Source organism: Bos grunniens, chromosome 29, assembly GCF_055505025.1.
Source record: "Bos grunniens cultivar Pamir isolate PY7600 chromosome 29, Bosgru_T2T1.0, whole genome shotgun sequence".
Classification (NCBI taxonomy): Eukaryota; Metazoa; Chordata; class Mammalia; order Artiodactyla; family Bovidae; genus Bos; species Bos grunniens.
Window position 1 is genome coordinate 7,796,620 of NC_141193.1, and position 64,698 is coordinate 7,861,317.

General features: G+C 51.5%; 9 protein-coding genes and 2 long non-coding RNA genes across 20 annotated transcripts; 7 read left to right on the plus strand and 4 right to left on the minus strand.

Moving 5' to 3' along the window:
- The first annotated feature begins 10,256 nt into the window (after positions 1 to 10,256).
- On the plus strand, positions 10,257 to 11,087 carry LOC147341903 (uncharacterized). The gene is made up of 2 exons (XR_015157961.1): positions 10,257 to 10,453; positions 10,877 to 11,087. It is a non-coding gene; the product is annotated as an uncharacterized LOC147341903 (long non-coding RNA).
- A 158-nt stretch (positions 11,088 to 11,245) lies between these two features.
- Positions 11,246 to 18,306, plus strand: SYVN1 (synoviolin 1). 3 transcript variants are annotated; one of them, XM_086384926.1, is made up of 16 exons: positions 11,246 to 11,510; positions 12,145 to 12,293; positions 12,519 to 12,611; positions 12,701 to 12,853; positions 12,981 to 13,029; positions 13,452 to 13,555; positions 14,194 to 14,320; positions 14,415 to 14,514; positions 14,587 to 14,652; positions 14,748 to 14,864; positions 14,959 to 15,122; positions 15,397 to 15,525; positions 15,618 to 15,773; positions 15,855 to 16,041; positions 16,859 to 17,010; positions 17,086 to 18,306. In XM_086384926.1, the coding sequence occupies exons 2-16, from the start codon at positions 12,162 to 12,164 to the stop codon at positions 17,190 to 17,192; spliced, it is 1,836 nt and encodes a 611-aa protein (XP_086241052.1). In that variant the 5' UTR covers positions 11,246 to 11,510; positions 12,145 to 12,161; the 3' UTR covers positions 17,193 to 18,306. The 3 variants fall into 3 exon arrangements, with proteins under 3 accessions (XP_086241052.1, XP_086241051.1, XP_086241053.1); XM_086384925.1 differs by having other exon boundaries at positions 11,246 to 11,309; XM_086384927.1 differs by lacking the exons at positions 16,859 to 17,010; positions 17,086 to 18,306 and adding an exon at positions 16,352 to 16,521 and having other exon boundaries at positions 11,246 to 11,309.
- On the minus strand, positions 18,210 to 22,187 carry MRPL49 (mitochondrial ribosomal protein L49). The gene is made up of 4 exons (XM_086384941.1): positions 22,102 to 22,187; positions 20,606 to 20,756; positions 19,698 to 19,822; positions 18,210 to 19,586 (listed from the first exon to the last, which is right to left on the minus strand). Exons 1-4 carry the CDS (start codon positions 22,177 to 22,179, stop codon positions 19,440 to 19,442), a joined length of 501 nt encoding a protein of 166 aa, XP_086241067.1. The 5' UTR covers positions 22,180 to 22,187; the 3' UTR covers positions 18,210 to 19,439.
- Positions 22,188 to 22,344: 157 nt separating this feature from the next.
- FAU (FAU ubiquitin like and ribosomal protein S30 fusion) lies at positions 22,345 to 23,980 on the plus strand. The gene is made up of 5 exons (XM_086384942.1): positions 22,345 to 22,446; positions 22,714 to 22,796; positions 22,889 to 23,033; positions 23,584 to 23,639; positions 23,805 to 23,980. The coding sequence occupies exons 2-5, from the start codon at positions 22,722 to 22,724 to the stop codon at positions 23,928 to 23,930; spliced, it is 402 nt and encodes a 133-aa protein (XP_086241068.1). The 5' UTR covers positions 22,345 to 22,446; positions 22,714 to 22,721; the 3' UTR covers positions 23,931 to 23,980.
- A 2,652-nt stretch (positions 23,981 to 26,632) lies between these two features.
- ZNHIT2 (zinc finger HIT-type containing 2) lies at positions 26,633 to 27,873 on the plus strand. Its single transcript, XM_086384932.1, has one exon. It carries the CDS (start codon positions 26,640 to 26,642, stop codon positions 27,837 to 27,839), a length of 1,200 nt encoding a protein of 399 aa, XP_086241058.1. The 5' UTR covers positions 26,633 to 26,639; the 3' UTR covers positions 27,840 to 27,873.
- Positions 27,874 to 28,029: 156 nt separating this feature from the next.
- Positions 28,030 to 32,700, minus strand: TM7SF2 (transmembrane 7 superfamily member 2). 3 transcript variants are annotated; one of them, XM_086384930.1, is made up of 11 exons: positions 32,510 to 32,700; positions 31,931 to 32,127; positions 31,771 to 31,825; positions 31,528 to 31,643; positions 31,225 to 31,419; positions 31,042 to 31,145; positions 29,478 to 29,597; positions 29,220 to 29,388; positions 28,945 to 29,025; positions 28,735 to 28,857; positions 28,030 to 28,440 (listed from the first exon to the last, which is right to left on the minus strand). In XM_086384930.1, exons 5-11 carry the CDS (start codon positions 31,337 to 31,339, stop codon positions 28,280 to 28,282), a joined length of 873 nt encoding a protein of 290 aa, XP_086241056.1. In that variant the 5' UTR covers positions 31,340 to 31,419; positions 31,528 to 31,643; positions 31,771 to 31,825; positions 31,931 to 32,127; positions 32,510 to 32,700; the 3' UTR covers positions 28,030 to 28,279. The 3 variants fall into 3 exon arrangements, with proteins under 3 accessions (XP_086241056.1, XP_086241055.1, XP_086241057.1); XM_086384929.1 differs by lacking the exon at positions 31,528 to 31,643; XM_086384931.1 differs by lacking the exons at positions 31,528 to 31,643; positions 31,771 to 31,825.
- A 192-nt stretch (positions 32,701 to 32,892) lies between these two features.
- On the minus strand, positions 32,893 to 44,929 carry VPS51 (VPS51 subunit of GARP complex). Its single transcript, XM_086384924.1, has 10 exons — positions 44,620 to 44,929; positions 44,025 to 44,154; positions 36,742 to 36,888; positions 36,449 to 36,668; positions 35,622 to 36,339; positions 35,040 to 35,255; positions 34,623 to 34,841; positions 34,075 to 34,196; positions 33,890 to 33,977; positions 32,893 to 33,277 (listed from the first exon to the last, which is right to left on the minus strand). The coding sequence occupies exons 1-10, from the start codon at positions 44,842 to 44,844 to the stop codon at positions 33,017 to 33,019; spliced, it is 2,346 nt and encodes a 781-aa protein (XP_086241050.1). The 5' UTR covers positions 44,845 to 44,929; the 3' UTR covers positions 32,893 to 33,016.
- LOC147341910 (uncharacterized) lies at positions 33,274 to 34,660 on the plus strand. Its single transcript, XR_015157960.1, has 2 exons — positions 33,274 to 33,426; positions 34,581 to 34,660. It is a non-coding gene; the product is annotated as an uncharacterized LOC147341910 (long non-coding RNA).
- Positions 44,930 to 48,355: 3,426 nt separating the features above from the next.
- On the plus strand, positions 48,356 to 49,095 carry CATSPERH (catsper channel auxiliary subunit eta). Its single transcript, XM_086384943.1, has 3 exons — positions 48,356 to 48,628; positions 48,734 to 48,833; positions 48,942 to 49,095. The coding sequence occupies exons 1-3, from the start codon at positions 48,452 to 48,454 to the stop codon at positions 49,016 to 49,018; spliced, it is 354 nt and encodes a 117-aa protein (XP_086241069.1). The 5' UTR covers positions 48,356 to 48,451; the 3' UTR covers positions 49,019 to 49,095.
- Positions 49,068 to 53,114, minus strand: ZFPL1 (zinc finger protein like 1). Of its 5 annotated transcripts, none has more exons than XM_086384936.1 (8): positions 53,010 to 53,114; positions 52,539 to 52,648; positions 52,117 to 52,228; positions 50,800 to 50,993; positions 50,635 to 50,707; positions 50,415 to 50,561; positions 50,050 to 50,173; positions 49,068 to 49,539 (listed from the first exon to the last, which is right to left on the minus strand). In XM_086384936.1, the coding sequence occupies exons 2-8, from the start codon at positions 52,638 to 52,640 to the stop codon at positions 49,353 to 49,355; spliced, it is 939 nt and encodes a 312-aa protein (XP_086241062.1). In that variant the 5' UTR covers positions 52,641 to 52,648; positions 53,010 to 53,114; the 3' UTR covers positions 49,068 to 49,352. The 5 variants fall into 5 exon arrangements, with proteins under 5 accessions (XP_086241062.1, XP_086241059.1, XP_086241060.1 ...); XM_086384933.1 differs by having other exon boundaries at positions 52,967 to 53,114; XM_086384934.1 differs by having other exon boundaries at positions 52,954 to 53,114.
- On the plus strand, positions 53,072 to 59,332 carry CDCA5 (cell division cycle associated 5). 2 transcript variants are annotated; one of them, XM_086384939.1, is made up of 5 exons: positions 53,072 to 53,266; positions 53,619 to 53,713; positions 53,787 to 53,963; positions 56,391 to 56,828; positions 57,020 to 59,332. In XM_086384939.1, the coding sequence occupies exons 1-5, from the start codon at positions 53,185 to 53,187 to the stop codon at positions 57,098 to 57,100; spliced, it is 873 nt and encodes a 290-aa protein (XP_086241065.1). In that variant the 5' UTR covers positions 53,072 to 53,184; the 3' UTR covers positions 57,101 to 59,332. The 2 variants fall into 2 exon arrangements, with proteins under 2 accessions (XP_086241065.1, XP_086241066.1); XM_086384940.1 differs by lacking the exon at positions 53,072 to 53,266 and adding an exon at positions 53,289 to 53,395.
- Positions 59,333 to 64,698: the final 5,366 nt, after the last annotated feature.

Below are 64,698 nucleotides of genomic sequence, written 5' to 3' on the forward strand. Positions count from 1 at the left end.
AAGTGTTTCTGGGTATGTGAGAAGGGTTTTCTGAGCAAATAGGAGACAGAGAGCATCTTACAGAAAGAGGAGCCAAAGAGGAGACAGCTAGTCTGAGGAACAAGCATATTTCAGGGAATGGGACAAGTTAGTCGGCCATAATACAAAGTGGATCATGTGGAAAGGGGGAGGCAGGCTGGATATAGATTGTGCAGGAATCCAAATGCCCAATTGGGAAGGTCTTCAGCAGAGCAGCCAGTAGAAGCGGAAGTGGGTGGAGCCGACTGGCTCACTCGGCATCTATTGCCACCTCCTCCCAGCTGCCTTCCTGGACTGCAGAGGCTGGAACAGTAAAAACCACGTGTTCCAGGCACTCCTCGCACAGTTGCAATCATGCGAGACTTACATTTGGAGCTGAGTGAAAAGGTGGCTTTCAGGCATCACTTCGGCCGCTGTGGTTCTGGCAGGTACGGTGTGGCTCTGGAACCCCTGCACCGCAGAGGCTTCCACATCTCCAGTGCAGTTATCATCTCACTCGAACAGCTGTGAGCGCACTGCCTGTAATACACTGCCCCAATTAGACCTAGCAGGCATCCTGCGTTTATAAAAATCCCAACAAAGACTGTTGCCTCATCCTCCACAAAGCTGTTACTCTTGGGATCCCTGATTCTGCCACAACCTACCACCCCCAGGTTACCGGGCCCAAGACAGTTCACTTATCCCTCCATCACCCATTCTTCTATCCATCTATCCAACCATCCATTTGTGCATTCACTCCTTCAATACTCACTGAGCTCTTATTTTTGTACTGGGCCCTGGAGCTGGGTCTGGGAACAGGGAGACAAACCAGACATGCTGCCGACTACCTGGGTTGTCAATGACTGTGGAAACAAAACAAAACGAAACACCTGAAACTTACAGGTTTGCAACAAGAACAATCGTTTATTTCCTTACCATTTTGCAATTTGGTCAAGGCCTTGCATGAGCCTCACACGTGGTGCAGTTCTGAGGGGTCATTCTAGGAAATCGGGAGAGGCTGGGAGTACCTGGGAGTGTTCCATCAAGAAAGTGGACAGGACAGGACTTCCCTGATGGTGCAGTGGCACGATTCCAGGCTTCCAGTGCATTCTATCATGGCTGTGTGCTGAGTCACTTCAGTCGAGTCCAGTTCTTTGCGACTCTATGGACCATAGCCCGCCAGACTCCTCTGTCCGTGGGCTTCTCCAGGCAAGTATACTGGAGTGGGTTGCCACACCCTCCTCCAAGGGATCTTCCTGGCCCTGGGACAGAACCTGTGCTTCTTACATCTCCTGCATTGACAGGTGGGTTCTTTACCAGTAGTGTTGCCTGGGGAGCCCAGCATCCCCTGCATGGATATATAATGTAACGGCTTCCTGTTGACGGATGTGTGGGTTGTTTCTCAATTTTCTCTATTACAAACCCTACTTTAATGATGTCTGTGTGAGGCTAGGTTCCTAGAACTGGAATTCCTGGGTCATTGGCATCTGACTTTTCTGATTCATTGAAATGTTCAAAATCATTTTATAAATTATTATACAAGTACTAATAAACAGGGTAAAACACAGTAATCTCCCCTCACAACACCCCACCCCCATTCTCTTTTCTCTAGAGATGTCCATTGTTTAACATGTACCCTTCTTTAATAGATGCATATAATACATATGTATATAAATATATATACATAGCTTATTTGTGTTTACGTAAATGAGATCATGTTTATGTTTTTCTAAAAGTTACTGTTTTAAAACAATCATTTCTTAATTTATTTTGGGCTGTGCTGGGTCTTCATTGCTACACATGGTTTTCTCTAGCTGTGGCGAACGGGGGTTACTCTCCGGCTGAGGTGTGCCAGCTTCTCACTGAGCTGGCCTCTCTTATTGCAGAGCATGGGCTCTAAGGCTCAAGGGCTCCCACAGGTGTGGCCCCTGGACTCAGGAGTTGTGGCTCCCAGGCTCTATCTAGTGCCCAGGCTCAGTAGTTGTGGCATAGGGTCGTAGTTCCTGCATTGGCAGGCAGATCCTTTACCACTGAGCCACCAGAGAAGCCCTAAAGGTTACTTTTTTAACTTCATAGAATGTCTTAGAAATTTTTCTGTACCAGGATACACAGATTTGCCTCATTCTTGTTACTTAAATATTTCAGGTTACAAAAAGAGAGAAATGTAGGCACACACACATACCCCCCGACCCAGCGCAGGAAAAGAAACACCATAAACACAGCTGAGTATCTCTGTAGGACCATGTTGTTCTTATGTTGCCCCACTTCCGTCCTAAATTTGGTGCAGTTCTTTATACTTTCACTAGTAAGTAAATCTCTATCCATAAACAAAATGTAAGAAAGGGTGTCATATTCTGTGTGTTCTTCTGTAACTCGTTATTTTGATCAACACTTTTTAGAGATTTCTCCATGTTGAATTTGTTGTTCTGCTGCTAAGTCATGTCCAGCTCTTTGTGACCCCATGGACTGCAGCACACCAGGCTCCTCTGTCCTCCACTGTCTCCCAGAGTTGCTCAGATTCGTGCCCATTGAGTTGGTGATGGTATCTAACCATCTCATCCTCTGCCAACCCCTTCTCCTTTTGCCTTCAATCTTTCCCAGCATCAGGGTCTTTTCCAATGAGTCAGCTCTTCCCATTAGGTGGCCAAAGATTTGGAGCTTCAGCTTCAGCATCAGTACTTCCAATAGACATCCAGGATTGATCTCCTTTAGAATTGACTGGTTTGATCTTTTTGCAGTCCAAGGGACTCTCAAAAGTCTTCTCCAGCACCACAATTCAAAAGAATCAATTCTTCAGTGCTCAGCCTTCTGTACAGACCAGCTCTCAGATCCAGACATGACTACTGGAAAAACTATAGCTTTGACTGTACAGACCTTTGTCTGCAAAGTGATGTCTCTGTTTTTCAAAATGCTGTCTAGGTTTGTCTTAGCTTTCCTTCCAAGGAGCAAGCATCTTTTCATTTCATGGCTGCGGTCACCATCTGCAGTGATTTTGGAGCAGAGTCCAAGAAGATAAAATCTTTCACTGCTTCCACTTTTTCCCCTTCTATTTGCCATGAAGTGGTGGGACTGAATGCCATGATCTTAATTTTCTGATCGTTGAGTTTTAAGCCAGCTTTTTTCACTCTCCTCTTTAACCCTCATCAAGAGGCTCTTTAGTTCCTCTTCGCTTTCTGCCATTAGAGTGGTATCTTCTGCATATCTGAAGTTGTTGACATTGCTCCTAGCAATCTTGATTCCAGCTTGTGATTCATCCAGCCCAGCATTTCAAATGTTGTACTCTGCACAGAAGTTAAATAAGCAGGATGACAATATACAGCCTTGTCATATTCCTTTCCCAATTTTAAACAGTTGTTCCACGTAAGGTTCTAACTGTTGATTCCTAACCCACATACAGGTTTCTCAGGAGACAGGTAAGGAGGTCTGGGACTTCCATCTCTTTAAAATTTTTCCACAGTTTGTTGTGAACACAGTCAAAGGCTTTAGTCAATGAAGCAGAAATAGACGTTTCTCTGGAACTCCCTTGCTTTCTCCATGATCCAATGAATGTTGGCAACTTGATGTCTGTTTCCTCTGCCTCTTTGAAACCCAGCTTGTACATCTGGAAGTTCTCAGTTCGTGTACTTCCGAAGCCTAGCTTGAGGATTTTGAGCCCCTCGCTAGCATGTGAAGTGAGAACAGTTGTAAGGGAGTGTTCTTTGGCACCGCTCTTCTTTGGGATTGGAATGAAAATTGACCTTTTCCAGTCCTGTGGTCACTGCTGAGTTTTTCTTCTGTTCATTTTCAGTATACAAAATTCCATCACATGATTAAATTACAACTCACTTATGCATTCTCTTCTAAGAATGCCTACTTGGATGTCTCCTCTACTTATGAAGAGCCACAGTGAATGTTCTCTGTATGTGTCCTTTCTGTACACATGGGAGACTTTCTCCCATGTGAGTGAAATTGCTATGTTGAAGGGCAGATGTGTGTTTAAATCTACCAGATATTGCCAAACCACTCTGCTTTACCTTCTTCCACCAGAGTTACTTTGCTTTACGTTCTTTTTGGCCATGCGTCTCGGCATGTGGGATTTTGGTTCCCACCAGGATGGAACTTGTGCCCCCAGTGGTGGAAATGTGGAGGCTTAAACACTGGATCTCTAGGGACAGGGATGTTAAGACTTTTACTTTTTGTCAACACTCTGAATAAAAAACTATATCTCATTTTTATTTGTACATTCATTTCCCTAATGATTGGTGAGGTTGAGTACCTTTTCAAGTTTTGTGGATTAACTGGTTTTATTACACAGTCCAGGAATCAATACAGCATTTCATCTAACAATTAGAAAAGCACTCCAACCATTTTTCTTTCGGGTTTTCTTGTTGATTTGGAAGAGTGCTCTTCATATTCTGGACACGGATCCTTAGTCTTCTCCCAATCTGTCATGTATTGTTCCCTGTACTTATGGAATCTTTTAATTTTTTTAAATGGCATAACTTTATTGAGGCTTATCTGACATATGTCATTTGCCCACTTCAAGTGCACAATTCAACAGATTTTTAGTAAATTTATCAAGTTGTACAACCATCATCATAAATCAGTTTTAGGACATTTCCATCACCTCAGTATGATTCTTCACGTCAACTGTTAACCCTATTTATGGAATCTTTAGTGCATAGAAATTTTATGTTTGAATGAAGTCAAATTTATCCATATTAGTTTTCCTTTATAGTTTGTGCTTTTTGGCTCTTTTTGAAGAAATCCTTGACTACCTCATATTTCCCCATATTTTCTTCTGAAAGTTTAAAATTTTTGCTTTTTAACGTTTAAGTGAATCAATTTTCCTAGAACTGATTTTTGTATACAGTGTGAAATAGAAATCCAGTTATTTCCCACATGGATTAATCAGTTGTGTCTGGAGGAGAAATGGAGACAGTTAATACTGAGTCATCTTAGAAATATTTATTGGTCTATTCATGTTCTGTATTCTGTGTTGGGTCAATTTTACACACCTTTTCTTTTCTAGGAAATTATTCCTTTCACCTGAGTTTTCAAATGTATTGCCATAAAATTACACCTACTATATTCTTATTATTTTTAAATCTTTGCTGTGTTTATTCATCATGTTGTTTATTTTTACCTTCATTTTATGTTCTTAATCAGCCTTGCCAGAGTTTTGCCTATTAGCTTATTCAAAGAGCCAGCTTTGTACTTTATTAATCTTCTCCCTTTTATTGACATCATAGAAGTATTGAGTGTTCTGCTTCACAGATATGGTATATCTCTCCATTTATTTAGATATTTAATTTCTCTTGGCAATATTTTGCACTTTTCAGTGTACAAGTCTTGCATATTTTTACACTCCTGATCTGGGAAGTTCATCTTTCAGTGTCATATCTTTTTGCCTTTTCACACTGTTCATGGGGTTCTCAAGGCAAGAATACTGAAGTGGTTTGCCATTCCCTTCTCCAGTGGACCACATTTTTGTCAGAACTCTCCACCATGACCCATCCATCTTGAGTGGCCCTACACGGCATGGCTCATAGTTTCACTGAGTTAGACAAGGCTGTGGTCCATGTGATCGGTTTGATTAGTTTTCTGTGATTGTGGTTTTCTGTCTGTCCTCTGATGGATAAGGATAAGAGGCTTATGGAAGTTCCTGATGGGAGAGACTGACTGTGGGGGAACTGGGTCTTGTTCTGATCGGGGGGATCATGCTCAGTAAATCTTTAATCCAATTTTCTGTTGATGGGTGGGGCTGTGCTCCCTCCCTATCATTTGATGTCACCACCCTAATGGCAGAAAGTGAAGAGGAACTAAAGAGCCTCTTGATGAAGGTGAAAGAGGACAGTGGAAAAGCTGGCTTAAAACTCAACATTCAGAAAACTAAGATCATGGCATCTGGTCCCATTACTTCATGGCAAATCAATGGGGAAACAATGGAAACAGTGACAGACTTTATTTTCTTGGGCTCCAAAATCACTGCAGATGGAGACTGCAGCCATGGAATTAAAAGACGCTTGCTCCTTGGAAGAAAAGCTATGACCAACCAAGACAGTGTATTAAAAAGCAGAGACATTACTTTGCTGACAAAGGTCCGTCTAGTCAGAGCTATGGTTTTTCCAGTAGTCATGTATGGATGTGAGAGTTGGACCATAAAGAAAGCTGAGTGCCGAAGAATTCATGCTTTTGAACTGTGGTGTTGGAGAGTCCCTTGGACTGCAAGGAGATCCAACCAGTCCATCCTAAAGGAAATCAGTCCTGAACATTCATTAGAAGGACTGATGCTGAAGCTGAAACTCCAATATTTTGGCCACCTGATGCAAAGAACTGACTCATTGGAAAAGATCCTGATGCTGGGAAAGATTAAAGGCAGGAGGAGAAAGGGACGATAGAGGATGAGATATTTGGATGGCATCACTGATTCGATAGACATGAGTTTGAGCAGGCTCCAGGAGTTGGTGATGGACAGGGATGGTGATGAGCTGCAGCCTGGCATGCTGCAGTCCATGGGGTTGCAAAGAATCAGACACAACTGAGACTGAACTGAGCTGAAGTAGTATTTTTAAGTTTTTAATTTTCAATTGTTTACTACTAATATTTAGAAATGTAGTTTCTCTTGGATCCTGACCTTCCATCCTACACCTGCTGAACTCACTTAGTTCTAGTGGCTTTCCTGCGGATTCCTTGGTAATGATTTAGTCACTCAGTCATATCCAACTCTGTGCCTTCATGGACTATATAGCGCACCAGGTTCCTCTGAGATTTCCCAAGCAAAATTAGTGGGGTGGATTGCCATTTCCTTCTCCAGGGGATCTTCCTGATCCAGGGACTGAACCTGGGTCTCCTGCATTGCAGGTGGATTCTTTACCAACTGAGCCACCAGGGAAGCACTTAGTAGTACTATTTAGACAATAAAAACAGTTTTATTTCTTCTTTTACAATCTGTAATTTTTCCCCTTTCCTTAGTCTCCTGGCCAGGACCTCCAGCACAATGTTGAGTAGAAGTGGGAAAAACAGACATCCTTGCCTTGCTCATCTTCAGTTCAGTTCAGTTCAGTTGCTCAGTCGTGTCCGACTCTTTGAGACCCCATGAATCACAGGACTCCAGGCCTCCCTGTCCATCACCAACTCCCAGAGTTCACTCAAACTCATGTCCATTGAGTCAGTGATGCCATCCAGCCATTTCATCCTCTGTCGTCCCCTTCTCCTCCTGCCCCTAATCCCTCCCAGCATCAGGGTCTTTTCCAATGAGTCAACTCTTTGCATCAGGTGGCCAAAATATTGGAGTTTCAGCTTCAGCATCAGTCCTTCCAATGAACACCGAGGACTGATCTCCTTTAGGATGGACTGGTTGGATCTCTTTGCAGTCCAAGGGACTCTCAAGAGTCTTCTCCAACACCACAGTTCAAAAGCATCAATTCTTCAGCGCTCAGCTTTCTTCACAGTCCAACTCTCACATCCATACATGACCACTGGAAAAACCATGGCCTTGACTAGATGGACCTTTGTTGGCAAAATAATATCTCTGCTTTTCAATATGTTATCTAGGGTGGTCATAACTTTTCTTCCAAGGAGTAAACATCTTTTAATTTCATGGCTGTAATCACCATCTGCAGTGATTTTGGAGCCCAAAAATATAAAGTCTGACACTGTTTCCACTGTTTCCCCATCTATTTCCCATGAAGTGATGGGACCAGATGCCATGATCTTCGTTTTCTGAATGTTGAGCTTTAAACCAACTTTTTCACTTTCCTCTTTCACTTTCATCAAGAGGCTTTTTAGTTCCTCTTCACTTTCTGCCATAAGGGTGGTGTCATCTGCATATCTGAGGTTATCGATATTTCTCCCGGCAATCTTGATTCCAGCTTGTGCTTCTTCCAGCCCAGTGTTTCTCATGATGTACTCTGCATATAAGTTAAATAAGCAGGGTGACAATATACAGCCTTGATGTATTCCTTTTCCTATTTGGAACCAGTCTGTTGTTCTATGTCCAGTTCTAACTGTTGTTTCCTGACCTGCATATAGGTTTCTCAAGAGGCAGGTCAGATAGTCTGGTATTCCCATCTCTTCCAGAATTTTCCACAGTTTATTGTGATCCACACAGTCAAAGGCTTTGGCATAGTCAATAAAGCAGAAATAGATGTTTTTCTGGAACTCTCTTGCTTTTTCCATGATCCAGCGGATGTTGGCAATTTGATCTCTGGTTCCTCTGACTTTTCTAAAACCAGCGTGAACATCTGGAAGTTCACGGTTCATGTACAGCTGAGGCCTGGCTTGGAGAATTTTGAGCATTACTTTACTAGCGTGTGAGATGAGTGCAGTTGTGCAGTAGTTTGAGCATTCTTTGGCATTGCCTATCTTTGGGATTGGAATGAAAACTGACCTTTTCCAGTCCTGTGGCCACTGCTGAGTTTTCCAAATTTGTTGGCATATAGAGTGCAACACTTTCACAGCATCATCTTTCAGGATTTGAAAGAGCTCAACTGGAATTCCATCACCTCCACTAGCTTTGTTTGTAGTGATGCTTTCTAAGGCCCACTTGACTTCACATTCCAGGGTGTCTGGCTCTAGGTGAGTGATCACACCATAGTTATTATCTGGGTCATGAAGCTCTTTTTTGTACAGGTCTTCTGTGTATTCTTGCCACCTCTTCTTAATATCTTCTGCTTCTGTTAGGTCCATACCATTTCTGTCCTTTATTGAGCCCATTTTCCAAGGATTTCTCTTGATTGAAATTTAATTCTATTGTCATAGAAATACTTTATATGACTTGAATTCTTTTAAATGTATTGAGTCTTGTCTACTATCCCACAATAAATCCATCTCCCTAGAGCAGAAAGTGGCACCCCACTCCAGTATCCTTGCCTGGAAAATCCCATGGACAGAGGAGCCTGGCAGGCTACAGTCCATAGGGACAAAGACTAACACGAACGAGCAACTTAGTATACACACGCTATCAGTCTAGGTAAATGTTCTGTTTTCATTTAAGAAAAACATGGATGCTTTAACAGAACATATAAAGTGTTTTGTAAATGTTAATCAGGACAAGTTATTGATATTATTGCTCAAGTCTACTATGTCCTTGCTGATTTTCTGCCTACTTATTGTTCTGTCAATGAATGAGAAACGATTATTAAACCCTTTGACCATTATTATGGATTTGCCTATTTCTCTCAGCAGTTCAACCAGGGAAGTCTCATCAGTCGTGATACTGTTTGCTTGGAAATCTACTTCTGTTTAGTGTGGGACAAAAAGACTCAGGCCTCCACCCTTAAGCTCAGCGCCTCTAAAAATGAGAGTCAAGTTCATTGCCAATGTCAGCCCAGGGTGCTGAATGCCATTATACCGGAAGCACAAGACATCATGGGAACACACAGAAGGGGACCCCATCCAACTCAAGGAGTTAAGCAATGTTTACTGTGTTGGTAACTGAGGAGAAAGACATTCCTTGGAGAAGGAAAGGACTTTGTGGACAACATTTAAATGAAAGAAAGAGGAAGAGGGCAGATACATAACTGGGGGGAACACAGAGGCATGTGGGGTCACAGAAGCTCAAGGAGAAGACTTTTAAGAATCAGAGAGATGGGGATGTCCCTGGCGGTCCAGTGATTAAGACTGGACACTTCTACTGCAGGGTGCACGGATCCCTTCCCTGGAGGATCAAAGATCCCTCATGCTAATCGGTGTAGAAGGAAGGAAGGAGAGCGCGGTTGAGTCACGAAAGAACTGAAAGCTGCCCATTGGATATAGTCATTAGAAAGTCATAGATGGTCTTATAGGGGAGCCAGCTCAGTGACAGGCTACAAGTTAAACTGGTCAGGCAAACTCAGGTTAACAAGTGGTGATAAAGGTGACTGAGGCTAACAGTACGGGAATTGAGTTTGACAGATCCGGTGTCCATCCCAGGACTTGCTAAATCTCTATACCTCAATTTTCAACATATAAAATGAGAATGTATAAAATAAGAACACATAAAATGGAATGCAGGAGACATAGGAGACGCGGTTGGAACCCTGGGTCGGGAAGATCCCCTGGAAAAGGGCTTGGCAACCCACTCCAGTATTCTTGCCTGGAGAATCCCCTGGATAGAGGAGCCTGGCGGGCTACAGCCCATAGGTCGCAAAGAGTCGGACACATCTGAAGCAACTGAGCACACGGTACAAAACGAGACTAGCACCACTAGCTTATCAACTTTAGTGGTTGATGATTAAACGCGATGACGGCGGAATACGCCACGCACGGTGGGCGCATTAACTCTATTCTGTCAATGAGCAGATGAGGTTGGCTGATGACAGCCAAGATCTGGCGAGCTGTGGCTACGGCGGCCCGACAGAACGATCTAAGAACAGCAACGCAGTAGGCTTGGGGAGGGGTGAAGGCACGCTACGGTGAAGTCACTCCCTTTGCAAAGAACACTCCCATCGCAAGGTGAACCGGAATGAAAGGTCTATCTTCTACTCAGTCCCAGGTACACCTCCCTTTCGCGGCGCAGCAAACGTTCCCCTGGGGCAGACTCAGAACACCCGCCCAAGGACTCCGCCCTCTCTACTCTCTACCCTTCTGGGTTTGGAGCTAGCCCTAGGCAACGCTACCTTCCGCCCCTAGCAACGGCTCAACTGCTTTCCTCTTCCTATAGGCCAGCAGTTTTCGTTTCTTTTTCTGATTGGTCCGCGTAACTCTGTTTTGAGCAATCAGTAGCAGCCACGGGGATCTAACGCACTCCCACCCAATCTGGGGGTGATCTAGGAGGGAACACGTTTTTCTTTCCTGCATCCAGTTCTCTGAGAAAGCGCCTAACTTATCAAACTGTTATGAGTCCCCTTGGAATGAGTCTCTAAGACATTCTGTTTATTTCTCTTAGGCCCGTAATGTCTTTCCCTTGCCTACGCAGCCCCTCCGAATGGTACGGCCCGCACGACTTCCCTCCCGCCCTCCTCGCCCTCTGGCAGCTTTGAGAGCCCGAGTCCTCGGCTAAGTTAAGTCCGCTCAGCGGCGGAGACGCTACCATCTGTGCTTAGTAAATGGGGAGACTCTAATCTTCTCCGGGTGCCCCTCTGCCGCTCAGACCACCTCTCGCCTCTCTCATCTGTTGCACGAACAGTAGGCGCGAACCCCACACGGGTGGTGGCACTGCCGTTCCCGGTGCCACCGGCAGCGCGGGCACGGGAACGGGGCGCGTGGTACGACCCACGCCCCGCCCCGCCCCGCCGGAAGTGAGGTGTCTCACCCTCCAAGTTCCGGCTCGCAGGGGGTGGGGAGTGTTGTTAACCGGAGCCGCCTCCGCAGTCGCGGGCATTGAGCGGGCTCGCGGTGCTGGGCTCCTGGTGAGTGGGCCGGGGTCGGGCCGGGGTTGTGGTTGGAGTCGGGACCTGGGCGTTCCCCTTCGAGGCCTCCGGGGTTGATGCGCCCCCTCAGCCCCGCCGCCCGCTGTCGGCCTGTCAGCTGGCGGTAGACTGGCGCCCGCGCGGCCGCTGTCCCGGAGGCCCGGCCCCGCCTGCGACGCTCGCAGCTCCCGGCGCTTACAGGTGCGCGGCGGTGGGGGCGACCCGGCTCCCTATCCGTCCCGCTCCTGCATCCTGACGGTCGGCCGTTTCTCCGGCGCCCCGAGTTGACACTGCCCCAGGGGGTGGGGGGCGCCAGGGTTCCAGGCTGACGTACCCCGCCCCGCTTCCGCGGGGCGCGCGTCAGAGCTGCCCACCCTGACCGAGCTGTCACTGGCGCTGCCCCTGCCCGGCTGCGCCCCCCAGCGCCTTGCCTTCTCCCAGACCAGGCGGCCTGTTCCCGCTTCTGGAGGTTTCTGCATCCCACCCCATCAAAGTCACTTTTAGGGGCAAAGGGAGCAGGTCCCTCCTCCGACTTTGCCGCCTTTCCTCATTCTTCCCTAGAGGCGGCGGTCTGGCAGGCAGCGTGGAAAGAGCCCTAGATTTGAAACAGGACTAACCCAGGCTCCAGGCCTTGCGTCAGTGTGATCACTTAAGCCCTTTGAGTCTTAGCCTTCTACTTTGTAAGATAGAGAAGCATATGTTATTCTTGACGCCATGATGGTGAGGATGAAGTGAGGTTTTCTTTCCTTTCTCCTGTTTATTAACACTGCGTCTCAGGCACGGTGCTAAGCTTGCACGGTATGGGCATCAACAATTCTTTATTTTCCCCTTGCAGGTCCTCAGGCCAGGGCAATGTTCCGAACTGCCGTGATGATGGCGGCCAGCCTGGCGCTGACCGGGGCCGTAGTGGCTCATGCCTACTACCTCAAGCACCAGTTCTACCCCACGGTGGTGTACCTGACCAAGTCCAGTCCCAGCATGGCAGTGAGTTCAGGGCTCAGGGAGGGAGGAACTCCCTGGGAGGCAAGGAGGAGTCTGCTTCAGACAGGGGTGGGGCTAAAGGTCAGGTAGGTAGGACAAAAGTGAAGTAGCTGCCAGACCTAATTTGGAACCAGTTGTGATGGGGATGTGGAGAGGTTTTTGAATGATGAGCCCCGGACAGAACAAGGCAGAAAGTGACCTCAAAACATAGCCTGTCTTCACTCCTAGGTCCTGTATATCCAGGCCTTTGTCCTTGTCTTCCTCTTGGGCAAGGTGATGGGCAAGGTGTTTTTCGGACAGCTGAGGGCAGCAGAGATGGAGGTAAGATGTTCATGGCTCCGAAGGTGAGGGGCAGGGAGCTGGGCAAACAGAATGTCTGAGTTCCATATCCTTCCTTGTTCAACCTCCAGCACCTTCTGGAACGTTCCTGGTATGCTGTCACTGAGACTTGTCTGGCCTTCACCGTCTTTCGGGACGACTTCAGCCCCCGCTTTGTTGCTCTCTTTACTCTCCTTCTCTTCCTCAAGTGTTTTCACTGGCTGGCTGAGGACCGTGTGGACTTTGTGAGTTGGGTCAGGGGATTCTCTGGAGCAGAATGGCTGGAGGGCAGACTCATGGAGTGAGGGCTGGGTTGGGGGTGTGGGGTGAGCCCCAGACTTCCTGACAGGCCCCCTTTCTGCTCTGCCTCAGATGGAACGCAGCCCCAATATCTCCTGGCTCTTTCACTGCCGCATTGTCTGTGAGTGAGATCCACGGGAGTGGAGAGGAGGGAGCTGGAGGGAGAAGAGGCGCCATGAAGGACTGGAACATGAAAAGTCATTAACCATGGAGCATGCCATAGAGCATAGGCTGCCCACTCCACCCACAGCTGTACAGGAAAGATAATTTAGGAAGTTAATTTGCATCATCTCTGCCCTGTTCCACTCCAGGGCTTCTCAACTGCCTGGCCCCTTATTAGCTCTTTGCCTCCTCACCTGGAGCTTGGGCCACCCTTAGGCAGAACCAGAAATCCCAGCGGGCTGGGTTTGGTGGAGTGTGCCCACCTGACTAGATGGCTGGGGCCATGGTGGGCTTGAGGGTGGGAGCTGTCTTGGAGCAGAAAGTGGCTGTCAGGCCCTGGGCTGACCCCACCAACCTCCCATTATGTCCCATTACCAACAGCCCTTATGTTCCTCCTGGGTATCCTGGACTTCCTCTTCGTCAGCCATGCCTATCACAGCATCCTGACCCGAGGGGCCTCTGTGCAGCTGGTGTTTGGCTTTGAGGTAAAACTGGCTTGGGAGGTTGGGAGGACAAGCCTGAGGTGGCACTGCACGTGCCTTGAATCACTTCACAGACCTTTACTGAGCACCTGCTCTGTGGCCAGCCCGTGTGGCCACCAAGGAGCAGCTGTCAGTCAGTCCCAGCCCTGCCCACTACACACTCCTAGAAGAGTGGGCAAAGCCTAGAAAGGCATGTGTGGAGGAGCCCTGACCTGTTGCTCAGGGAAGGCTTCCTGGAAGTTGATGCCAGAGGAGTTGGCTGTTAATGGACAGGAGGAATTAGCTGGATGGACAGCTGGGGAGGCGTGTCTGGTGATGATGGTTCATCTTTGTTGAGTGCTTTCTGTATGCCGGGCCCTGAGCTGAGCACGACCTGCATCTGTTTTAATCAGCAAAGCAACTCTGTTACACAGGAGCAGTTAATTCTGTCATTGACAGACATGCAGACTGAAGTTCAGAGTGGTCTAGTGAGTTGCTGAAAGTCACGTCAGCTAGTGAGTGGAGAAGCGAGGAGGACCCTGGTGGCATCCAGGCCTGTGCTTGTACTGTGGCACTCTGCTGCGCACAGGCCTGGGGATAGCAGAGTTGGGCTGGAGCAAGGGGGCTGCATTCTTATGTTCCCTGCCCCTCCTACCCCCCAGTATGCCATCCTGATGACCATGGTGCTCACCATCTTCATCAAGTATGTGCTACACTCCGTGGACCTCCAGAGCGAAAATCCGTGGGACAACAAGGCTGTGTACATGCTCTACACCGAGCTGTTCACAGGTGAGGAGCCTGGACCTTCCCAACCTGTACCGGTGTCCCCAGCCCTGCCTACCAAGTCCTGTGACCTGCCACTCTCTGTCCCCCTGACGCCCAGGCTTCATCAAGGTCCTGCTGTACATGGCTTTCATGACCATCATGATCAAGGTGCATACGTTCCCTCTCTTCGCCATCCGGCCGATGTACCTGGCCATGAGGTGAGTCTAGCTGGCCCTGCCACACCGTCGACCCCTCCCCGTCTCCCTCCTCTACTGAAACTGTCCTTTCAGGCAGTTCAAGAAAGCTGTGACTGACGCCATCATGTCTCGCCGAGCTATCCGCAACATGAACACACTGTAAGTGGGCCTGTCCCAGCTGTTCGCCCAAGCTCTGCCCCAGGTGCCCTGCCTCCAGCTCTGGTCTTGACATGCCCTTGGCCTGTTCTGACCAGGTATCCAGACGCCACTCCAGAGGAACTGCAGGCGATGGACAATGTCTGCATTATCTGCCGAGAAGAGATGGTGACTGGTGCCAAGAGACTGCCCTGCAACCACATTTTCCATACCAGGTGGGAGAGGCCCAGAGGAGCCTGGGCATCAGGGGTGGCTCTGGGAGGCAGAACCCCAGGGACGTGCCAACCACTGCCTGGTCTTGACCCCCAGCTGCCTGCGCTCCTGGTTCCAGCGGCAGCAGACCTGCCCCACCTGCCGTATGGACGTCCTTCGGGCATCGTTGCCGACCCAGTCACCGCCGCCCCCTGAGCCTGCAGATCAGGGGCCACCACCTGCCCCCCACGCCCCACCACTCCTGCCCCAGCCCCCCAACTGTGAGTGGCCCCTTCATCTGGCCATCCAACACTGTTGGGTACTTGCCCTGGACTGGGAATGGGAAATCTTGAGGTGAAAAAGTCCCTGCCCTCTAGACGGGGTGGGGGGCCACAAGGGCTGGTCACAGGAAGAGACATAGATGATTGCAGTCACAAGTGATCTGTGCTGAGCTCAGAGAGGGCCTGTGGGGACAGAGGACGTCCAGACCCCCTGCCTGCATCCTGGATCTGTCTCAGTTTGGACCTTTTCTCACCACCGGTCTTCTCTCTGCAGTCCCCCAGGGCCTCCTGCCTCCCTTCCCTCCAGGCATGTTCCCGCTGTGGCCCCCCATGGGCCCCTTCCCGCCTGTCCCACCTCCCCCCGGCTCAGGAGAGGCTGTGGCCCCTCCGTCCACCAGTGCAGGTGAGCCCTTTGGAACCACATCAGCCAGGGGATGGAAGCAAGGGAAGCAGAGGCCCGTCGACACTTGCTGACTTCCTGTTCTTGCTCTTCAGCTGCCCTTTCTCGGCCCAATGGAGCAGCCACAACCACAGCCGCTACTGCCGCCTCTGCCTCAGCACCTGGCCCTGCCTCCTCCCCGGAGGCCAGCCCTGCCCCCGGCTTCCCCTTCCCCCCTCCCTGGATGGGCATGCCGCTGCCTCCGCCCTTTGGTAAGTGGGGCCTCTCCAGGGGTGGTTTGGGGAGGTGGGGGGTGTCAGGCCCAGGCTGAGCCTCTCTCTCTCTCCTTTCAGCCTTCCCCCCCATGCCTGTGCCTCCTGCAGGCTTTGCTGGGCTGACCCCAGAGGAGCTGCGGGCTCTGGAAGGCCATGAGCGACAGCACCTGGAGGCCCGGCTACAGAGCCTGCGCAACATCCACACGCTGCTGGATGCCGCCATGCTACAGATCAACCAGTACCTCACCGTGCTCGCCTCCCTGGGGTACGTCTACACCTGGGGCCAGGGCGGGCAGCGGGGGTGTGGAGCTGCCGAGAGCAGGCCCCCAGCGATGGTTTTCGGCCCTTTTCTCCTGCCACCCGTTGATTCGTGCATCCTACCTGTAGGCACACCCAAAGTGTCAGGGTTCTCAGTGTCTTTTTATCCTGCCCCTGCACAAGGCCTGTCTGGATCTGCGGAGGAGTGGGGTTTATCAAAGAGCTGACCTGAATCTTGTTCCTTTATACTTTCCTAAAGTCAGATTACTCATAATTCCTGGTACTTCAGTTTTATCATGTACACCCTCTTGACACAGGGTGGCACTTTGGGAATCACGGCCCTTGATCTGAGACAGCAGATGAAGTCACCTGGAGCTAGCCTGGCCCAAGTTCAAGTCCCAATCCTATCACTCACTCACTTTGTGACCTTCGTTACCTTATTTGAATAGAGGTGTTCTAATTCCTGTTCGCAGGGAACGTGTACAAAGTGCTTGGTACCCAGCAATGTCAGTACAGACTTGGAGGGGAGCTTGAGTCTGAGACTCGTGTGCTTTGTGGGTTACTCAGTGGACTGTCTTAGTTGGTCTGGAAGGTGCCTGGCACCTCAGATGGGGACTCAGCAGTGTAACTGAACGCGGCCCGAAGTCCCTGCCTGTACGTGGTTTACGGTCTGTGGTACAGAATTTCAAGGAGTCACGCAACACGTGTTCACCGGTGTCCACTGGTGACGTCGGTGCTGGCCTTCACCCTGTGAGGTGCACCGAGTGCAGTCTGTCCAGTCAGGCCAGGACGCCACGCCCTCCTCTCATCCCTTCTCTTCCTAGGCCCCCCCGGCCTGCCACCGCAGCTAACCCCACTGAGGAGACTGCCCCTAGCGCTGTTGCTGCCACCTCTTCCACCAGCATCCCCAGCTCTGAGGCCACCACCCCATCCCCGGGAGCCTCCCCACCAGCCCCTGAACCCGAGAAGCCTTCAGGTAGTTGCGGTCAGCCCCCAGGGAGTGGGCCAGGGGCCTTGTCTGGGTTCCACTCCTGGACCTCTCTGTCCCCAGCTCCTGAGTCAGCGGGCACCGAGGAGCTGCCTGAAGATGGGGAGCCTGATGCAGCGGAGCTGCGCCGCCGCCGCCTACAAAAGCTGGAGTCCCCTGTTGCCCACTGACAACGCCCCAGTCTTGACCTGCCCCCTCTCGAGCAGCCCTCGCTGGGACACGTCCTGCCACCAAGTGCCAGCTCCCTCCCTCCCTGCACCAGGGAGCAGTAAGCCCAGCTCTGAGGCGGAGGAGGTGGCACCCTAGACCAAGTGCAAAGAGGCTGGAGGCCCCAGCTGACCCCAGCCCTTGCAGTCCCCTGGCAGCCATGGGGATTTGGGGTCACTTCCAGGCTGCTTCTCCAACCTTTCAGCCCTGTATTCTGCTGGGCCCATCAAGACAGAAAGGTGCAGCATCTGAGACGCCCTCTGACCCCCCAGTGCCCTTCTGGGAGAAGGGGCAGCCCCTCTGAGTCCCGCTTGTGTGTGGAGTCACGCTGCAGTGCCGAACAGTATTAGCTCCCGTTCCCGAGTGTGGACTCAAGGGGCTGGAGGCAGGCCAGGAACTTGCTCCTGGGCCCGCCCACCAAGACTGGTACCTAACCTCTTTTCCTACCTAAACTCTCCGGAAGCTCTTTGCGGTGGTCTGCTGTGCCCTTTGTGCCCTGTGGCACTTCCATGTCTTACTGGCAACCACACAACTCAGGGAAAGGAGTATCTGGGGGTGGAGGGGCAGGCGATAGCACCGAGGGGCCCTGCTCTGCCCCTCCCCCCCGGGCCCTTTTCTCCCTGTAGTTTAAGGTGAGACTCTGGTCTCACCCAGCAGGCACCGGGCAGCCTCACTCTAGGCTGAGAGCTCGTGTGTCTGATTCTGAACCACTGCAAGCCTCAGAACCTACGGAAAGGCCACTTCTTAACTTGCAGAATTTTTCTTGAGTTTAGAAGAATGGGAGTTATTTCCTTGCTGTCTTCTGGCTTACATTTTGAATTGGAATGCCTGACCCCCAGGAAAGGGAAGCAGGAGTGCTGAGTTCCTCATCTTTCCAGTTTAGAAAGGCTCTGGGCCAGGTAGGGCCCACAGGAGCCAAGGCCTTGCCTGCCCCTGTCTTTTTCCCCTTGGTTTTATGTTACAAGAGTTGCTGGAGACAGTTTCAGATGATTATTTAATTTGTAAATATTGTACAAATTTTAATAGCTTAAATTGTATATACAGCCAAATAAAAACTTGCATTAATGACTGGTGGAACTGGTGTGATAGGATTGGTGTGCCACACTCCCTTTTTCTAAACTCAGGTTGTAGACTTAAGAGTGGCCTGGAATCTGTGGGTTTATTTATACAAAGCAGTACTGTCCCTGGGCAGTGTTGAATTATTAAGGTCTTCGGAAGATAAACCCATTTTACATATGAAAAAACTGAACCCCAGAGAGGGTAACTACCTTGCCTGAGGTCAGAGCAAGTAGGGGAGCCATGCTTTGAACCCTGTCTTGAGGCAGCCTGATGCTGAGGTGGGGGTGGATCTCAGGTCTCCTGCCTTTAGGACTCCCAAGGTGAGGCAAGTGTGAAGGTTCCTTGGCTGGGGCAGGATAGGACGATAGGGACAAAAGGTCAGTATCTTCCTGCCTGAGTATTGTCCAGCCTTGATACCAGGTCAGCAACCTGGGAGGGATGGCCGTGGGCTGCGCCAGGAACTCTCAAGGAGCCCTGCAGGCCAGCTAATCACTTAGATTCCTGGAGCTAGAAACCCAGTCAGGTCCAACTCTAATACAGAATGAGAAGGAGGCCACTTTTTACCTCTCCATGGGTAAAAGGAATGAGCCCAGGGTCTGACGTGCATGGCACTTGGAAATGAAGACCTCCAGGATCTGTGTCTAAGTCATCCTGGGTTCTCTAGCCTCTACCAAGCCAGATCTGACCTAGAAGAAGGGCTCAAGGATTTTTTTGCAGCAGTGAAGGTCTGTGGGCCAAGGAAGAAATGTGCCCAATGGGTGTGCCCTGGGCTACCCTCCGGTCAACCAGGCTGGGCTATTGCTTTCGAGAGAGGGGCAGTTAACAACCTCTAAAGCTTGAGTAGCTCAAGTCAAGGAGCTCCAATGAAGGGAGAACAGGATCACGCCAAAGTGGGGCAGGGAGGCAATTAACACTCCCCTCAAGCTTGGCTGTTTCTGGTGTGTCTCCAATGTTAGACAGCCCTCCCCCAGTGCTGGCACCCATACCGAGTCCCATTTCCTCCTTTATGCATGCAAGGCCTGCTCCAAAAGCCCTCAGCCCTGGTCTCTGTACCCCCTCTTTCCTTGTTGCTCCAACAGCCTCCCTCCTCCTGGGATCCCCAGGACTGCAGTCTGAGGGGCACACTATCACGGAGGCTGCTCAGCTGGGCATCAGAAGCCCTTCTCCAGGAGCCAGGCTTTGAGCTGCTGATCAAAGTAGCCCTTGATCCGAAGGGTACCGGTCACCTCATTGACCTGGGTGATAGGTGTCTTCCCCAGCAGTGGGCTCAGAAAATCTTCCACATCCTTCTGCAGGGCCTAGGGGAAGATGACGGATCAGGCCTGATCAGGAGACCCTTCCCTCCAGAGGCTCCTGTCCCTTCAGCCCTGAAAGGTCAGAATTGGACCCTGACCTACCCACCCACTTACCCAAATGTCCCCCTCCACCTTCCGGATCACAGTCATCTGACGGTTTCCATGCGTGATGTCCCTGTAGACTGGGATGTTGTGCATCCGAGAGCGCCGCACAAAGTAGGGCAGGTTGGGTGGGGGGTCTGTGACAGAGAGGGACAGGGATAAGTCAAATGTCCTCAGACTTCCTCTCACCTCGCCTTTCTCCCCCATGTGTAGAGGGTCAGTGAACACAAGGGCAAAGCCACCTCCAGGCTTCAGATCAGGAGACCCGCTCTTTCCGTAAGTTTGGTGCCAGGACCAGCTTGTTCACGCTGGTACCTCAAGGCCCAGCACAGGCCCAGCACCAGCAGGTGCTGAAGAAGAAATGAAGTCGGGGCTATGCCTCCCTGGATCTTTGGGTCCCCCTCTGGAGCCAATCGTTGCCCTTCTCCACTAGGTCAGGGAGGCTAAATTCAATCTGGCACAAAGGGATGGCCATTTACAAGAACTGAATACCTAGCACAGACCGAGCTCTGCACAATCCACTTTAATGTGCTGAGCAGATGATCTCTATTTTGCTGAAACTAAGGTTGGGAGAAGCTAAGCAACTAGATAATACTGGAAATGCATGGCAAAACCAAACCTGGACACAGCTGCCCAACTCCCAAGCCATGTCTCAATTATGGCCGGGGTGGAAGTTTTTGGATCATCTCTCTATGCTTCACTTTTCCCACATGAGAAGACCTCACCCCAATAGTGTGAATGGATGGGTCCTACTAAAACAGGTATCCAATCCCCAGCTCTTCGTTGAACCTAAGATGCTAGCTCTAAGTGATCTCAATGTAACCCTCTGGGGAGTTGAGAGCCTGGGCCAGGGCAGAGAGACCACTAGGGAGGGAGATGTTTCCCTGCAGCCTTCAGGCTATCCCCATCACCCAGCTCACCTCTAGGGGGCTGCCAACCACAAGGAGTTGGATAATGTTCGTGCTTTGGGGGCTTTGGGATGCTGGTGGGGGGTAACAGGCGCTCCACAAAACGGTATTCATCCACAGACTCCAGGAAGCGGGGGTAATCAGGAGTCCCCTGGGTCTGGCTCTGAGACAAAAAAAAAAAAATCCATCAGCTGGCAGAACTTCAGTTAAGTAGAAAAAGGAAACATTACAGGCAAAAAGAATAGCATAAATAAAAGGCTGGAGTTTAACTAGTATAAGTAAAAGGCCGCTCACTGCGCTGCCACCCCTTTCCTGGGGGTCAGGAGGTAGGAAAGCACCAGATTTGAGTCTGCCAGGCTGCAGGGTACAAGTCTGAGGGTACAGGGTTACCCTCAGGGTACAAGGCTGAGGATATGATGGTTAGCGCCATGGACTCAATAGACAAACTCCGGGAGATAGTGAAGGACGGGCACAGCAAAGCCTGGTGTGTGCTGCAGTCCACGGGGGACACGACTTAGTGACTGAACAACAAAGGGTACCAGTCAGGAACTCAGAAGGGCCTGCCTCTCAGGATTTTTGTGGGACTCAAATGAGAAGTGTGTGTATACCTCTGGAAAGACGAGTAACCCTAGGTCTGACCAATCCGGCATTTTTCAATATTTTAGTTTCCTCTGAAGATTCTACTGAAATATTCTACCTCTGGGTTAGGGACTGGGTTAGCAATCGTGATAATTTCCCACTCACTCTCATCTGAAGTGACCTTCCCTCACCTGGAACATTTCACGCTCAAATTCATATGGACATAACCAAGCACTAAGTGCTTATGGGTACTGTTTTCACTTAATTCTTTTAATTCGACATGTTAGGGGTTTTACTACCTCCTTTGTACATCCAAGACAGATAAAGACATTAGCAAACAATATACCTAAGGTCACATTACAGTCTGTCCTTCCATACTTCTCCCAACAGAAAGCCCAGGTTCCCAGGGTTACAATGAGAATGAAAAGATGAAGCGGCCTATATATCTTGAGTCTTAGGTTCCCAAAAGCGTCGCCAATGATGTGGGGCCAATCCTCACCCTTTGGAACGGCTTCTTCAAAAAAAAAAAAAAGGAGGCAGCCAAAAAAAGAAAAAACTAGAGAGCGAGTTGTGCTGATTAACTCAAGTTGTCCTGTTAATTAACTCAAGTTGTCCTCCAATCATATTTCAATTCTGTTAATTAACTCAAGTTGTCCTCCAATCATATTTCACCTGTTAATTTAATTAACTCAAGTTGTCCTCCAATCATATTTCAATCCTGTTAATTTAATTAACTCAAGTTGTCCTCCGATCATATTTCAAGCCCCACGTTCGGAAACGCGCTCCAGGCCCTGCAACCTTCTCTGTCAATCTTGTATCTGAGCTCCAGAAAAGTGCCCCCTAGGGAAGGCGCAGTTTTTAGATTATAAGGCACACAGTGAGCCTCACACCTAGCCCTCTGCCCCCAGCTCCAGGATCAGCTCTCTCACCAGTCGCCGTAATCCGCAGCCCGGCGGGACACCGGTTCTCCAGCCCCGCAGCACAAACCGAAACGTAGCCGCCGCCATCTTGAACTGTCCCCCAACCAGCTTTCTGCGCGCGCAATCAGCCTGGTCCCGCCCCTTTCTGTTCGCCCCGCCCAGGACCGAGAAGGCGCCTGCGCAATCATAAAGAGGCGGAGCCAGAACGGCTTCGGGCGGTACAAATATCGGAGGCGTTGGCGGTCGCTCCTCAGTGACGTCGCACGCAGCAGGCGGAGAGGACGTGCGTTTCCTAGCTCCTTCCTCTTTCTCGACTCCATCTTCGCGGTAGTGGCAGCTGTGTCCGCGATCTAGGTAAGAGTTGGGCTACGGGTGGATCGGAAGGACTTAATAGCAGATTGGCCTCGAGGTTAGAAGACGCGGAAAAAACAGGGAACGAGGGACTGTTCTTGGGGCTGATTCCCGTCGATCCTCCCTGGCAATTCGGGCCTTACCCACGTGAGACCCCGAGACCACCTACTTCCCTGCGCAGTCATCCCCGGCCGCCCACCCATTTACCGATCCTCGTCTCTCCCAGAGTATTTATTCTCTTAGAAACCACCCTCCCTATCTTTTTTTCAGTCGCCAACATGCAGCTTTTTGTCCGCGCCCAGGAGCTACGCACTCTCGAGGTGACCGGCCAGGAGACGGTCGCCCAAATCAAGGTAAGACTCCCTGGTGCCGTCTGGTTTTTTTTGTGTGTATGTTCTTCATCCTCGCTCCTTGCGGGAACGCTGAACCTTGTTTTTCTCCATAGGCTCATGTAGCTTCGTTGGAGGGCATCGCTCCAGAAGATCAAGTCCTGCTCCTGGCTGGCACGCCCCTAGAGGATGAGGCTACTCTGGGCCAGTGTGGGGTGGAGGCTCTGAGCACTCTGGAAGTAGCCGGCCGCATGCTTGGAGGTGAGTTGGGGAGGACTGTATTTTGAACCGCTTGTAATCTTTTGGGTGTAGAGTGTGTCCTCAATCCAAGGTGGTTCTTCCTGTTTACCTCCCTCAGAAGGAACTTCTGAGCGGTCCACGGGAGACTGAGCCAGAGTGTAGTTCTGTTTCAGTCACTTACCAGATAGACTCTTGTCTGTGTCTTAGTTTTCTCGCTAAAACTGGGTCGTCAGACCAGATCACCAAAGGGCTCTTTGTCATTCAGTTGCTAAATGTGTTCTTCTTTTTGCGACCCCATGAACTGTATGTAGCACACTAGGCTTCCCCATCCTTCACTATCTCCCGAAGCTTCCTTAGGTCTTGTTTAAAGTCAGGAGCTAGAAAATTCTGAAGTGACACCCCAGAATGTACCAGACTAGACGTTCTTGGTCAGAGCTCAAATCGCTATGACTTTGTTTTCATTTCCTCTTGGGCCCATCTTGCCTTTAAAACCTTAAGTTGAGGGAGAAAGGATTTTGCTCCGTGGTGCCGCCTTGTTCTAACTGCTTGCTGTCCTCCTTTCCCACTACAGGTAAAGTCCATGGTTCCCTGGCCCGTGCTGGGAAAGTGAGAGGTCAGACTCCCAAGGTAAGTGAGAGTATTGGTGGTGGTGTTTGGATTTTGTTTTTTTCTGGCACAGCTAAGCCAAAAGCCTGGGCTCTTGCCCTGTTCGGTTTCTTTGTTATTGGCAATGAGCCAGAAGGAAGGCCTAGAAGAGGCAACCCAGGTCTGATCATCCCTCCCTTTTCCCAGGTGGCCAAGCAAGAGAAGAAGAAGAAGAAGACGGGCAGGGCCAAGAGGCGTATGCAGTACAACCGGCGCTTTGTCAATGTTGTGCCCACCTTTGGCAAGAAGAAGGGCCCTAATGCTAACTCCTAAGTCCTCTGTAATCTTGGCTTTCTCTAATAAAGCCACTTAACCCAGTCGTACCATCGTTTCATCTTCATTTGCGGGGCCTGAGGGAATGATGTGGTTTCTAGGGCTAGTGGTATGAACAGGCCTCACTTTGGTTTCCTGGCATTATGGACTCAGTGACTGGACGGGAGTAGAAGAATGGTAAACATGTTTTTAAAAAACTTCCTGTGAAAATTGGTAACCACAGAGACCAGCCCTTGGGGGAATAGCAGTCTAGTGTTTCTCTGCACTGGGAATAGGTGTGGCCTTCCTGGAGTCCAGGTCAGGAATCTGGTCTACCCCAGCTTTAGAAAGTCTTGTCTGATCACATTGGCACTGCAGTGATCATTTGTTGTGATTTCCTGCCTGGCCTTGCTAACCTAATCATAGACGTCACAGGTGAGGTTGCTTGGTTGATGGGCTCAGTGCTCCCAGAAGTGGAGTTATCTGGAGCTGATTAAAGTTTCCTAGAAACACATGCATATACATTGATTGATTCTGCTAAGGTTTTCGAACCTCATGGTTCTTGGGATACAGCATACTATGGGGTAAAGACCTTGGGCTCCAGACTGTCTTGAGTCTGGATCCTTGTTCCATTTATTCACTGACTGGCTTGCTTTTTTTTTTTTTTTTAACTGTGTTGTGCAGCTTACAGGGTTCTGGTTTCACAACCAGGGCTTGAATCCAGGCCCGGCAATGGAAGCACTGAGTCCTAACCACTGGGCTGCCAGAGAAGTCCACTGCTGCCATCTCCCAGATCCGTGTAGCTCAATGGGGAACTTTGGTTGCACCATCAGGGATCTAGTTCCCTGACCAAGGATTGAACCTGAGCCCCCTGCATGGGAGTGTTGAGTCTTAACCACTGGACCACCAGGGAAGTCCTTGCCATGGTCTCTTGAGAGTTGCTTTTGAGGATTAAAGGATATAAAGTGTTTATATCAGCTCCTGCCATCTAGAAAAGTACACAAATGTACTGGCTATTTTTGTCTTTTATAGTGAGCTTTCTAGAAAGACACTGGCCCCATCTCTTTTAGGAGTTTAGTTTCTTGTGAGGAAAGCAAGAAAACTAGTTAAAAGTGTTAACTAGTTACAAGAAAGTAAGCAGGATGCTGTAATGAAAGAGGAAGTGAGTGGTGGACAGACAACTACCCTAGGAAGGTCTCTGAGGATGGGATATATGAGACCTTAAACAGGAAATGATTAAGTGGTGAGATGGTGAATTGCAGCCAGGAGAACTCTGGCGGTGTGGAGCAGATCCTGCAGGGTCTTGTCAGATGTGGAGAGGAGTGTGGTTTCAGTCCAAGTGCAGACCAGGGTTTTAAAGTAGGGCCTGCTGGGATATGACTTGTAATCTACTTTCTCTGGCTGACTTCTGGAGGGCTGGCAAAAGGAAACTGGTTAGGCTGGTGTCGTCTAATTGAAGAACAAGAAGCTTAGACCACCAGGGGTAGTGTGGGTGTGTGTGTACTGTTGCTCAGTTATGTCCGACTGCAACCCCATGGACTGTAGCCTGCCAGACTCCTCTGTCCATAAGAGTTTTCCAGGCAAGAATACTGGAGTGGGTTATTTCCTCCTCCAGGGGATCTTCCTGACCCGAGGATTGAAGCCCTGTCTCTTGCGTCTCCTGCATTGGCAGGCAGATTCTTTACCACTAGCAACACCTGGGAACCCACTTCCCTGGTGGCTCAGATGGTAAAGCGTCTGCCTGGAATGCGGGAGACCTGGGTTCTAATCCCTGGGTCGGGAAGATTCCCTGGAGAAAGAAATGGCAACCCACTCCAGTACTCTTGCCTGAAAAATCTCAGCGACACCTGGGACGGGGGGATGCAAAAATGAACAGACTCTTCAAATCCTTCCAGATCTTGGTAGGGAAATAGATGATCCATATTGAGATAAAAACAAGGTATTTTAAAGGTAGAACTGACTAGTTGTGGGACTGGATATGAGTAAGTTGAGGCAGGCACCAAAGAACCAGAGCTCTCATGGGTGCCATAAATCGAGGCTTAATAGCTTTGGGCACAGTTGGTGAGTCATCATCCCCAGTCTACCACAGACTCAGTTCCATTAGGACAGGTACCCCATCTCATTTTGCTTTTCGGTGTATTTTCTTTGGAAGTCAGGGAGGAGCTCAAAAATTTTAATGTTGCTTCCTCAAGAGGGGAAATGCCCCCAACACACCCTGTCTAGGCTAAGTACCCCTCCTTGGTCTTCCTTTCACTCTCCTTCCATTCTTCCCTAGTAGAATGGTTGCCCCTCCAGCGCAGAGACGCCTCATCTCCCATCGACTTGGCACAGTTAGTGGCCTAGAGTAGGTCAGTTCAGTTCAGTTCAGTCGCTCAGTCGTGTCCGACTCTGCGACCCCATGGACAGCAGCACGTGAGGCTTCAAGTTTAGTCAAGATTGGGTTTTGCCAAAGCGCTTTATGATGCTAAAAGCAACCACTAGGGGGCGGGCTGGTACCGACCGAGCTCCCACCGCTCAGGGCGGGGCTACCTCACCGACGGCTCCTGAGCCGTATGTCGGGTCATGTGGGGGGGCGTGGCTTGACCTCCGAATGCGGCCGGAAACTGCAGAGAACCGCTTTGATGAAGCGCTCCGTCGGCCCGGCAAAGAGGCGGAAGTAGCCGAGAAGCGCCGGAAACTTCCGACCTGCGGCGCGTGTGTGTTCCTTGGTGGTGTGTTGCGCCAGTTGCCATGGAGCCGGCCGGGCCGTGTGGTTTCTGCCCCACTGGGGAGGCCCAGCCGGCTCGCTACACCTGCCCTCGCTGTAACGTGCCCTACTGCTCGCTGCGCTGCTACCGGGCGCATGGCAGCTGCGCCGAAGAATTCTACCGTGACCAGGTGCTGGGAGAACTTCGCGGTCGTAGCGCCTCGCCCAGCCGCCTGGCCACCGCCCTGCGCCGGCTGCGTCAGCAACGTGAGACCGAGGATGAGCCCGGGGACGCAGGCCTCAGGCCTGGCCCGGCTCCCGGCGGCCTCTCAGGACTCTGGGAGCGGCTGGCCCCGGCCGAGAAGGTGGCCTTCGAGCGGCTGCTGAGCCGAGGCGAGGCCGGGCGGCTGCTGCCTCCGTGGCGGCCATGGTGGTGGGGTCGCGGGGTCGGGCCGCGGCTTCTGGAGGAGCTGGGTGATGCCCCAAGCGGTGATGCCGAGGAACTGCAGCCCTCCCCGGCGAGGATGCCGCCGGAACCCGTGAGGGATGAGCCCGCGGCCGTCGAGCAGGTTCTTGGAGACCTCCCCGGGGCCTGCCCTCCCGCCGTGCCCACCCGGATCCCCGCGCTGGCCAGCCTGAGCAGGGGCCGGACTTCGCCGCTCGTGCGCTTCCAGCTGCCCAACGTGCTGTTTGCCTACGCACACACTCTGGCCTTGTATCACGGCGGCGACGAGGCGCTGCTCTCGGACTTCTGTGCCACACTGCTCGGCGTTTCCGGAGCCCTGGGCGCCCAGCAGGTCTTCGCCTCTGCCGAGGAAGCCCTGCAGGCCGCAGCCCATGTGCTGGAAGCAGGCGAGCATCCCCCCGGACCTCTGGGCACACGGGGTGCCATGCGCGAGGCCGCCCGCATCCTGCTGGGTGAGGGCCCGGCCAACCAGAAAAGCTACACGCTGGCAGCGCTGGGGGACCTGGCGCAGACCCTGGGCCGGGCCCGGAAACAAGCTGTGGCCCCCGAAGAACGAGATCGCCTCTACCGAGCCCGAAAGAAATGCCAGTTCCTTCTGTCTTGGACCAACGAAAATGAGGACGCCCTCACACCCCTGGCTTTAGACTGTGCCACGGCCCACCGAGCTCACACTGTGGCGGCCGAGGAGGTGGCAGCCCTCACGGGGGAGCTGGAGCAGCTTTGGGGAGGCCCCCTGCCACCTGCCCGGAGGACTCTCATTGAGGAGCTCCCCGGCTGAACCCTTTGTCATTAATAAAAAGCTGTGACCGCTCTGCCCTGTCGCCAGTGCCCATTTCTGAGTGGTGGTTCTTGTGCCACCGTCCCCCAGACTCTTGGGCCCACAAACTACCTGTCAGCTTCTCCTTGACTGGGGCTGACCCAGCCAGTCTTTAAACAGCCTGGCCCCAGAAAGGGAGAGAAGCAGCACCAAGGATTCCAGCTGTTTATCTAAGGAGGAAGAGCAGCACACCCCCCCTACACACACACACTCCATTTGGGAGCACTGGCTTCGTTTCCCCCTTGCTCCGGCCACCTGTCAGGCTGTTTATCCCAGTGTTTTGGAGCTCAGGGCAGGGTAGGGTACAGGCCCTTGTGTCCCGGGCGCGTCCGGGCTCCTGGTGCCCAGTGTGCCGTCAGCCGGGCTGGCACGTGCCCCGACCTGGGGTGTCTGGCGCTGCTTCAGTAGACGTAGGGCACGATTCGGTAGGGCACACGCCGGCAGTACTCGTGCCAGGCCAGGCCGTACTTCTGCCGACACTGCCTCTCATCCCGGTCCTCACGGTGCACCAGCAGCGCGGTGAAGTAGAGGAAGTAGAAGTAGGGCAGCAGGTGGAACACCCCTGTGGGGAAGGGGGTTTTCTGACCACTCAGCCAGCCTACCGGTTCACAAACGTTTCCGCTGCTAATGGCCCACGGGGGCATCAGCTCAATGCTGAAAGGGCCAAAGTCTGCAGGGAGAGCTGGCATGCTAGGCTGTTTCAGAGGTCTGCCCACCACAGCCTGAGTGCATCCCCAGCTTCCTGATTACTCCCTCCACTGGGGTGCAACCTTGTTGTCCATTCTGCACCCAGACTGGGCATCCTCTACCTTGGCCCCCCCACACACACACCTGTAGCCCCTCTCAAATCACTCACCACACGGCAAGGACCAGGCCAGAGCCATGATGAGGTCTCCTAGGTAGTTGGGATGGCGGACCATACCCCACCACCCGGACACCAGCAGCCGTCGCCCTGTGGCTGTAGAGATGGTCTCAAGGTCTGGAGAAAGACACATAGCGGGATGGGGGGACCCTTGGAAATCCAGCTGCCCCATCTCACTCATGGCACCCAAGAAACCCAGCTCACCAGCCACTCTGGGATCAGAAGGATTCTTTCGGAAGGTGTTTTTCTGAGAATTGGCTCCACGGAAGATGTAGTAACCAACAGCTGGGGGAAAGCATGAGCAGGTGGTCAGGGGCCTTCCATCTGACCCTGACCAACTACCCACAGCCTAGACTCAGTCTGCCAGGAGACCGAGGACCCAGCCCTTAGCTTTAAAGAAGCATGTGAGGCTTAGCACCTACCCAGGGGGTGCTCGATAAATAATGAAAGGGGAAGGGGAATGCTCCTTCCCCACTGACCATTGATGAGGCAGATGAATGAGGCCAGGGGCCACCCCAGAGGCTGTGGGTGATACAGCAGGAACTGGGCCTGCAGGCTGTAGGTGAAGGGTACCCAGGCGAGGTCCCCAAAGGCCAGCATGAAGCCAAACCCGTCATGGATGATGTCCATGGTGGTCAGGACTGCCTCCTGCAGGGACAGGACCCAGACACACTGGCTTAGTCCCCGCAAAGTCCTCAGGCACCCTCCCCTGCCTCCTCGGCCCCGTCCTGCCTCACCTCGTACCAAAGGGCATCACCCACGTACAGTAGCTGGAAGCCATTGACCAGCCACATGGCCAGCGAGGGACTCCCCCGAAGTTCTGCTTCCTGTATCAGCAACGCCAGGTTGATGAGGACCTGGGGGTTAGGCAGAGGGTGAGACAGGGCAGTCCGTCCCCAGTCCACTTCTGCAAAGGTGACAGAGCTGGAAAGGCAGCGACCAGCCTGTCCCCTGTCTCAGCTCTCCGTCGCTGACTCTCCAGGCCTGTGTTGAGTGGCTCCAGCCATGTCCCCAGGGGCAGAGAGACTGCATTTGTCCGCCTCCTGACCTGTTTTCAGTATTCCCTTTGGGAGAGCAGCATAGGGAGCAACTGGACACTGCAGGCTTGAGAGTTAAATCAGACCTGGTTTTGAATCTCAGCTTTGCCTCCTGGGCAAGCTGCTCACCCTCTCTAAGGCTCACCCTCCTTTCCTGCCTCCACATAGAAAATGGAGATAATCATGGACCTAATGTGTGTGCAGTGCTCAGCATGTGTGTTTGGCCATAGGAAGTGCTCAGTAATGACTGCTGCTGCTGCTGCTAAGTCGCTTCAGTCGTGTCCGACTCTGTGCGACCCCATAGACGGCAGCCCATCAGGCTCCTCTGTCCCTGGGATTCTCCAGGCAAGAATACTGGAGTGGGTTGCCATTTCCTTCTCCAATGCATGAAAGTGAAAAGTGAAAGTGAAGTCGCTCAGTCATGTCCGACTCTTAGCAACCCCATGGATTGCAGCCTACCAGGCTCCTCCGTCCATGGGATTTTCCAGGCAAGAGTACTGGAGTGGGGTGCCATTGCCTTCTCCGTAGTAATGACTAGCTGGCATCGAATCTGTACTGAGCGTCCCCATTCAGGTAGCACTGGGCTTGGTGCTGTCAGTCAGGCTACCAATTCTAATCCTCACCATAATCTTGGGAGGAAGCTCTTACTCCATTTCACACATGAAGAAATAGCCTCGAAGGCCAGGATCCAGGCCCCTGATGGGCACTCAGCATTCCTCCCGCCTCTGGATGAAGCAGTTTCCAGGGTGACGGGGACCTTGCCCAAGACACGCTTCAGGAAATCGTGACCACAGACCAGTATGCGTGATTATAAACAAAAAACACAGTTGGCTGTTGTCAGGGCCACCAACGATGGATAGGTTCCTAAGTCCACTGATGAGTTTGAAGTTCTGCACCGTTCTGACCTCTAGCAGCACAGAATCATCTCTTCAAAATAGATTTTGCACTTGACAGCTTTATTTAAAATTGTCTCTCCTAATTCCCTCTGTGCTTTTTCCTCATCCCCTGACATGTGACACATTTTATTCCTATTAGAATGTAGGCTTCATGAAGACAGACTTTTTTTCTTTCTTCCCTGTAACTATCTTTTTGTTTTGTCTCCCAGTACCTGGAGCAGTGCTTAGAGCACATGATGAACTCAACAAATATTTGTGGAATGATTAACGACATGTCAGCACAATTTTGGCCCTGCCCTGCCCAGGCACTGCTCACCCATCCCACCCCTCCCCCTGGTTGGAGGCCCACTTAGCCATGCCCAGCATACCCAGCCGATGAGGCCAGGCCGCAGTTCGCAGAAATATTTGAAGTCAAAGGAACAGATGCGCGGGTTGAGCTCCCGTCCCAGGAAAAAGTCGTAAATGAGATTGCCTGGAGAATAATGGAGGGTGAAGGTGCAAGCCAGCACCCCCGTCTGCCTCTATCCTTCCCCGACTGGGTCTCCTCTCACCTGAGTTCCCTCCAGGTGCCAGGGCCGAGGCAGGGGCTAGCAGAGCCTTCAGATACAGAAGGAGGCTGAAGATGAAGGCGGTGAGGGTGGCCGCAAACGCCAAGGGCAAGAGCATTTCCGGGAGCGCGCTCAGGGGCAGCCCGGCTGACACCCCCAGGCCCACCAAGAGGGCTGTCAGCACCAGGGCCTGGAAGCCTGAACCGCAACACATGGTGAGTCCTGGGACTGAGACCCTCCACCTCCGCCGCCCCCACCCCTAAACACACACACACACACAGCCTAAAGCCCAGGGAGGTTGCAGACCTAGCCAGTAATCTGACGCTTTGGCTCTTGGAGGGTCACCCCAGCCACTTCTCTGAGTGCTAGGAATGGAGGAAGGAGGCGTGTGGAGAGAACCAATGAAACCCCCTATGTCTGTCCTGGGTGTAAAAGAGGAGCAAAATAAGAGTTTGGGGTCGCGGGCGCATCTCCATGACCTTCCCATTGGGCCTGGGGCTCCACCCCCCAAACCCGCAGCTCCACTCAAGGACCTAGACCCCCAGGCACCGTTAATGGGGTAGCGCAGTCGACTCTTGTCCTTCAATTCCTGCCCCTCAGCCACCTGCGGGCACAAAGCGGTTCTGATAAGGGTTGAGGGGGTCCTTCCTTCTCGCCGAGCCCCTGCCCTCCGCCGCCTCCCCCGCGCGTTCGCGAGCAGAGGCCACACCTTACGCGCCGGCAAGAGGTAGAGCGCCGCCTGCAGGCCGAGCCAGGTGAGACAGAGCAACAGCGCCCACGGGCTCCACAGCTCCTCCAGTCCCGGCAGGTAGGGGGGTGGGCCCAGGAGGCGCGCCGGGCCCGAGCGGGCCACCAGTAGCAGGTGGAACATAGTGACCGGGAGCAGCAGCATCAGCGCCGCGGCGCCTGGGGAACGGAGCGATCGCGTCCGGGGGTCCGCTCTCCGGCTCTCCCTGACCCCCACAGGCACCCTTTCGTATCCAGGGCTCCCTTGGCATTCCCATTGCCCTCTTCCATATCCGGTTCTCAGCCCTTGGTCCCGTTCTCTGACTTCTATCTTGCTTCTCTAGAGGACTCCGCTCCTATTTCCTCTAGTCCTCCCAGTCCTCCACTGCACAAATCCCCAGCTCTGCAGCCCCTTCTCCCGACACTCCCCTGCAAACCCCTAGATCCCACTGCCCCCCGATACCCCGCAAAGTCTTTCACCCTCAGATCCCTGTTCACAGCTCAACCCTCCAGTTCTCCCTGTAAGTCTCAGGCCTTAAGTACCCCCTCTCTGCCCCATTACCCAAGGGTCCTCCGAATTCCAGCGGGGCCCGAGAGCCCTGAGGAGGGGCCATGGTCTCCGCTGTGCTGGGGGCTGGAACCTCTCAAACGTCTGTCAAGGAAACACAGCCCACCCCATCCCCCAGGAGATGGGCTCACTGCCGAGGAGGACGGAGCCCAGCTGGGCTTGCACCTGTCTGGGCAGCAGACAGCGACCGCTTTTGTCCCGAGGTCTTTAAATGGACCCGCCCCCGGCCCATGCTGGGCCCAGCGGGTCAGCCAATCGGCTCTCGGGGGCGAGACCAACGTGAGCACCTCCAAAGCCGCCTCTGCAGTCTCAGGCAGGCTCACAGCTCCACCCCAGTCCTCCAAGTCCCGCCCCGCCTCCCCGCAAGCGACAGAGAGGAGGAGGCAGCACGACTTTATTAGGCAGTAGGCAGAGCTTGAGGGGAAGGGCCGCTGGGGCAGGAGACCAGGGGATGGGCGGATTGAGGCGACTGGGCAAGCCCGTGCATGGCCGTGACGGAGCCTAGCCGCGCTCACAGATGACCTCAACGACACTGGGTTCCATGGGCACTGGGTCCGGGCAGCGCAGGGCAGCTGAAGCCACCACTTCGTCCAGTAGCAGGTGAACAAGCTCCTCATCAGCCACGAAGCGCCACAGGTAGAGCTGCAGGAAGTGGCAGTCCACCTGCACCTGCTGCAGCCCGAAGCGCCCAAAGGTGCGCAGCCGCACGCACTCCAGCAGTGTCTTCAGGCTGATCTTGATGATGCCGGTCAGCACCGACACCTGTGGACAGGGACACGGGGATGCAGAGCCGCTACAGCAGGTGCTGGGGAGGGGTACTAGATCCCTGAAGGCACCCGCGTTCCGTGCAGGGGCCAGGGAGCCAGTAAAATGCCAGCAGCTGTGACGGGGTAGAAAGTCCCAGAACCCAGGTAAGAGGGAAATAGGATGTCGGCCTCATCACCTGGAGGGGAGCAGACAAGGAGGGCCCAGCGATCTGAGGCAGAGATGGGGTCAGCATGGACATACGGAGGGAAAGGCTTACTACGTTGGAGGGAGAGCACCAGGTCCCTGAGCGTGGGCTGGGTGAGGACAGAGATCATGGGGTGAACAGCAATCCCCAGGGAAGAGCCACAACTATGGAGGGTGTAAGAACAAAGGCCAAAGAAGCAGACTAGGTGACCCCTCAGACGCAGGCTTAGAGCACACCCAGGGCAAGGCCAAGAGCGATGAGACGGTCATGGTGGGGCGCTGGGTGAGCACTTTCCTAGACACATTTCCCAGGAACAGAGACGAGGGGACTGAGTCCCAGGGCTTCCTGGGACCAGTGTGGAGCTGCTTCAGCTGACCTTCCCAAGGGGCCCAGGGAAGGCAGGGTCACTGGGGAATTCGAACCTTATTGAACTCCACAGGGCTGAACACATCAATACGCTCAGAGAACAGTTTCTGAATGTTGCTCAAGAGGTTGGTGTCCATTGGGGCACTGGATGGGGGGAGACAAGAAGTCAGAGCCCACCCCTGCACCCCAGTCTTCCTTCTTCCACCCCCACCGCCCCCGGGGCTACCGTGACCACTCAGACCTGGGTGTATAGCTGGGTGCGTAGCGGCCCTGCTGCCGGGAGCTGCTGTAAACCGAGAAGGTCCTCTTGCTGGAGTCGCTGCTCTGGGCCTTCCGAACGCCCTCCTCATACAGGAGCCCCACCTGGTGGCAGAAGGAGGAACTGCAAGGAGGCCAAAGCATGGGGGAACTTGCAGCCCATCAAGGATGCTCTAAGTTACACTCATGTTACAAGAATCACATGTTATAAAATAAACACAGGGTAGTTGGGGTGTGGAGGGGCAGCCAGGGGCTGTACCTCGCTGGTACCCAGTCATTATTTATAGAACCAGTGGAGTGCAGCAAAGGTGGAACATGAATTGGTACTGAGGCCCAATCTTCAGTGTCCACCCTGCCCCGATTTCCCCAGTGACTCTGGGCCTCAGCTTCCTCCTCTGAGGTGAAATGGGGGTGATGATGCCACCATGGCTGAGGGGAAGGAGGCCAGAGATGCAGGCACTGCCTGACCCCAGCTGTCTTGATCCTTAGAGGGCTGTTCCCCCAGCACCGCCGGCCAGCCTGGGGCAGCACCTGCACATCGATGGCTGTCGTGTCCTCCACCACCCGCTTCATGACAGCACGCACGTTCCGAGGCTCCAGGGTACTGAGCCAGTCCCGTGTCTCCACACTCTTGCGCAGCATCTGCGATATGACTAGGCCCTGCACCTTCACGTAGTGGGTCAGCAGTCGTCGTGCCGTCTCCCTGGCCTCCGCACACAGTGTGCTCACGGGCGTCACTGGAGACTGGTCCTGAGCCACGGATGCAGAGAACAGGCAGTCAGTGGGTCCTGGGGGCAGCTCTGCAGCCAGTGCCCACAAGGAGCTGTGCACAGGCTTGGCAAGGGGGAGGCCGACTTGGGCACAGGCAGCCCTAACTGTGAGGGCACTGGCCAGTCTCCTGCGTTCCTAGCATCACCACCCCCACCTTGCTATGGGCTAGCAGTTCACCTGCACCAGAAACTGTTCATCGGTGAGGGTGAGGATGTAGGAGATGGTGGCCGTCTCGTAGTCCAGGCAGAGGCGGGAGAGCAGCAGGAGCAGGGCAGGTGGCGTGGCACCCCCCTTCTCTCCGGGGCTGTCGCAGAAGCTCTGAGCCGTCTGGCACATGGAGCGGATGAAGCCCACGATGAGGCTCTCACGGACACCCTGGCTGCAGAACTCGCCCTGTGAGGAGGAGGGGCCTAGATACACAGCAGGTCCCCTCTTCCAGGCAGAGGCTGCCAGTGATGTTCTACTGGGACCCCAAGTGCCCTGGCCTCTCTCATCCTGTTTCCAGTACCCGAGAGCAGATCCCCTGGTTGGAGAAGGGACTGCAAGGGGGCAAAGCCTGCACTGGGGACCCTGCTTGCAAATGCCCTCAGAGCCTGTCCCACCCCTCCAGGCTGTGGCAGTCTTCAAGACAGCCTGAAACCACATCCAGCCGGCGTGAGGCAAAGACTGAGGGCCCTGGAGCTGTCAAGTCACATGCAGGATGAACAAAAGAATGCCACAAAAAGGAAAAAAAAAAGGATGCCCAGGGACAGGCCGTACCCGGAAGTAGGGCTTGTTGGAGAAAGACACCTCCTTGGCGGTGAAGAGGTGCACAGAAGCCAGCGAGGCCTTAATGTGGCTCAGGATGGAACTGGCCACATTGGCTAACAGCTCTGCCAGGCCGGGGCCTTCCTTCCCAGCAATTCGAGGGGCGGCCAGTGCCTGCCGCACATCCGTCAGGCTGCCCAGGAAGGCCGCCTGCAGGCCCTGCAGATGGTGGCCCAGGCGCTCGCGGGCCACGCGCTCCACGATCTCGGTGGCGGCCTCCGCCAGCCCGGCAGCAGCCAGCAGGGCCCCGGGTGCGCGCAGGCGCCGGTGGAAGCGGTCCAGCGCCCGCACCAGCAGGGAGTTGTCTCCGCTGCCCTGCTCCTGCGCCAGCCGCCGCTCCACCAGCGCGAAGTAGCGGCTGCCCAGCTCCCGGGCAAAGGCTGCTAGCTTGTCGGCGCCAGCCGGGCCCTGGGCGGCAAACAGCTCCTGGTAGGCCGCTGCCACTTGGCAGAGGCCACCGACGAAGCCGCTGCCGCCGTGGTCAGTGAACTCTAACACGTCGGGAGCTGGAGGGGAGGGCCCCAGCTCAGCCTCCAGGCTTCTCAGCTCCTCCTCCAGCCGCCCTCGGGCATGCGCCAGGAACTCTTCGCACAGCTCCTCCGCAGGCTCGCCGAGGGCCAGCAGCAGCTCCACGCACTCAGCTTGCTCAGGGGCGCCAGAGCCACCCTCCCTGCAGGAAGGGAGACGGAGGTGAAGGGCAGGAAGGCAGAATTCGGGGGGTAGGGGAGGAGCAGACCCGGGAGCCCAGCGGCAGTGGCATGGTGGCCCGGGACCCACACCTGAAGCGCTGCCGTAGCTGCTGGGCCAGGCGAGCCGTAATGACCTGGCAGTCGTCCTGGATGGCGCGGAAGGAGGGCAGGTGCTGGTACTGCTGCAGCACGGCCCGCGCGCGGCCCTGGTATCGCACGGCCTGCCCGTAGGCGCCCAGCTCCACGCACTTGGTGAGACGTGAGGGCAGCTCGAAGAGGAACTGCAGCTTCCGCAGCAGCGCGTGGACCCCTGGGGGACAGGCGGAGGTGGTGTCAGCCTCAAGGGTGGCCCACTTTAACACCGGCTCTGGGGCGCGGCCCACCTGCCAGCTTGGTGATGCGCTCGTGGCGGTCCTGCAGCGTGGCGCTGATGCGCGCGCTGAAGTCCGTGATCACCGCCATGTTGGTGGCCAACCGGTCCATCTCGTCCTCCATCTTCCGGAAGTCGTTCTTCATCTTCCGGATGGTGTCTGGGAGGACAGGGGCGCAGGAGGGAAAGGCGGATGACTAGGGGCGCAGGCGGGACTCTCAGCTTGACACGCGGCCCGGGTGCCCTCACACACTCACCCCCTCCCCGGACGCGCCTGAGCTCACTCCTGGAGGGTCACATGGATGACGTGGTGCTTGAAATGGGCGGCAGTGGTGCTTGGTCACTAGGAGCCAGGGTGAGGTGTCATGTCAGTGCCCCTAAGGTTTTTTGGGCACCCCCTGTGTGCCCCAAGCTTGGATGCAGAGAGAAGATAGCCCATGAAGCGGCAGTCTTTGCTCTCAGAGGATGCCCAGATTCAAAGGAGGGTACAAGGACCTGCCCGCTGGGTCCCAGGGGCATCCTCTATGCCCAGCACCCTGCCTGGCACAGGGCAGAGAGTAAATACTTGTGCACCTTTATCTTTTTCCTGGCCTTCCAAGCCGTTGGCCTTCTGGAACATGGCTGACCGTTTCTGAAGGGCCCTTCCTCTTCAGTCCTGACAGAAACCTACCTAAAGAGGCTTTTCTTCCTTTCCGCCCAGGTGCCTCAGGGCTTGGCCCCTTAAAGCTCCTACACAGATTCTTCTTCTCCTACCTTTGAAGACCATGGCATCAAACCACACCCCTTCTTGTTGCCATCCCACTGTCCTCTTTGCCATGCCTCTCAGTTCGGGATCACTCACCTTGAGCATCCACAAGAATAAAGCTTAGGACATTCCTGATTGTTTGCTGACCTCCTTAACTCCATCAATTCCTGCCTCTGTCTCATCCATGCCACCCTCTCCTTGCCCTCACTAAGAACTGCCTCCTCTAAAACCTCAAAGCTTCCCTGGTGGTCCAGTGGTTAAGAATTTGCCTGCCAATGCAAGGGACACAGGTTCGATCCCTGGTCTGGGAAGATCTCACATCCTGAGGAGCAACTAAGCTGGAGTGCTACAACTTCTGAGTGCATGAGCCGCCAGTACAGAAGCCTATGTGCCCTAGAGCTGGTGATCCCCAACAAGACAAACCGCCTCAATGAAAAGTCTGTGCACTGAAATGGATAGTAGTCCCTGCTGGCCACAACTAGATGAAGCTCTTGCATGGCAACAAAGACCCAGAGCAGCCAAAAATAAATATATTTTTTAATTTAAAAACATTAAATAAAATCAAACTTCAGCTTCAAGTCTCACTGCCTTCTGTAATTCCAACCACTCATCCTGTGGACCACACTCTAAAATTCCTTTGGCTTTTTCAGGAACTCCAGACCCACTGGCCCAACCACTGGTCACTATTTGTAATACCTCTCATGGCTGCACTTCCCTGCTCACTCTTCTTAGAATCGGTGGGCCCCCACCAGCATTGTCACCCATTTGCAAGCCCCCTTGCCTCTCTTGACCCTGACTCCCATTATTTATCAGCAAGACCTTACCACAGGTTAAGCCCAATTAGCAACCCACCGCCTAAGAAGGAACAGTTGAAAATGGGCCACAAAATCACACCACCTGGCCTCCCCTTAATGTTACTGAATAGGACTTAGGTCCCAAAGCAGCACTACGTATTGGTCAGCCATCCTTCAGATGAATCTGTGTTCCCATTTTCCAAACTAACATTTCCTCCTCAGTCCTCAAAACTCCAATACATTCCCTCAACTCTCAAATGGTGACCCTGATTCACACTTCACAGAGAAAATACAAATAAACATCAACTCCTTCCAAATCTGCAGAGTGAATGGACCCCTGTGGGGTCTCCTCCAGTCCCATGGCTGTGATGACTCAGACATTTCTGCCTCCGGGCCTGACCAGAGCCCTGCTAACAACTTACTTAATACCATGATGCAGATGGCAAATGGGCACCTCAAATATGACAGGTCCAAAGCAGAATTCCTGACTCTCCCCAAACCTGTTCCTCCACTAATCTTTTCCATTCTGGCTCCTTGCCATTTCTTAAGAGTCGTCTTTGATTCTTCTCTCTCCTTTACCCTACATTCAGTCCATCAGCAAGTTGTGTAAAGTTTACCTCCAACATGTTCTCTCCAAGCCACTATCATTTTTTATCTAAATACTTGTAGTATTTCCCAACTGACTTTCCTAACTCCACTCTGGAACTCATCATCAATATGCGTAACAGACAGCAATGAGGATGAAACTGAAACATATCTATTATAGGAGACTTTAACCCACTTCCGCCAATCCATGACAGATCAAAAAGACAAAAGCCAAATGAAGCTACAGAAGACCTAAATAACACAATATGGAAGACCTACTTGATTTATATTTAAGATTCCATAATATAGCAAAACCTTACCATGTATCAGGTCATAAAGGAAATCTCAATACATTTACAGAAGAAACTGAAAAGATACAAAAAGCATTCTCTGATCACAATGCAATGAAATTGGAGATTAATAACAAAACTAAAAAATAAAAAGATCCCATTATTTAGAGAAAAGCCTCATTCTTGTCAACTATTGGAGCAAAAAAGGAAATCCAAACAAAGGAAGCTGGGTCTTCGTTGCTGTGCTCGGGCTTTTCTTTAGTTGCAGAAAGTGGGGGCTACTCTTTCTTGCGGTGCTTGGGCTTCTCATTGCAGGGGCTTCTCTTGTTGCAGAGCACGGCTCGAGGGAGTGCAGGCTTCCAGTAGCTGCGGCACGAGGGCTCAGCGGTTGCGGTTCCCAGGCTCTAGAGCACTGGCTCAGTCACTGTAGCACATGGTCTTAGCTCCTCCGTGGCGTGTAGGATCCTCCTGGACCAGGGATACAACCCAAGTTTCCTGCATTGGCAGATGGATTCTTTGCCACTGAGCCGCCAGGGAAGGCCTGCTACACTTTCTTGAATTATTACTTCTCCTTTATGGCAATGTTTTTTTAAATCTATTTGTCTACTTTCTAATTGTCATGGTTTTATTTTTCACTTGTTAAATAATATTCAAACATAAAAGTGATCCATTTAGGAATGTATTTATTATGCATGATAATGTTTATCTTTTATAGACATGTAGCTCTTTCAAAAGCTACTACAGGTACTAGGACAAAAAACCTGATTTTTTAAAGTTATTTTTAGATTTGCTTTGTGTTTGAAACAAGGCATTAAACATTGTGTTTCACCTATAAAATTTTGACTGAGTTATTTAGCATCTCATTACCTGTTTCCCCATTTGTAAAATGGATATATGGTTAACTACTTCATATATGTGTAAGAATTTAACTAATATATGTTAAGCACCCCAATCAGTGGTTTTATATTAAACACTCAATAAATATTGTCTAGTATTAGCCAAAGTTGCTATTATTTATAATTACTAATAAACTAGTTATTACCAAAAAAATTCTATTCAATTAATCTGAAAGCTTACCCTATACCAGTATTATACTGTCATGATTTTCTAGATTTGTAGTAAATTCTGAAACCAAGAAATCGGAGTCCTCCAACTTTGTTCTTTTTCAAGATTTTTTGGCTATTCTGGATCTCCTGCATTTCCTTATGAATTTTAGGATCAGTTCGTCAATTACGCAAAAAAAAAAAAAAAAAAGGCATTTGGAATTTTGATAAGAACTGCACTGAATCTGTAGATCAGTTTGGAAGTATTGCCACCTTAAATATAAAATAAGTTTTCTAGTCTGTGAATATGGGACATCTTTTTACTTATTTAGGGATCCTTTAATTTCTTTCAAACTGTTTTAGTTTTCAATGTACAAGTCTTAAACTTGTACAGGTGGTAACATCCCCTTTCTCATTCCTGGTTGTAGTAATTTGAATATTCTCTCATTTTTTTCTTGGTCTAGCTAGGTTTGTCAATTTTGTTGAGCTTTTCAAAGAACCAACTTTTGGTTTCACTGATTTTCTCTATTGTTTTCTATGCTCTTAATTCTAATCTTTATTATTTCCTGATTTTACTTACTTTGGGTTTAGTTTGCACATTTTTCCTCTTAACTTTCTTAGGTAGTAGGTTATTGATTTAAGATCTGTTTTTAGAACTTTTATTTTCGGCTGCGTTGGGTCTTCGTTGCTGTGCACAGGCTCTCTTTAGTTGCGTGAGCAGGGGCTACTCTCTAGTCGCGGTGCGTGGGCTCCTCACTGAGGAGGCTTCTCTTGTTGCGGCGCGTGGGCTCCTCACTGAGGAGGCTTCTCTTGTTGCGGCGCGTGGGCTCCTCACTGAGGAGGCTTCTCTTGTTGCGGCGCGTGGGCTCCTCACTGAGGAGGCTTTTCTTGTTGCGGAGCACGGGCTCTGGAGCTCACAGGCTTCGGTAGTTGTGGCGCACAGGCTTAGTTGCCCCAAGGCATGTGGAAGCTTGCTGGACCAGGGCTCGAACCCATGTCCCCTGCACTGGCTGGCAGATTCTTAACCTCTGGACCACCAGGGAAGTCCTCTCTTTTTTCATGTAAGCATTTACAGATATAAATTCCCCTCTGAGCACTGCTTTTGCTTCATCTCATAGGGTTTGGAATGTTGTTTTCATGCTTATTCATCTCAAAGCATTTTCTGATTTCTTTGTGATTTTTCCTTGACCCATTGGTTACTTAGGAGCATACTGTTTAATTTTGACAAATTTGCGAATTTCTCAAATTCCTTTCTGTTATTGATTTATAATTGAATTCCACTATGTTCAGAGAACACTAATCACTTGATTCCAATCCTCTTAAATTTATTGAGACTTGTATGGCCTACGATATGGTCTATCCTGGAGACTGTTCCATGTACACTTAAGAAGAATGTGTATTCTGCTGTTGTTGCAGGAGAGGGTTTTGTATGTGCCTGTTAGGTCCATTTGGTTTAAGTGTTGTTTTTTGTTTTTAAAAATTTATTTATTTTTAATTGAAAGGTAAATTGCTTTGCAGTCTTGTGCTGATTTCTGCCATACGTCAACATGCATCAGCCATAAGTATACATATGTCCCCTCCCTCTTGAACCTCCCTTCCACCTCCTACCCTATCCCACCCCTCTAGGTTGTCACAGAGCCCCAGTTTAAACTCCCTGAGTAAGTGCTGTTTAAGCCTTCTATTTTCTTGCTGTCTTTCTAACTGTTCGCTCCATTTTTGAAAGTGGGATATGGACATTTCTAACTATTATTGCTGAATTTCTTTTTTCTGCCTTTAATTCTATCCAATTTTGCTTTATGTATCTGGGATTCTGTTGTTAGGTCCATGTGTGTTTATATTCGTTAACATCTTAATGAGCTCACTATTATAAAATGTCCTTCTTTCTCTTTAGTAACAATTTTTGTCTTACATATTATTTTGTCTGAATTGGTACTACTATCCCAACTCTCTTCTGGTTGTTTTTTGGGAGAAGTATCTCTAGAGTTCTTATGATAAAGACCATAATCCTTATCTTGTCTACAAAGGGCCCTCCTAATGTGGCCCCACAGGCTCCTCCAGGTTCATGTCATGCCTTACTCCCCTTAAAAACAAAAACAAGAAAAAACCTAGCTCGTTACGTTTCCACTCTTACACCAGATCTTGCAGTTTCTCGGGCACCACATCCGCCATCCAGTGTTCACGCTGAAACTAGGGCATTCTGTTTATTCAAAGCTCCTCAACACCATGTCCTGCCAGTGGTGCCCCTAACACTCTTAGTTTACTCATCACTGTCTATCTCCACCATTATCATCTGGAGTAAGCTCCCAGAATCTCTGGTCTGGGCTACTGAAATGGCCTCACTCTAACCACCTCTCCAATCTATTCCTTCCAATGCAGCTAGGAGCCAGAGGGATCTTTTCAAAACAAAAATCACAACAGCTTGATTAGCTAAGTATGCTTTAGATAAAGGTTAGATTCCTTAATGTGCTCTGGAAGGTCTCTAGTTGAACTCTACCAACCTATCCACCTGACTGGCTCTGGCCACAGTCTGCTTTCCCTCCTGCTACAGTAGATGGGCTCCTGGCCTTGTGTTCAGGCGAACCTCTCCACTGTGCACTGCTCAACCCCCCTCCTTTCCTGAGGACCTTGCTTCTGTAGTTTCTCCCTCTCTTGCACCACTGATGAGCACTCCATGAGCTAACATATTGGTCAAGCTTATCAATTTCTTAGAATGCTTTTCTTCATTTATCTTCTAAGACACCCAGGGTCCTGGTTGTTCTCAAATTTCTCAAACGTTTGCTCCTTTGGAAAAGAAGATTTGTGAGAGTTTCCTTTTCTTCGTGACTTCCAAATCTTAGGATGCCCCAAGCTTCAGTCCTCAGACCTCTTCTCTCTGTACACTCCCTCCCTAGATCTCATCTTGTTCCACTTGTGTCTCAAGTTCCAGCCTTCTCTGAACTCCAGATCCCTCAACTAACCAACTTTTAAGAATCTTGAGCCATTCTACTTTTCCACTGTACCCACCCTGGTCCATACAACCAGTATCTTGCCTGGACTTTTAAAACAGCCTTCTAATGGGTGTCTCTACCATTCTTGCCTCCCTATCGTCCATTTTCAACAGGGGACAGAAGGGTCCTTTTAAATCAAAAGTCAGGTCACCCCATCTCCTGTTCATTTCATCTCACTCAGAGTAAAGATAATATACACTGCAGGTAGACCCATGAGATCTGCCTCTAGGACTAAGTATATGTGGGTCCAAAATTATTACAGAAGTCTGAGCAGTACATTTCCCCAACACAACATGGAAGCTAGCGTGGATGAAAGATGAACACTGCCTAACACTGTCTTGAACAGAGAATAAAGGGAACAGAAGGGGGTGCGGGGAAGTCTTTACATGATCTTTGTCCCTTAATGACATACATTTTCTGTCTCTTTGCTTCATTTACAAAAAAAGAAAGGAAGAGGAAAAGGGGAAAGAGGAAGAAAGGAAAAAAGAGAGAGAAAAGGAAAGAGAGAAATAAGCCCATTCTTGATTCAGACTTGAAACAGAAGAAAGCTACCACTAATGAAAGAAACTGTTGCTGAGGCATCCTTAGTGTCAGAGTGCTTCAGATAAATTCATTTCTTTTTAAAATTTCAATGTCTTTTTCTCCCCTTTGGTCCTCATAATAACCCTCTGAGAACAGTTATTACCTCAATGGTTATCAAACCACAAAAGCTCTAAGAGAGATGAGAGTGGATTCGCGTCAGGGCAGGACCATAACCTGGGTCTGCTCTGTCTAAACCCTCTGCTGGCTTCCCCAACACTGGTGGAACTGGGGGATGTGGGACGTGAGGATTTGTGTCGCAGTAGGAATCACCTGTCGCTGAGATGAACTTGTTGTAGTTCTCATAGACCAGGGTCTGCATGTCGCTGTCTAGAGCCCGGATCTGCCGCACCATGTCCGTCTCACTGTCCATCAGCTGGGCCAGTGGGCACTCTCTACGCAGCTGGAGGAAATTAGGTGGTTAGTGTCCAGGACAGGGGGCATGTCCCCAACTGGTAGGCTTTTGGTGCAAGAAAATCCTGATCCCACCCGTGTCAAGAATTTCAGACAAGGAAACTATAAGTGGCATAGCTCAAGAGTTACCAGGTTAGACCCTACTTGAGGTTTGTCAGCATTTCAAAACCTCAGATTTAGCAAGTCCTGGTCCTTCCTACGCCAGTCAGCGCCTGGGACACGCCCCCTATCTCGGGTCTATCTGAACATCAGCCCAGGAGACCTCAGACTTCACACCACTTCAGGCCAGTTCAAGTCTGCCCACGCCCCCTTATCCTCCAGCTCTGCCCCTACAGCTCCGCCCAGCGCTGTCCTGCTTTTATGAACCCTTCCTCCCACACCCCCGCAAAAAGTCGGAGGCATGATCTGGGGCTTAATATATCGGGGGACCTGTTCCCCCTCCCCCTACACACACCTTATCCAGGTATACTTCCGGGTCGAAGTGCGCCCCATTGAGATCTGTAGGGTCCAAGGGGTCCGGCCCCGAGGGGCGTCCCGCCGCCTCCCCCTCTGAGAGGCCGTAGTAAAGCTTCAGCATTCCGTGCGCCTTGCGCCGACGCTCTGGACCCTCAGCCTCGGGTCCTTCTGGGGAGTCCCCAGGTCCAGACCCTGGGCCAGGCGCAGCGGCTGCCGCCGCCATGGCTCCAAGTGCAGCCCACAGGCGTGAGGCTGGGCAGGGGACAGGGAGGAGGCACTTCCGGGAGCCATAAAGTTGTTGTTGAAACGAGGCAGTCCTTCAGGTGAAACGTCCCCCTGCAGCCTCGAGTCCTTCAAGACTAGAGTTCCCCCGCATGTTTTCTCCCCGAGCTCAGAGGTTCCGGGAAAGCCCTGGGTTCCCACCCCCGCACCCCCTCACTCCCTTCTCCAGCTTCTCAGATGGAAGGATTTTGCGAAACTGGTTGGGTCGCTGTCTTCCCGGAAGGAGGACGAGTCGTGGCTTCCACCCTATGTCGCTAGATGCAGGCAGTGGAGGGAGCGCGGGCCAGTGGAGCCAGAGAGCGTGTGCCTGGCATCCTGCCACGGCCTTGTTGAGGGGAGAGGGGGTGGGCAGCAGCTTTTTCCTTCATTCCTAACATCGGGGTACATATTTAACAAGGGGGCTGTGAGGGTTAAATGCATATATTCTCGCCTGGAAAATCCCATGGAGCCTGGCGGGCTACAGTCCATGGCGTCTCAAAGACACGACTTAGGGACTAAAGGACCACCACAGTGCCTCAAGGGAAGTGTCTCTCATGGCCTGGTCCTCTGACGCGCATCAGAATAGCCTTCAGAATTACCTGCGGCGAGTTGTAAAGACTCTGGGCTCCCCTGAGACCTAGCTTCTTTTTTTAAGTCTTTAAGTAATTCTGATGCACTTAAATTTGAGAACTCCTGTATACCCTGAGAAGACACACTTGGTAGATCTTAAGTCACTGATAAGGCTTCCCTGGTGGTTCAGTGGTAAAGAATCTGCCTGCAATGCAGGAGACCTGGGTTCCACCCCTGGGTTGGGAAGATGCCCTGGAGAAGGAAATAGCAAATCACTCCAGTATTCTTGCCTAGGAAATCCTATGGACGGAGGAGTCTGGCCAGGCTACAGCGCATGCACTACTGAAAGACTTTGTTTCTTTCAAGTGACTGTTGAAATGCGCTGCCTTGAGGGGTTAGGTGGAGGTGTTGAAGGTAATTCTCAGGTTTCTGATTGGGACAAATGTACAGCTGTTCACTGAAGTAAAGAGCTGAAGGTAAGGAAAGACTTGGGAGTTCAAATTGAGACACTGAGTTTGAATGGATGAAAAAGGAGAAAAGACTTTGTCAGTGTGGTCTTTGAAACATATTATGGGTTGGGTGTCCGGAGTGGAATGGAAACCACTTTATTTATTCTTTGGCGCGGGCAAAACCTAAACCATTTACTATCTTGTTTTTCACAGAAAGTTTGTTGACCCCTAAATCTATGGGATATTCAGAGACTGTCTAAAAAAAAAATATATATATATATATGAAGATTTCAGCTTAAGAAGCTATAATCTTAAGAAAAATGAAGACAAAAGTATAAAGATTTAGATCTACTCCAGGAAATCTATAAACTTAAAAAATCACAGAATACTGTTATGAAAAATTATCCAACAGTTGGAATAAAGACAGTGTAGCATGACCTCCCAGTATCATACTGGGGCATTGTGTCACAAGCCCACCCAAGGACTACTTAATTACCCATATGAAGTTGCTCAGTCGTGTCCGACTCTTTGCGACCCCATGGACTGTAGCCTACCAGTTTCCACCACCCATCGGATTTTCCAAGCAAGAATACTGGAGTGGGTTGCCATTTCCTTAATTACCCATAGAAGTGTACATTTGTTTTTAATCTTGCTATTTAGATAGTGTTGGAGAGATGTGAATCATCTCCAGTGGAAATATCCAGTGGAAAAATAACCTCAAGTTTTTTATTGCCCTGTAGGACATCAACCAATCTTATATCTAGTAATCATGGCCTAACACTCTTCTTTAAATGCCTATCAATACCTAGCTCTTCATGATGCATTACACATGAGTGAGGGGGAAACCCCTTCACTGAAGCGTTAATATATCTTAGTTGTGTTTATTCAAGTATATTTTTAACTTTTAAAATATTTATTTGGTTGTGCCTGGTAATAGCTGTGGCATGTAGGATCTAGTTCCCTGACCAGGGACTGAACCCAGGCCACCTGCATTGGGAATACGGAGTCTTAGCCACTGGACCACCAGGGAAGTCCCATGTTAACTTTTAAAAAATCATATTTTAACAATATGTGTGGCATGATTTTTAAAAATTATGCATGTAGATACATACATGCAGGTGTATGAAGTTACGTCAAGGGACTCAAAAGATGCCCACTCACCAAACTGTTGAAGGGGTTACTTCTGTGGGGGGAGGGGTGTGGAGGAAGAGTCCTCTGTATGCTTGTGTGTCATGCAAGTCTTCCTCAAGAACATACTCTACTTGGATAACTTTTTAAAATGGCATTGAGGTAGGAGACCTAACCAAAAAAAAACAAAAAAAAGTTCATCTGTATTCAAATGAAAACTAAAGTGTGAACAAGTATTTCAACAGTGTAAACACAGCGGGGGAACAGACATCACCCCTTCAATGTGTTAAGATGAGGTCTGAGGGTTTTGTGATTAATGACACTGGGCAGCAACCATGGTTGATGGGGTCAGGTTCTAACCTTACTCCTTCCAAAGGCAGGAGATTTCAGATCTTGGCCAGGCCCGGGACCGGACTTCTGGGGCAGTCAGGCAGGAGGAAATGGGGCTGGCCAAGTTCAAAATCAACTTTTTCTACTTTAGTTCCTGGGAGATTGCACGTCCCTCCACACCATTTTGGGCCAGTTTTCGGCCTTATTTTGTTGACAGTCCTGGAGGTATCACAATTTTCTTTTCTTGGCTTCTGTTCTTGCCCATTCCACAGCCTTGGGTAGAACTGGATCTTAGTCTCAGTACCAAGTCCCTTACTGTCTGTGAAAACTTGAGCAGACAATCCCTCTCTGTGCCCCAGGTCTGTGTGTAAAATAGGCTTTGTGCCACCAATCCCAGCTTTCTCCTGGGACTCCTGGCAGAGTAGAGGCGATGGGTGTGAAGATGCTAAGCGTGGGAAGGTAGCAGAGGGGACAGCTGGTCAGCATCATATGTTGGAAGAACATCTAGGAGAAGATGGAAAAGCCAGTTGCTCTTCAGGCCATGCCTGGGAGGTTGTGAGAAGGTCCCTTCCCTTACATCAGGAGTTGGAACAAATACTTGTAGCTTGTGATCCAGCTCAGGCCTGCCCTCACCTGGTCAGATGGGATCACATCTGACCTCTCACGCACCTAAGACATCCTGAGGATCTACATGCCCCTCCCCTTTTCTGGATCCCAGTTCTTCATCTGTGGAACGTGACCACACTACCTCCTGCGTGGACATGTTGCGGACTCAGTGAGAAGACTCACACCACAGCACAAACTGGGATGAGGAGCGCTGTCCCTTCCTCTGCACGATAGGGCCCCCTGCTCTGTACGTTTAGCCCGGCGCCCTCCACCAATTCAGAGCTGCCCTGGCCACCCATGAAACACCCCTGTACTGGCTGGAACCAGCTCATGTTCTAGAATCTTGTTCTCTACAATGTCCTTCTTATTCTAGAATCCCACGGCTATTCCAGACTGGGTGCTCTAGAACCGGAGGGATTGGCTGCTCTTCCTGGACAGTGTCCGCTGCTCAAGCTCTGCCACCCGCCTTGAGTCTGTACTCCTGCCATGATGCGCTGGCGGGACCGTGTGGCTGTGCTCTTCTTCCCACAAGGCATGATTCTCACCATGGCCGCGCTGATGCTCTTCTTCATACACCTGGCTGTCTTTGCCAGCGACGTGCACAACTTCTGGGTCACCTACCGCTACGACCGCATGAGCTTCCGCTACACCGTCGTCCTGATGGTAGGCTGGGGCGGGGGCTCGAGAGGTGGTCTGGGGAGGCCCAGGGGCTGATGGAAACGCCACTGTTGTGTCAGGGGCCACTTTCCCAAGGGATGGGGCCTACAGTTCTCCCAGGTGATCAGCATCTGCTGGGCCGCCATGGGGTCACTCTACGCGGAGATGACATATGACAAGTTTCTTCGCTGCTTTTCCCTGACCATCCTGAGTGAGTAGGGAAGGGACGTGGACTTAGGGGGAGGGGGAAGCTTTGGAACGCAGAGACACAGCAAGGAGGGGGCAGGCAAGGCTGATGGGGGCTCTCTCCTCTGCCCAGTGCTCAACGGGGCCATGTTCTTCAACCGCCTGTCCCTGGAGTTTCTCGCCATCCAGTACCGGGAAGAGAGCCACTGAAGCCTGGGACCCGGGCTGAGAAGGGGGAAGGAAAAGGCTGCTTCGGGTGTTTTAATAAAGTCTATCATTTATTTCCACCTGTTGGCTCCTTTTGGTTGGCGGGAAGAATGGGGAGGGGGGGGAAGCTGCAGACCCAGGAGGAGCAGGTCAAATGCTTGATCCGCAGGGACCCCAGGCCTAGCCTGCAACCACTCTGGTGGACTTGACTTTGGGTCTGGGATCTTAGTGTCTCAGGCTTGAGAGAGAGGAACAGAGAAGGGCCCCCCCAGACAGCCTCCCCTACCCACCTCCTCAGGCCCCCAGGTCCTAGGCTGGCCCAGCCATAGGCAAGGATTCAGGAGGGACCCACACGGATGTGAGGGTTCATGAGTGGGTCCAGGTTGGGGTCGCTGTCAGCAGCAGCCCGGCCCAGGCGAGACATGAGGGCCAGCAGGGCCAGGAAGCCCAGCAGCCCCAGCAGCAGCAGCAGCCCCGCCCGCTGCAGCAGGGTCAGCGGCCGCTTACGGGACCCAGCCCGGCTCCTGGGGGGGTGAGGGGAAAGTCAGGTCAGGCCTTAGGACCCTGGTGGCCCTGTGGCTGGGAGAGGAGTGCCAGCCACGACCCTTGTCTTCTGGCCCCAGTGCCACCAGCCCTGAGCCTTGTTTCCTCAAATGTGCCGTGGGGGCAGAGGGGGCGGCTCATCCCTGAGCCTGCCCGCTACAAGGATGATTGTGCAGCTCAAAGCAGCTGAGGTAACAGCTGTGTTCTGGAAGCCAGAATGTGTCAGGCGTAAGGGGAGTCACAAAGACCGGGGAGGTGTCAGAGCGGGAAGGGGCCTCAAGAGACTGAGTCTGAACCTCATATGCAGCAGGCGAGGAAAGAGCTGGAGAGGGGCAGACCCCAGCCCAGGCCTCCATGCAGGGCCCCAACACCAGGTCCCGTTATTACCCAGGATAGGCCTCCTTTATCATGAAACCGTCCCCCCAGGGCCTCTGGCTCTCACTTCCCCCACTCCCCGTTCCTAGCATCCTGCCCCACATGACCCCGTGTACCTGAGCAGCTGGGCCAGCCACCCCAGGGCTGGCCGGCGCCGGTACTTGTCATCATCACAATCCCGGTGGAGGCCTGGTGCCCGCTCATCATCCCGCGTGTCATACACCTTCCTCGGGGCTGAGGCTGCAGGGGCAGAGCCACCGGCATCCACAGGCTCAGGAAACTGGGCCAGAGAGGGGTGGGGATGGGGGAGGGCAGGAGACCCTGGCCCTTTTCAGCCTGACAGAGCATCTTGGGATCATGGGGAGGTGATGTCTGATGGAACAGGAAGGGTTCTGTGGGTGGGTGGGTGGACTGCCGAGGTCCCTCCGCATACCCACCCCCTATTCTATCCCCCTCTGGCCTGGACAATTCCCCAGCTCACCGTGAGTCAGAGGCTCGGGATTGCCCATGTGGATCACCGTGTGCTGTTCAGGCCGGCTCGGGGAAGCAGGGGGCCGGGGGACTTGGCTGTAGAAGGCTGGGGCAGCAGAAGCGCTGGCTGTCTCTTCCTGTTCGGGGCTACCGCTGGCTATGGGCAGGAAGAGAGCGGTAAGCAGGGTGGGGAGGCAAGGACCCCATTAGCAGTGGAGGCTACCACTTACCATTAAAGCTGGACCAGTCAGAGAACTCAGACGTGTTGAGGGGTTCAGGCTCTGGGCTCACCAGCTCGTCAATCTGGAGGAAAGAACTGATGTCACCAGTCTGCCCGGTGCTGTCCCCACCCACCCCTCTGGCCCAGGTGGGACCCAGGGCAGAAAGATTCTCACCAGAGGAAGACCCAGTCCTGCCCGGGCCCAGTTGACCGTGGCCAGCTTCTCTCTCAGCGCAGAGGCCACAGGGCCAGCCAGGTTGGTTGGAGGGAAGATGGGGCCACTGCAGCTGGGGCACTGGTAGCCAGCAGGTGCTGTGTTTCGGGGGAGCTGAGCAGCACGCTCATTGAGGCAGGCCCAGTGGAACAGATCTTAGAGCCCACAAAGTAGTGGAGGAGAGACATGAGGAAGACTCTTAGGACCCCTAGTCCACTAGCCCACTGCAGAGATATCTGCACACATATGTGTAAGCCCAGGGCTTACACAACCTCCTTCCCAGGTTGATTATATCAGTGTACCTTAAGACTTTGGTCTTCCTGGCCACCACTGTCTGACTAAGACAAGGCAGATGCTACCAGGCTGCCCAGCCCCTAGGGGCTCAGGGTAGGTGAGAAGAATATGCCACCTAACCTCTCCGGGAGTCCTCTCTGGACCTGCACTCATCACAAACTCACTAGGCTAAAAGCTCAAAAGGTTACTAGACATATACACAGGTACCTGTATGCGTGTACATATCCATCGGCACAAATGTACACGTTTATATACATGTAGTCAAACACAAGTGCCATCCCCTATATCCACACTTATGGGCACATTAACTCTCACATACACTCAAGTACGCTAACACCCAAGCATTCACACCCAGGAATTCTGCAAGCCCACAACACGCTCATATGTTCCTGTACAACACTGACCCATTCACTCACCCACAGTACCAATGAACACACTAACAGGTAAAGACACAACGCACATTTAACACATGCATATATAAACACACACTCACAGTGAGAAACATATGTTAAGCTCACTCTTTTACACTAGTTCCTTCAAAAAGTGGAGCTAAGGCTCTTACAGAAGAGTCGGGTCAAGACCATGACACATGCCTCTGCTGACTTCTTTTAACTGACGTCACTGTGGGAAATTCAATTCCTCTCTGTGTAATGTTGGAATTAGAAATGGATCCTGAACGTCTGAGAGCCCCATGCTTTCAGCTCACTACAGGTACAGCCAGCTACTGCTCACAGCCACAACCACACCCGAGAGATTGGCAGGGAGGAAGCTAGGAGCTTAGTTTTTAGGGAAAAACACTAAGGCCTAGAAAGGGAAAGTGACTTGCCTGAGCTCACACAGCAGGTAAGTTACCTAGTGGGACCAGAATCTGAGTTCCAGCCTCCCAAGCTTGAAGGTCTCACTGTCCTGCTGCTTGGGGAGCCGCTGGAAACCAGTCACACTGGTCTTGTCCAGATCCCCACCCCCAAGGTGCCCAGGCCTCACCATAACAGATGAGGCGGGTTGTCTCCCGAGCAGCCAGGGGTATGTTACACAGGCGGCAATTGGGGTTGTAATCGCTATCTTGGAGCCACTGCAGGTAGGACTGGACGATGCACTGAAGTGGGAGAAGGGGGTCACAACTGGAGCCAGGGCTCCACAGCCCATCTCCCCAAGGCCCAGGTGCCTCTTTTTCTGTCATCACAGAGGAGATTCATTCTTTTGTTTGACCAATCAATAAACATTCATTGAGCACATACGTGCCAGACTCTGTCTTAAGCACTGGGGATACAACAGTGAACAAAATAAACTAAGTCCCTGCCCTTGCGGAGCTTCCATTCTAGGGCCGGATCTTTCATAAATTTGGAGGAAAGTCAGTACGGCTTGCCCACCTAGCGCCCTGCTCAGTCTCTACTCTGAACACCCACCTTGGCGTGATTGGCTACCAGGCAGTGCTCGCAGACGTTGACCCGGTGTTCGAAGCAGAACAGGTTGGTCACCTTCCTCTTGGGGCACTTGCAAAGTCCCATAGTCGACCCTGAGGAAAGCGGCACAGTTGGCAGGGAGCCAGGTTCTGCTGACCTCTACACATTTACCAGCCCAGTTTGTTTTCACTTATTAACTTCCCTAGACACCGCTCGTATCCGCCCCAACACCAAACTCCCGCCCACCTTCCCTCTACATTCTGGGCCACGGCCCCTGCATAAATCCCGCCTCCTGAGACACCCGCATTCGTCCCGCATCCCATCCTTGGGCAGGCCCCTCCATCAGTCTCTCCGATACCACCGGCCCCGCCCCCAGAGGTCCCTCCTGAGCCCCACCCCCTCCATGCCCCGCCCCCACCTTCTCCACAGACCCCACTCTCTGTGTTACTAATCGGCTGCGGCACCGGTCCTCACGGGCGCGAGCGCCGGTCCGAAGCGCGGAAGGTCAGACCGCGTTCAGCCAAGCTCTCGCCCAGCTCTCTTCAGCTCACAACGCTCCGATTATCCCTCGGCTGCCACGTCTCTTCCGGGTGCGGCGCGCGCTGATGACGTCAGAGTGACAGTGACCCCTCCCCTGTAGACTCTAGACATGGAGGAGGGTGGAAAAAGGAGTGATCGAAGCTCGCGGACCTCCCCCGTACATCACTTCCGCTTCCTCCCGGGCAAGGCGGGTAATTCGAACGTTTACCTTTCGGGTTGGCGCGCGCTCTGGTGGCGGCACCTGCGGCAGAGGGGATAGAGACCAAAGCTAGACATGTCCGAGAGACGAACCCGGTCCGGAGGGGCCGTCCAGTGCCCCGGTGAGCGGAGGGGGCGCGCGGGAAAGGGGGTTAAGCCGTTTGAGGGACGCAGTTCGGTGAGGAACGCCACCCCACCCCCCGCCCTCGAAGGCTCTCTCGTCTCCTGGCCAGGAAGGCGCCCCCAAAGGGCCTGTTTGGGAATATTCTCTCTCTTTCTTCAGAACCTGTTGTCTAGACTCTGAGGCCGAGTCCTCCCCTACCTCCTAAATTTTTCTGATTGCAGGACCCAGCGCCCCAACTCCCACTCGGTCTCTGCGGAGGTCCCAGCGGAAATCAGGCTCTGATCTCCCAAACACCCTTGCGGAAGTCTGTCCTAAGGTGAGCCTCAGGTTCCTCCTGCTCTGGAAGCCTCTGGGCTAATAGAGACCTCATGTTCACTCCTCTTCTCCAGGCGCCTCAGGAGGCTCCAGTCAGAAAACCCATCGTCTTGAAGAAGATCGTGGCCCATACTGTAGAGGTGAGGGCTGAGAGAGGAGTTGTAGGTGGAGAGCCAGGATCGGGAGTCGGCTGTGTGATCAACTCGTCTCCACAGATCCCATCCATTAACTCTCCTCGAAGAAGCCCCCGGGTAAGTTCATTTTCATTTCTTAGTTAAGGGGAATCCAGGACAGACACTCTAGAGCTGGGGCGGGATATAATGGCTGCTCATGTCTCGTGGCTCCGCTGGTAAAGAATCCGCCTGCAATGCGGGAGACCTGGGTTCAATTCGTGGGTTGGGAAGATCCCCTGGCAAAGGGAAAGGCTACCCACTCCAGTATTCTGGCCTGAAGAATTCCATGGACTGTATAGTCCATGGAGTCACGAAGAGTTGGACACAACTGAGCAACTTTCACTTACTCACTCATGTCTGCCCAGGGAGTTGTTTTTGCTGTATTTTGAAACAATTTGCCTTTGGACACCTGCATATGTTGCCAGGCTTGCTTACTTCTTACACACTTGGTGCGTTTAATGCCCTGGTATTCTCTACCATTTTCCTTTTAAAGTTGAGCTGGGTCTTACTACTCTTTTTTTCTTTTTAGCCTCTTTTTCTCAGTAACTTATAATGTCTTGAACTGTTTTAGCCGAAGTTATTGTTAAAGGTGTCTCATTCGCAGAAGATCTGTACGTGAAGATATAATGAATGAGAAATGTTACCTGCCTTTGAGTAGCTCACGAGGCTTGTAGTCAACTGGGGAGAAAAACAAGTGATAACACAGTATGCTGAGGACTGTAATAAAGAAAGTAGTAGATGCTGTAAAGATACCTAACCCAGATCAGGTAGCTCAGGGAACGTTTCACAGAGGTGTTTGAACTGAGTCTTTGAAGACAAGTTAGCAGTGCTCCAGGCGAAGGAAGCTGTGCTTGTAGACGCCTGGAGTCCACAAGGAAATGCGCAGTTTCAGGAAGAGCACTTTTGGTGCGTCTGCAGTAGACCTTGTCAGGAGAGGGAGTGTGCTGAGCCGGAGCAGATCCTGATGAACTTGGACTTCATCCTTCGTTCTGTGGGCAGCTTTGGAGAGTCTCAAGGTAGTGACTGAGGCAGCCTTGGGTGTTATAGAAAGATCCTTCTTGGGTCTGGTTGGAGAATGGGTTGGAGAAAGCCTTCTGGGGACTCCAAGACCAAGTAGAAGGACATCAGAGGAGTCCTAAAGTGAGACATTGGGTGCATGAAGTAAGGTAAAAGCAGAGCGTTGCTGGAGTACTGCTGGAGAGCCCCATCACACAGGACTCAGCTCAAAGGATACCTCCTCCCGGAAGCCTTCCCGATAGGCCTTATGAATAGCCAAGAATACTTTGTTTGTCTTGAGGGCAGGCTTCTGTCTCCCTGACGGTGGCCATTCTTATTGGTTGAATGATCGATTCATGAGATATTGGACCAAAAAAATGTGCAAGGACTTGGATGGCTGTAGGGACTGACAGAGTGGTAGTCTGGGTGACCCTCCTTTTGTTCAGCATCCCTTTTACTAAGACTGATGGGATAGATTCCCCAGAGCCTAGAGCCAGGAAATGTCTCATGATAACGTAATTCTTTTAAACCACAAGGGTCACTAAATTTGTCCTGTTTCTCACCTTAGTTATCAGAAAGCTCAGTGTCAAGTTTTGTGAAAGTCAGTTGAGTCTTTATGTATTGAACACCTACTCCATGCAGGGCTCTGCTGAAGGTGCTGGGCGTAGGCCAGGTCAACCAGACAGGTGAAGACACCTGCTCACGTGTGACATGCACATTCTAGCTGAGGTCTCAGCCAACCAGCAAACAGTCAAAATCAGGTAGTGATCTCGCTGGCCAGGAAAGGGGTGACAGGCAGAGGTAAGGAGGGGCTGGCCTCCGTTCCATGGTAAAGGACCATCTCTCTGAGGAAGCAGCTCTAGAGCTGAGACTGGAATTATGAGAAACCAGTGTGTGAACATCTTAATACACATGTCAGATTAAGCATTTTCCTGTTCACAACCTTGCCATGGCTCCCTGGGCCTCCCCTTGAATAGTGGCCTGCAAAACATGCCCTAAAACACCCGCGTTACCTCTCGAATCCCATCATCAGTTCCTCGGCTCACTCCCTCTCACTTCACCCTCACTGCCCTTCTTGTTCCTTGACCCTGACTGGCACAGTTTCACCTCAGGACTTTGCACTTTCTGTTCTCTGCCTAGGACAGTTCTCTGGATGACTGACTCCTTTGCTTCCTTCAAGTGCTACCTGTATCTCGGTGAGGCCTACATTGACCTACACCTATCCCGTGCACCCCATGTACACTCCATCCTGTTCTGTTTTTTTCCCAAGGTGCTTAGCACCTCTAACATGTGACACGATTCCCCCTGTGTCTTTTTTCCCACTAGAATGGAAGCCCTGTGGAAACAGGTGTGTATTCTTTGTTTTCTTCCCTGCTGTCTTCCCAGTGCCTGGCAGGTGACCAAAAAGGACTTAGTGACTGGATGGACATTTTAGATCCTTGGGCCTTTCTTGAAGTCAGTAACACAGTTAAATAACTGGGAGGCATTCTCTCTTCTGTCCTGCTACAGATCGCTTCTTTATTGGAGAAAGAAAACAACCCTCCTAGCAAGAAGCTTACTAAGGAGGACCTCTTCCAGACCTGCAGTGTCCCTGTCACCGCCCCCTCCACTCCTGTGCTATGCCCCGTGAATGCTGAGTCCAACTCCTGGAAAGGAGACTTGGACGCCAGAGACTTGGAAATGTCAAAGAAGGTCAGGCGCTCGTACAGCCGCCTGGAGACTTTGGGCTCTGCGTCCACCTCCACCCCAGGCCGCCAGTCCTGCTTTGGCTTTGAGGGGCTGCTGGCAGCTGAAGACTTGGCTGGAGTCTCGCCAGTGGTGGATTCAAAGTTAGCTGAGGTCCCCAGGGTTTCTGTGAAGCCCTGGGCCCCAGACACAACTCTCCCTGGAATCTCCCCTCTGGTTGTGAAAGAGAAACGAAAGAAGAAAAAGGTGCCGGAGATCTTGGTGAGTGAGGGGCAGGGGTCTTCCTCTGCTACCACTCCAGACACACGGGGAGACACATCAGGACACGGGCAGGGCAGGGGCTCAGCCCTGGCTATTGTGGTGGAAAGGCAGTGCCTGCAGAGTATGGGTGGAGACGCACAGCTGACGTGCCCCCTTCGCCACTCACTTGCCCTCCATTTCTCTTCCCCCAGAAATCGGAGCTGGATGAATGGGCCGCGGCCATGAATGCTGAGTTTGAAGCCGCTGAGCGCTTTGATCTCCTGGTTGAATGAGATGAAGTGGGGGTGTCCCTGGCCAGACTCTGCCCTCCTCCTGTTGTACATAGTTCCCTCTCCTTGTGGAAAAGACGCTTGGGGTCCCCTGCCCTGGTCTTGTTCCCCACGATGTGCTGTTGCTGCACGTGGGGCCTGTCCTCTGGGGGTTGGTGCAGCGGCGGCAGCCATCCGAGCTTCCAGAAGGGGGACCTCCCTGGCTCAGCATCGCATTGGTGTCCCGTCTGTCGTCAGTGACCTACCATCCTCTCCCCCCACCTCCCAGAGTATCCCAGCCAATTTCCAGTCAGGCCACAGACTAGGGAGCAGGCATCACTGGCCCAGCCAGAGGAGGTTAAAGGGCTGGGGGTCGGGGGGAGAGAGGGCACCTCTCTGCTCCTATGGGGAAGTGCCGCTCTTCTGCACCAGCCCACCGGAGACAGGTGCGGGGGCCATGGCCAGCCTCTGGCTTTCTCTACTGAGTCATCTCTGCTGGGGCTTGGTTCCCCTCCTTGAGCCCATCTAGGTAGTGAAGCTTGGGTTTCCTCTTAGATTCTGTAGATGGTCCGGGAGCACTGAACCCATGGATTGGAGAAGTACTATCTGTGAGGAAGAATCTGGACCCTGGGCCTATAGAGTCTTTTTTGTAGGAGAGAGGGAGGCCTTGGTTGCGTCTCAGACGGTAAATGTCTACTACAAGGAAGCTGTATTTTATAGTTCTATGTGTTGCTGCTGAGATGTTGGGTTAAATGCAGGCTGATGGAGCAACGGCTGCTTGAGGTGAAGAAGGTGTCTCGAGAAAACGTAGAACCTGAGGCTCAGGGATTCTGGGGCGATGCCTGCAGTGGCCCGGGAAGGGGCCCATGGCTGAAGGCGCCTGCTCTTGTTACTCATACCTGTTTTTTACAAAGTGTACAGTCTACTCAGCTCTAGAAGAAAAACTTTGGGGTTGTATGGTCCTGGTGACCTTAGTGTTTTGTAAAGTTCTAGGAAGCTTTCCTCACGTGCCAGAAAGGGGCCAGGTTGAGAGCAGCTTTAACTTTCAGCTTCCTTAGCGTCCTCTCACACGAGGACCCTGCCTGAGGTAGGTACTAGGAGTTGAGCTCGGGGGAGGAAGGGGTCATCTCATTGTCTCTGGTGAGCCGCATGCCCCCTCCCTTGTTTCTCTTTTCTCAATGTTGGTAAAAGGTGAGCTTGCAATGGCTGCCCAACCACAGCTTCCGCTGTAGCCCAGGCCACTGTACCTTTTGATGATTATGGATTCATGGAAGTAGAAGCTAAGAGGAGTGCAGAGGGGCTAGTGGATAGCAGAGGACATCAGGGAAGATGAGTGTTTGCTTGGTTAGGGTCCCTTAAATGGCACAGGCCTGGTGGGTATCAATTAAGCTCTGCAAGGCTGAGGAGCCCTAGGCTACCTGTCCGGTGCTTCATGCTTTGTCACGCAAGCCCCTTTGCCAGGGTGAACCCAGACGCCCTTGAACTGGACTGTACCTGGAGAGTTGTCCTCGCTGACTGGCAGGACAACTCCTGGGAAATGTCTTTGTCCTGAAAGCCGGAAGTCACCAGATGATGTTCAGTTGATGTTGTTACTACAGACTTTTCTCTGTCCCTGAAAAACTAAGAATAGAGTTGAAGAGAAAACTGGGACTTCTTTTCAAAATTAAAACAAACAAAAAAAGTTTCTGCCTGTTCATAGACTCTTTTCTTTTGTTGGCTCAAAGCAGAGCTGAGGGTGTGGGACCCAGGAAACCATGCTTTCTTTGGGCTGCTTGTCTGTTTTTAAGGGGGACTGCCAGCCTGGCTTCCAGTAGCCCTGTGGTAGATCACTCCCACCCCCAGGTCTGTGTTTTCTGTCCAGTCCTCCAAGAAGGGGAGCCCCATACCCTCATGTCCCAGCAGGAAAGAAGTCGGGCTGGGGTGAGGCTGCTAAGAGCTCCACTCTTAGCACCTGGGCACCAACCCTCCACCCCTTCCTGAGTCCAGCTCTTACCCTGCTTCCTCTTCCTGACAGATTCCTGTGAAGGAGCCAGTTCCTCACTGGCTCAGCCTGGGTGCTCGACAGCAGTGGGTGCAGAATGCCCTGGGGAGCTAGTCAAAGCTGTGATTCCCAGGAATTCTCCCACCAGGCCAGAGGAGGCCCAGGGACATAAATGCATCTTTATGCAGGTGGCACACCCACTCCCTTTCCTCATCCTTTCTATGCTTGCCCTTGCCTCCTCGTTTTTAGAGTAAATGCGCCACCTCCTTGCTCAAGACTGCCTAGGTGTTTTTTTGTTTTTTTTTTTTGCTATACTGAGTCTTCCTTGCAGCTTGCAGGCTTCTTTAATTGCAGTGCACAGGCTCTCTAGTTGTGGTCTGTGGGTTTAGTTGCCCAGCGGCATGTGGGATCTTAGTTCCCTGACCAGGGATCGAACCTGCATCCCCTGCATTGGAAGGTGGATTCTTAACCACTCCACTACCAGGGAAGTCTCAAGATTTTACTAGTCTTTATCTCCAAACCATACGTCTCTACTGAGCTCAAACTGGAATCTAGAACTGTCTTCTAAAACTATCTGAACTCAGAAGTCATCTCAAATTCAGCTCATCCACCAACGTGTCTTTTTCTGTGCTCCTGTTATTATCAATACCACCTGCTGACCCAGTCACACAGCCAGGAACCTGGGGTCATCTGTAGGTCTACCCTCTCCTTCACCCCATCCCATCAGCCAAAACCTCCTCAACACCCCTCCATCCCACCACTATGGCCCCTGGACATTTGCCCTGGCCTCCTAGTGGATCTCCTTAGAATGAGTTCTAAGAGACAAAATATGATGCTGTTTCTCTCCTGCTTAAAACCCTTTGATACAATAATCCCACACGTTATCTGACTCAGTCCTTAACAACAGCCCTGTGTATTATGTGGATTTCTGTCCACTGTACCATCAGGCAAGTCCAGAGTGGTGGTTTGGTTTTTTTTTTTAATTTATTGTGACAAAGTACATAACATAAAATTTACCATTTTAAGCATCTTAAGTGTACAGTTTGGTAGCATTAAACACACTCACCATGCTGTGCAGCCATCACCATCATTCATCTCTAGAACCTTTTCATCCTCCCAAAGTGAAACTGTCCCTGTTAGACAGTAAGTAATTCCCTATTCCCTATTGCCTCAGCTTCTGGCACCCACCATCCTACTTTCTGTCCATGAGGAGCCAGAGAATGTTTGCCCTTTTGTGTCTCATTTCTTTCTTAAAAGTTTTTGAAACTTTATTTTTACTTTGGCTGCACTGGGTCTTCACTGTGCCACTCTGGCTTAGGTGCCCTGTGGCACACGGGATCTTACATTGGAAGGTGGATTCTTAACCACTGAATCACCAGCAACATTCCTTTATGTCTCATTTCACTTACCCTGTTTTCAAGGTTCATCCATGTGACAGCATGTGTCAGAATCAATTCCTTTTGAAGACTGGATAATATTCCATCGTACCTATTGTATATAACAAAAATGTATATTGATACAATTCACTTCTGGGTACAATATCCAAAAGAAGTGAAAGCAGGGTCTCAAGATATTTGCCACCCGTGTTCATAGGAACATTATTCACAGTTGCCAAAAGTTGGAAATAGCACAAATAACCATCGATGGATGAATGGATAAAATGTAATATATACATTTTTGTATATTCTATTGTACCTCTAAGTACACGAGTTTGATCTTTGGTCCAGGAATATCCCACGTGCTGCAGAGCAACTAAGCCAGTGTGTTACAGCTGCCTAGCCTGTGCTCTAGAGCCCACGAGCTACACTGAGCCCGTGTGCAGCTGCTAGCCCATGTGCTTAGAGCCTGTGCTCTGCGAAAGAGAAGCCACCGCAATGAGAAGCCCACAATGAAGAGTAGCCCCTGCTCGCTGCAACTTGAGAAAGCCTGCGTGCAGCAACAAAGACCCAGCACAACCCCCCCAAAAATAAAAGCAGCCATGAGAAAAACACCCTTTGATGCCTTCCCATTGTCCATGCAGTCGTGTAATGGATGTTATCAGGTTTTGGCTGCCGAGAGTGTCAACCCCTACAAATGGCCCAATAGCAAGACCTGCTTTTCTCCTTGGGCATGAAGGGGTCAGATACTTGCTTGCCCTGATCCCAGTGACCAGAACATGCGCATCTGACCTGAGTTAACCAGTCAGACTGCATGAGGACCTGGACCGAGGACCAGGAGGAGAGGGAAGGATTGTTGAGGATGCAGTGAGGTGAAGGCCTCACAGGCCCGGTGGCAGCCCTGGACCTCTGTGGTCCAGTGTGGAGATGACAGAGCACTCCGGTTGGGTCCTGTGGTGGGGTCCTCATGTGGTTCTGGCAGCCAGCATCCCACATCTCCGGCCCTTTGAGTCTTCCTCAGAGTTCCGTGACTCCCCAGTATCCTTCCTTGTTTGCTCAAATTACCCAGTGCTGTTTTCTCTTATTTGCAACCCAGAGCCCTGCTGGTCCAGACTGCTTGCTGGCACTCATGAGGACTCCAGGGTGAGGCTGCTGGCCAGGTCTCCAGTGTAGGGTCCAGAGACCCAAGGCAGGCCTTGAGCTGCTGCAAGGTCCTCACCTGCTGAGTTCCGCCTTGATTAGGTGTGGCTTTGGCTCAAGTGTCACATCTGCTCAGTCTTTCCTACCCGCCTGTCCCAAGGGTTCAATCCCTGATCCAGGAGGATCCCACGTGCCCCGGGCAACTAACCCCCTGGGCCACAACTACTGAGCCCACGGGCCCTAGAGCCTGTGCTCCACGACGAGAGACGCTACCACAATGAGAAGCTCGTGCACCGCAACTGGAGAGTAGCCCCCACTCATTGCAACTAGAGGATAGCCCATGAAGCAACAAAGACCCAAAACAGCCAAATATAAATAAATAAACATTAAAAAAAAAAAACTATAGGCTTCCCAGATATCAGAAAATAGAGCATTCCTGTGAAACCTTTTGTAAACCGAAATGGTGTAAAGTGAAGCAGTTACCTTAGGACACAACAGCTTGCTAACAGAGGCATAGCATAAATCGAGGTGGAGCACAGATGCTCACGGTGCTGCGATGGGTGCAGTTTCTGGTGGAGTTGCTTGGCAGGGCTATTCTGGCTGCTTGGAGTGCAAGCTGCCTCCAAAACTGCTCCCTGCAAAACCAACGCTGAACGCTGTTTTTGCTGCTTACCTTTTCTCCTAAAAATGAGAATTTTCTCCAGTTTCCTAAAACTGAAAATTTCTTTCAGTTAGCAAGAACAGGTGCTAGTGTTAGGTCTTTTCATAAAAGCAAGTGGCATAAAGTGAACTTTGGAAAAGTGGGGAATAGCTGTCCCCATCTTGTCGTTTTGATGAGAATGAGAGGAAATGATATGAGTAAAGTGCATAGTACATGATAAGTACTCAGTGAACAATAGTTATTTACAGGTAGACCTGACCACGCCCACCTTTCTAACTCTCCAGACCATGTGCAGACCCCTCGCAGCACCTTAAAGCTCGCAGTCTGTCTGTTGGACACACACATTTACACGGTAGTCTGAGCTCTGAGGGTGGAGGCGGAAGCAGTCGTATTTAGCTCTCCTCCCAGCGTCCAGGCACATGAGGGATGAAGAGGGGTGATGCTTTCCCTCCAGCCTGGCCCATGGCAGCTCACAGCCTCCTGGAGAGCTTTGAGCACCCTGGAGGAAAGAGAGGGCCAGGGTGAGTCGAAAGCAGTGGCACCTGGGTGGCCTGAGGCAAGCATGAGCCCTCAGCACCCCCCACCCCCAGTACGAATCCTGGACCCAACCACAGGGTTCACACTGATCCCCATGGCCCTGGGTGTAGACTTCACTCTCGCACAGGACAGCTCCCTACCCAGCCCCCACCCCTCCCCCGCCTCTGAGTCCTGAGTCCTGAGCCCCTGTGACCTGCCACCTCTTCACGCTTGAATGAAGAGGCTTGAAGGCCTTGGCTTGAATGGTCCTGAGAAGGCTGCCTTCCCCACTCCCACCACCAGCCCATGTGCTCCCACCACGTGACTGGCAAGTTGCCAAACTCTGACAGCCATCAGACTGGAACTCAGAAAGCCCTGGTTCTGAACCCCACCTTTGTCTTCTGAGACCACAGCCAAGTTACTTAGCCTCTTCGAGTCTCGCTTTTCTCTTATGAAAAGTGGAGCTGATTCCACCTCTATGACTGAGTTGCTCTGGTCAACTGGTTGTCCAGGTTGATGGTCACACGCATAGCTCCTGGTAGAATATGTAGTAACTGACCCCTGGCATCCTTATATGAGGTCCATAACAGACTCCCCAAAGGAGGGAATTCCTTTTTGTATCCTCTCCACATTCAGGGCAGGGCCCGGTACAAAATCAAGGCTCACTGAATATTTGTGGAGTGGAATTCCAGTTGAGCTATTTCAAATCCTAAAAGATGATGCTGTGAAAATGCTGCACTCAATATGCCAGCAGATTTGGAAAACTCAGCAGTAGCCACAGGACTGGAAAAAATCAGTTTTATTTCATTCCCAAAGAAAGGCAATGCCAAAGAATGCTCAAGCTATCGCACAATTGCACTCATCTCACATGCTAGGAAAGTAATGCTCAAAATTCTCCAAGCCAGGCTTCAGCAATATGTGAACCGTGAACTTCCAGATGTTCAAGCTGAATTTAGAAAAGGCAGAGGAACCAGAGATCAAATTGCCAACATCTGTTGGATCATTGGAAAAGCAAGAGAGTTCCAGAAAAACATCTACTTTTGCTTTATTGACTTTGCCAAAGCCTTTGACTGTGTGGATCACAACAAACTGTGGAAAATTCTGACAGAGATGGGAATACCAGACCACCTGACCTGCCTCCTGAGAAACCTGTATGCAGGTCAAGAAGCAACAGAATGAATGTGGAACAACAGACTGGTTCCAAACTGGGAAAGGAGTACATTAGGGCTGTACATTGTCGCCCTGCTTATTTAACTTATATGCAGAATACATCATGTGAAATGCTGGGCTGGCTGAAGCACAAGCTGGAATCAAGATTGCCGGGAGAAATATCAATAACTTCAGATATGCAGATGACACCACCTTTATGGCAGAAAGTGAAGAAGAAATAGAGTCTCTTGATGAAAGTGAAAGAGGAGAGTGAAAAAGTTGGCTTAAAACTCAACATTCAGAAAACTAAGATCATGGCATCTGGTCCCATCACTTCATGGCAAATAGATGGGGAAACAGTGGAAACAGTGAGAGACTTTATTGGTGGGGGGGGGCCCTCCAAAATCACTGCAGATGATGACTGTAGCCATGAAATTAAAAGACACTTGCTCCTTGGAAGAAAAACTATGACCAAGCTAGACAGCATATTAAAAAGCTGAGACATTACTTTGTCAACAGAGGTCCGTCTAGTCAGAGCTATGGTTTTTCCAGTAGTCATGTATGGATGTGAGAGTTGGACCATAAAGAAAGCTGAGCACTGAAGAATTGATGCTTTTGAATTGTGGTGTTGGAGAAGACTCTTGAGAGTCCCTTGGACTGCAAGGAGATCCAACCAGTTCATCCTAAAGAAAATCAGTCCTGAATATTCTTTGAAAGGACTGATGCTGAAGCTGAAACTCTAATACTTTGACCACCTGATGCAAAGAACTGACTTATTGAAAAAGACCCTGATGCTGGG

Bases quoted from the DNA above. Each gene is read 5' to 3' on its own strand.
- TM7SF2 (XM_086384929.1), bottom strand. From the start codon at position 32,561: ATGGCCCCTCCTCAGGGCTCTCGGGCCCCGCTGGAATTCGGAGGACCC. The intron at 29,598-31,041 runs GTATGCTGGGCA...CCTAACCCCCAG, and splicing joins GGCCTGGCCTCATCGGCTGG to GTCCTCATCAACCTGGCGTT. The intron at 28,441-28,734 runs GTGAGTGATTTG...CCTTCCCCACAG, and splicing joins GGCCTGGTCCTTGCCGTGTG to GGGTGTTCCACCTGCTGCCC.
- VPS51 (XM_086384924.1), bottom strand. From the start codon at position 44,844: ATGGCGGCGGCAGCCGCTGCGCCTGGCCCAGGGTCTGGACCTGGGGAC. The intron at 36,669-36,741 runs GTGGGCCGCGCC...CCTGTCCCCCAG, and splicing joins GCGCATCACCAAGCTGGCAG to GGGTCCACGCGCTGCTGCGG. The intron at 34,197-34,622 runs GTGCTGCCCCAG...TTCTGCCACCAG, and splicing joins CGACAGCCATCGATGTGCAG to GTGGGGCTCCTGTATGAGGA.
- ZFPL1 (XM_086384936.1), bottom strand. From the start codon at position 52,640: ATGGGACTTTGCAAGTGCCCCAAGAGGAAGGTGACCAACCTGTTCTGC. The intron at 50,994-52,116 runs GTGAGGCCTGGG...GTGGGCTCTAAG, and splicing joins AACCCGCCTCATCTGTTATG to ATCTGTTCCACTGGGCCTGC. The intron at 49,540-50,049 runs GTACACGGGGTC...TCACCCCCCCAG, and splicing joins TGGCTGGCCCAGCTGCTCAG to GAGCCGGGCTGGGTCCCGTA.
- MRPL49 (XM_086384941.1), bottom strand. From the start codon at position 22,179: ATGGCGGCGGCTACGTTTCGGTTTGTGCTGCGGGGCTGGAGAACCGGT. The intron at 20,757-22,101 runs GTGAGAGAGCTG...TTTTTGTCTCAG, and splicing joins GCTGCGGATTACGGCGACTG to AGCCAGACCCAGGGGACTCC. The intron at 19,587-19,697 runs GTAAGTGGGTGG...ATCTTCCCCTAG, and splicing joins AGGTGGAGGGGGACATTTGG to GCCCTGCAGAAGGATGTGGA.
- SYVN1 (XM_086384926.1), top strand. From the start codon at position 12,162: ATGTTCCGAACTGCCGTGATGATGGCGGCCAGCCTGGCGCTGACCGGG. The intron at 12,294-12,518 runs GTGAGTTCAGGG...CTTCACTCCTAG, and splicing joins AGTCCAGTCCCAGCATGGCA to GTCCTGTATATCCAGGCCTT. The intron at 12,854-12,980 runs GTGAGTTGGGTC...GCTCTGCCTCAG, and splicing joins CTGAGGACCGTGTGGACTTT to ATGGAACGCAGCCCCAATAT.
- ZNHIT2 (XM_086384932.1), top strand. From the start codon at position 26,640: ATGGAGCCGGCCGGGCCGTGTGGTTTCTGCCCCACTGGGGAGGCCCAG.
- CATSPERH (XM_086384943.1), top strand. From the start codon at position 48,452: ATGATGCGCTGGCGGGACCGTGTGGCTGTGCTCTTCTTCCCACAAGGC. The intron at 48,629-48,733 runs GTAGGCTGGGGC...TGGGGCCTACAG, and splicing joins GCTACACCGTCGTCCTGATG to TTCTCCCAGGTGATCAGCAT. The intron at 48,834-48,941 runs GTGAGTAGGGAA...TCCTCTGCCCAG, and splicing joins CTTTTCCCTGACCATCCTGA to TGCTCAACGGGGCCATGTTC.
- FAU (XM_086384942.1), top strand. From the start codon at position 22,722: ATGCAGCTTTTTGTCCGCGCCCAGGAGCTACGCACTCTCGAGGTGACC. The intron at 22,797-22,888 runs GTAAGACTCCCT...TTTTCTCCATAG, and splicing joins AGACGGTCGCCCAAATCAAG to GCTCATGTAGCTTCGTTGGA. The intron at 23,640-23,804 runs GTAAGTGAGAGT...CCCTTTTCCCAG, and splicing joins TGAGAGGTCAGACTCCCAAG to GTGGCCAAGCAAGAGAAGAA.
- CDCA5 (XM_086384939.1), top strand. From the start codon at position 53,185: ATGGAGGAGGGTGGAAAAAGGAGTGATCGAAGCTCGCGGACCTCCCCC. The intron at 53,964-56,390 runs GTAAGTTCATTT...GTCCTGCTACAG, and splicing joins CTCCTCGAAGAAGCCCCCGG to ATCGCTTCTTTATTGGAGAA. The intron at 56,829-57,019 runs GTGAGTGAGGGG...CTCTTCCCCCAG, and splicing joins AAAAGGTGCCGGAGATCTTG to AAATCGGAGCTGGATGAATG.